This window comes from Drosophila serrata, unplaced genomic scaffold (genome assembly GCF_035046125.1).
Source record: "Drosophila serrata isolate PLE 108 unplaced genomic scaffold, ASM3504612v1 contig_240, whole genome shotgun sequence".
In the NCBI taxonomy this organism is placed as follows: domain Eukaryota; kingdom Metazoa; phylum Arthropoda; class Insecta; order Diptera; family Drosophilidae; genus Drosophila; species Drosophila serrata.
In genome coordinates, this window is record NW_028257138.1 from 10,746,395 (window position 1) to 10,807,342 (window position 60,948).

Genomic DNA, 60,948 nt, shown 5'->3' on the forward strand with positions numbered 1-60,948 from the left:
TCCTTTTGCCGTCGTCTTCGTCGTCCGGACAAATTCCGTTGCCGCCAACGATGAGGATGACAAATAAAAAAGTTTGGCACGGCACGGAAGCCTGCTGGCGGCATTCGCATAACGATGTCGGTGACTGCGGCGATGACTCCTTCTCCAGCTCCATGTCCTGCTCCCCTCCGCCCCCTTGTGCTGCTCCTTCTCCTGCCACACCGAAATCCAGCTTATGGCCAAAGCTCAGGCCCGAGCCCAGACTGGCGCACTTTTGAAGTTTGAGCTAAGTGACATGCTGTTTATTGTCGAGAGTGTTAAAATGTGCGCCCTGAATCCACACTGTGTGTGTGCCTTGCCTCTGCGTCTGCGAGAGGGCTTAGCACTCGGTGTGTGTCTGAGTGTGTGTGTGTGTGTGGTTGCCACTGTGCGGAGCAAGAAATTATAATGCCAAGCTTGACACCGCACGCGCGGTCCGCAACGCCAGTGTCAAAGGTACACAGGAAACATGGCTCCGAATATGTTTAGTCCTTTAGCATTTCAATAATTCAAAAGCGATTTTAAAAAGTCACTGTCAGTAAAAATAATATTAAAGGAGTTCTGGGAATTTGAAATCAATTAAAAAGATGTCAAGAAGTTTGCAGTATGTATTTTTTAATTCATAATAACTGAGCAAAATATATTTAAATATTTTGAATACATTTTTTTATATGAAAAATGTTCCGGTAAGTCAAAGTTTCAAAATCTCATAACTAAGCCAAAAATTCATAAATTTAAGGCACCAGCTTTAGTAATATCTAAGGCATGACTGATATTTGCCTATTATAAATGAGCATAAATTTATTAATATTGGCTTAGAAAAGTATAAGTAGATTTTAAAAATTGTAATCATACTCTTAACTTGGTTGTAATTAACCAGGTTCAGAAAGTATCTATGACCAGTAAGAATCTATGATCAGTAATAAACTATGATCAGTAGGAACCAATGAACACTAAGTAACTATGATCAGTCGATAACTATGACCTTTAATTAACTATGAGCAGTAAGTAACTCTGAACAGTAAGTATCTATGACCAGTAATTATCTTTGACCAGTAGGTATCTATATTCAGTAAGTCTGTTAATCAGTTACTAACTTTGAACACTAATAAACAATGACTTGCAACTTTTGTAAAACAACACATTTCTGAGCCTTGGCCGGCAGAAGACACTTCGTTCCGGAGATGTTAGAACCAGTTGGGAATCATATGTACAGATGTGCGAGATTTGTTTTAGATCAAATTTAAGCTATTTGAATTTAACTATGGAGTTATTAATCTATATAGTTTTACTAGTATATAATTCGGAGCATGGCAAATCGGTGGACTATATATATACATATATATACCTGCCATAGGAACGATCGGAAAATATTTAGAAAAAAATTATAACTTTTCCAGTTTTCAGCAGATTTTTATCAAATTTTATATGTAGCTATAGTATATTTATCTATATTTATAATATTGATTATATTTATTTATTTGTGTAAAATTGTATAAAAATCAGACTACTACATCATATAGCTGCCATACAAACGATCGTTAAAAATAGGGGAAAATGCAAAACTGTAAATGTAAAACTGTAAATATAATATGTATAGGTTAATAAAATGAAAGCAGGAATTACTACAATATACATATGTATATGATTTATACTGTATCAATCCTAGTGATCGGATTTCAATCTGCAAGGGTATAGCTTCCATTTTTGTTTAGGTTAAAGTACCTTAGTTAGTTGTCTTCTTTTCACCTAATCTTTGTCGCAGTGCAACTTTTCACTAAAGGTCCTGCATGTTTCGGTTCACGCTCTCGCCGCCATGCCGCCATATACATACAAACAGACAGGCGACGACGGCGGAATAGGAATGGCTGGCTGCTAGTACGGCTGTGCTATGTAATCCATGGATGTGCCACAGTGCGGAGCACGGAGGAGATGGAGATGGAGATGGAGCACCATGCCAAAGTTGCCGGTTGTGGCATTACGATGGCATCGGGCCATGGCAATGGCGATGGCGTTTGCTGTCCCTCCTTTCGTCCTTCGGTCCCGCTGTCCATGGCACGTACTTTAGAAATTCCATGCAGATGTGCGCCGCACGCCGAGACGTGTGTTTTGATTTTCAGGGAAAAACGGAAACGATGGGAGGGGGGGCGGTGCAAAAAGGACGAGGAAAGCTCAACGAACGAAAACAAGCAGCCGTAGCTGCGGGCTCCGACGTGGGGGGATGCGGTTGGTTTGGTTTGGCAGGTTGCGAGTTTCATGTCGGAGTGGGGGCAGGGGAGGGAAGGCCACGGAAGGTTGGGTCAACCGGGTGCTCCTGGCAGTGGCAACGCACGAAAGAGCAGCCAGGCGAGCCAGCCGTGAAAAAAGTGTCGACAAAAACAGAAGCAAGCTGAGGCAGCAGCAGGAGCAGGAGCAACGGCGACGACGCCGGCAACAGGACGACTTTGGGGGCCCCAAAGGAAAAAGGAAAGCACGAGCAGCAGCTGCACTTGTTGGTGTGAGTAACGAGCGATGCGGACGCGCCTTTTTCTCCACTCCTGCGGGCTCCGAGGGCGGGTGGCATGGCTTGGAGATGGTGGTGACCCCCGCTAACGGAATAATTGCAGGCAACTCCCTGGCAGCTCTCGAAACGGAAGCCAGACGAACAGGCGGCGACGAAGGCAGTTTGCTTTTGCTTTTGAGTTGGCTGATTTCGCACACAAAAACCCAAACACACACAGCTCACACCCTCACCCACACCCGGACACACACACACACACACACAGACTCAGACAGAGGTCGAGTCGAAGCTTACGCCTTATTGTTGTGGCCGTGGGCGTTGGGCGAACTGGTGTCCTGGCGTTGTTGTGTGGCCATGTGGATACGGATGTGGGTGTGGGTTTTGCATGTGGGTGGGGGTGGGGGTGTGGGTGTGGAAGGCATCAACGGCAGTTGCTCTCCATTTCCATGGCGCTTGGCAAGTGTCGTCTGGAGCGTGGATGTTCACTTACCCATTGCCAGCAAAGGATTTGCGGGTATATTAGTGATAAAGGAACGCTGATTGTTACAAGAAGCTTTGTCTCTCTAAAAAGAAGATCAAACTTGAATTATAAAGATGATTTAAATATTATTTTGTAAATTATTTTTAAAAGAAAATAAAAGAATTTAATAAAATAATATAAGCAAGAAAGGAAACTAATTTCGGAAAACTTTGCAGTTAGTGCAATTAAATTCTAGGATCCAATTGGAAATCGATCATAACTGAGCTTAAAATACTAAGCCTTAATAATAATATTTATATTATAATATATATTTATATTTGATACTTATCTATATTTCTATATGACAATATAAACAATAATTTTCGACAAAATCAAAAAATAAACTCATAACTAAGTCAAAAATGACATAAATTTTATTCGAACAGCTTTTTGATGCTAGTTTTTATTAGATGCAGATTTATTAATCTGCATAATTTAAAACTTTAGAAATTAAAATTTTTGGCAATTTTTAAAAATTTTAACGATGTAACCCCTCATCTTTTTTTCAAAAAATTTAACATCTTCAAAAATTTACAAATTTTTGCATTAATAAAACAATTGAATAAATATTAAATAGAATGACCTACAATAATTTGCAGTAAAAAATGTTATAAAGGTGCCCGATTATTACTAAAGACTGCTCTGATTTTTTATCTAACACCATATCCTTTTTAGTTTCTTAGGGTATTACCAGGGGTCTATACCCTTTCAAATTTTTCCGTTGTCTTTTGTTGTTGGCTCCGTATTTAGGCATTCCATGCCTGCGATGTGGATGGTCCTGCGTTCTGGTTGCCTTCAAGCATTCGGCCGGGCAAGGACCGAGAGTAGTATGGCTTTTTAGCCGCAATGCCGCTCCTGTGGTGCCAGTGTGTGTGTGTGTGTAGGGGTGTGCGAGTGAATTGGATTTCTATGGCCAGGGGGAATGGAGCTCCTTGTCCGCCCATTCAACCGTTACGTGCGACTGTCTGCCGGGCGTGTCGCCCTCCCCCTTTTTGGCATTCCCTGATCCCTTTGGCCCCGAGAGCTCGTCGTGGCCGGTTACATGAGAAAACTTTGAAACTGGAGACATGATAACGGGCCGGGGAATGGCTGGCTAAAGGGTCGACGACGGAGACATCGAGGGACGGACATGGACACGGACACGGACATGGACATGGAAACGGACACGGACCCGGACAGAGACCCCGACAGTGGCGACCGACTGGCCCCGGCTCGCTGCCTCAACGAGTGGCGGTGGCAGTGTCTGATTGTTAGTTGGATTTGGATGGGGCTCCAGGACTCAGGGCACAGGACATGGGACACAGGACGACTAACGGGGTGAGTTAGTCGTTGAGCAGTTGCCACTTGCCAGCTATAGAAAATTGTCATAGGAATCATCATCGGCTTCGTTAGCTGTGGCTGTGGATGTGGATGTGGATGTGGATGTGGCCTCAGTGGTAATTGTGGGACATTTTGTTGCCAAAGTGCTGGAGCAATGTGAAGTGTGGCGGAAATGATGATGGTGGTGGTGGTGGTGGTGGTGGTGGTGATGGTGGTGATGGTGGTGCCTTTGTGGGTGGCTCTGATTGCCGCCGTAGCACAGATAAGCGTTGAGGAGACAGGGACAGCAGTTGGTTGGTAATCCTCCGGGTCCGTGCGTAACTTTTTATGCCCCCGAGGGAGTCACCCATTCCATGTCTGGCTGTCGCAGGTGCCGCGACTCCAAGGCTGAAGGTGAAACTGGAGATGGCCTGGGCTTGGGCTGGGTGGTAGTGAAATAAAAACGGAATGAGACGGGCTACTGGAGCCGGAACCAGAGCCCGGGACCGGGACCGAGACCGAGCTGGTTGCCGGGTAGCCGTAATAGCTAAAGAATTACACACTCACACTAAATTGGCTGGAGCAGGAAACGCAGTCGTTGCTTCATTAAGCAAAATATTTCACTTTGAGAACCCACCAGACGCCAGGAGCTGGAGGAATTTTTGGGTTTTTTATAGAGGAGGAGTATCCATGGGTTAAAGAGCCACTGATTGTAATCATTGATTGGTTGTCCATGGCGACGGGAAAAATGTTGCAAAGCCCAGGTTTCCATAGATCATATCAAAGGGATTTGATTATGGGCTATTATGGATATTATTATTATTTTCTTATCACCTAGTTAGGTTAATGATATTATTTATCTTAGGGCTAAATATGGTGAAGGTTTATTAGTAGTAGGTATTAGTTTAGTTTGAAACGGAGTTTAGATAATGTTTATTATTTACAATTAGTATCTTTAAGCTTCAGTTGGAGACTTATTTATAGTTGTTTTTTAGTTGGTTTACTTACTTCCCCCTTACAGTTAATTGCTCTTATTATAAGTTGTCTTTGAAAATGTAATGTTTCTTATAAATTTTGTTTGACAATTTTAAAATATAATATATTTTGAAGCATATATTTAAAGACATTGAGAACACACCTTAGCTACTAAAATACTCATGTTTTATTTTTTGTGCTGTTCAACTTTCCCAATATATCTATATCTTCACATCTTCCTGTTCCTTAAATATCTTTTTAAAATATTCCCTGTTTTAACTGGCCTGAAACTCCTTTTAATCTTCCAAGAAGAATTCAAATATTCTGTTGTTCCTTTTTTTTCAAGGATACTTATCTCCTCCTGTCCCACTGTGGCTGGGTTTTCTTTTTGTTGTGTTTGTATTTAAGTGGCGTCAGCGACAGACAGCTGAATGTACACTTAGCTCGCCTCCATCCTGGGGCAGGAGAGTATGAGTGTGGGAGGATTTTGGGTGGATGGTGTGTGTGTGTGTGTGTGTTTGCCAATGTATTACTCGCTACGCTCCGACATCTAGCTCCGGGGGTAATGACAGGACTCAGTGAAGCAGAGGAGCAGCAGCAGCAGGAGCAGCAGCAGGAGCTTAACTTCCTAACACGCCACCAATTAATGGTGGTGGTGCTGAGCGGGGGGGAGGAAGAACACATCCCGCACGAATGTTTGCGGATTTGTGTTTGAACTTGAAGTCAACAGCTTAAAGACGCTGCCACGCCCCGAAAAATGGGTAGGAAGGACACACAGACAGAGACAGAGACAGCGATAGAGAGAGATATAACTTTTCCAACGACTCGGCAATTATTTTGCAATTACCACGGCAAGGCGGCGTCGCCTTCATCATTTCTATGAATTCTTTTCATGTGGCCGGGGGGAAATGGTGCTCTGAAAAATGTGTAAAAGTGGCAAATCAATATGGAAAACGTGGGCGTTAAGTGCGGGAGGGGGAGGTGAGGTGAGGTGAGGCAGAGGCAGAGGTGTCAAGAGCGAAACCATAAAATATTTCTGACGGTCGCCAGTCGAACCTTTTCGGTTTTTTTTCCTTTTATTCTTTTTTTGGGGTTGCCTGCCGGTTGCTGTTTTTCAGCTTTCTGTTTCTTATTCAGTTTTTTTTTGTTATTTTTTTGTTGTATTTTTGCCACGCTATTGAAATGCCTGCACACACATTTACACGGGTGTTTATTCTCACACGTACACCAACCATCTCTATATATGTATGTGTATACAATCCGGACACACACACAGTCAGACAGCGCCCCGAAAAGCAGACCACAAACAGCCTTGATGACTGACGATTGGCTCTGGCGCCCAAGCTCGAGCCCGAGTTTCGAGTCCCACAGCTGCGAGTTCCTCCACTGGGCCTGGTCGGTGTCCCTACAAGGGGCTAACCCCCTCAAATGCACCGCAATAAAAGTGGGGGAAAGACTTTTATAACACTTTGATATTTATATATTTACCAATATATTTTTGGAACTGGAGTGCTTTCTAATATTCCAAATTTCGGCATCTGTATCATTTAATAGTTTATATTTTAAGTGGTCAGAAACTGGATTAGATAAAAAATCATACTAGTTAACTCTGAACAGTATGTATCTATCACCAGTAGGTAAATATGAACACTAATTAATGATGATCAGTAAGTTTCTATGAACATTAAGTAACTATGAACATTAAGTATCAATGATCAGTAACTAACTATGATGTAAGTAACTCTGAACAGCAATTATATTTGACCAGTAAGTATCTATGACCAGTCAGTTACTAACTTTGAACACTAATAAACAATGACTTGCAACTTTTGTAACAACACATTTCTGAGACTTGGCTGGCAGAAGACACTTCGTTCCGGGGATGTTAGAACCGGTTGGGAATCATAAGCACAGATATGAGAGATAAGTTTTGGATCAAATGTAAGCTATTTGAATGAAACTATGAAGTTTGTCTTCTATATAATTTTACTAGTATATAAGTCGGGGCATGGCGAATCGGTGAACTATATATATATACATATAGAGCTAACATAGGAACAATCGGACGATTTATAGAACTATGATCAGTAATTAGCTATGACCAGTAATAACCTATTATCAGTAAGTTTCTATGAACATTAAGTAACTATGTATGAGCAGTAAGTAACTCTAAACAGTAATTATCTTTGACCAGTAAGTATCTATGACCAGTAAGTATGTTAATCAGTTACTAACTCTGAACACTAATAAACAATGACATGCAATTTTTGTAACAACACATGTCTAAGACTTGGCCGGCAGAAGTCACTTCGTTCCGGGGATGTTAGAACCAGTTGGGAATCATAAGTACAGATGTGCTAGATTTTTTCTGGATCAAATTGAAGCTATTTAAATGAAACTATGGAGTTATTATTCTATATAATTTTACAAGTTTGTAAATCGGAGCATGCCAAATCGGGGGACTATATATATACATATATATAGCTAACATAGGAACAATCGGACGATTTATAGAACTTTGATCTGTAATTAGCTATGACTAGTGATTAACTATTATCAGTAAGTTTCTATGAACATAAAGAAACTATGAGCAGTAAGTAACTCTGAACCCTAAGTATCTATGACCAGTAATTATTAAATTGTATTCTTTTAACTGAGGATTAATTCATCTTCATACTAAGAAACCAACTTCCAAAGATATTAAATACAATGCCTAGTTAAGAGGAACCCCTCTTTTACTCCCAGTGTACTTGCTTTCTGTGCGTCAAAGTCGGTCTGCTGCGTGGCAGGTCACGCTTGTTTGCTGGCAAAAGGGCGGCAATGGCGGTCGAAAGGGGTCGCGGGTTGGGGTTTGGGGGCCTGATGCCTGATGGCTGACGGCTGATGATGGGGCGTGCTGGCGGATGGCAAATGGCGGGTGGCGGGTGGCGGGTGACGGAGACGCGGGCACGGGGTGTCAGACAACGACTTTAGACGGCTGCGGGTCCAAGCTCGGGACAGTGGCTGTGGCTGCTCGTTTATATTCGCTCATTCGCCTGCCCCACCGCCTGTCCTCTTTTTTGCGCCACGCCAGCGCGCGTGCTTTTTGCGAAATGCGGTGAACTCGGTGGCAGCCACTGGATGACATAGGGTGGCGTGGCCCCGCATGGCGTTGGCTCACGGGTTACGACAGGTGGGAGGTGGGAGGTGAACAGGTGTGGGCTCATGGGTCATCCGGTAGGTGCGCTTGACATGTGGCAGCCGGAGGCAGAAAATAAAACTAAAGCTAAAGCAGAAGCAGAAGCCCAAGCAGAAGCAAGTCATTGACGCGCAAAAGGGACGCCGCCAGACCGTCACACCAACACAAGGTCCTGTAAAAACCCAACGGAATTTAAGGACACACGCCCACGCTGCCAATCACACGTACCGTGGAGCGGCTCCTTTATCATATGTCAAAGGCCTAAGGATTCTAAACATTTTGGGTTTCCAATAACATTTTTGCAATTAATTGGTTTTAAATCGTAGATACCATTTTGAACGACTTTATTTCCTAGGTATTTTACTCTTCTAAAGTAACCATGAGCCGTATTTTCTTTTATTTTATAAGGGAAAATTTAATAAATCTTTATATAGTTATGATTGGAATTCTTAAGGGATTAATAACAACCTTTGAAGTATATTTAAAATAAGATTCAGAGGGTCTAAAAACCAGGCTGAAAGGCTGAGTATGCAGATTTATTAACCTGATAAGAACTAACATACAAAAAGGTTTCCGAATTCAAATTAATGCATTCTTAACTTAGCTATGTTTTTTTTAAACTTTGATTTGTCCACAAAAATTTTCATACAAAATATTGCCCAATTAAGGTTTTCCCAGATACTAAAATGAAATAACAGGTGAGATTTTAGACCATTTTCCGACAGAATCATACCAAATAAAATTAAGGTAACAATCTACAAAAATGGCTGCTGATTAGAATGATTAAATCAAATTCTACCAAAACAAATTAACCCCTCTCAATAAACCACTGTAAGCCATGGCCAAAAAAAAAGGAAAAATTAAGGGCAACTTTGTACTTTTTTAAAGCTTAATTTTATTTCCTCATGGCTCCTCGGATGGGCTTGGCTTTGCTCTAATTTTGTTGCACCAAACTTCTGCTTCAGCTTCAGCTTCTGCTGTGGGCGTTTGTCAGTGTCGTTAGGGATTAACTCGACAAAATTGGTCGCACTTCTCTTATTTCGTGGCGGACTCAGTCGCATGCAGAGCGGCCAAGTTGCAGCTATTTTGTTATAAGGATACCAGGAATAAATAAATAAAAAAAGTGTTGCCTACATTCGAGGGCCGAATCAGCAAGCAAGCGCCCATTGTTGGCGTTGACAGGCAGCACACAACACACCCACGCCGAAGCAAGAGGCACACACAAACAGGACACACGCCCCCGCCCAGGGACATGGCCAAGCAGGGATGTGAGCTTCCTTAGGGGATTTTCTCAGAAAAAGGGATTTCTAGTGTGAGGTAAGATTAAACCAAAGGGAGGTTTAGCAAAATTTCAGAAGCTAATTCTTAACAAACTCTTAAAAATAAATTAAATATATATTGATTATTTTACAAATTAATAAGATTCCTTATATTTAAGTTCGGATATGTTCTGTTATTAAAACCTAAAGACTTCTCATCATAATCATCTTAGAATTACTTCAGAAATATTACCTACTTTTGAGCACCTTTATCCTGATTCTCTAAAGAAATCCATCCCTCTTTTTGGTTTTCCTAAATCCCACTTACGCCACTGCAACTGCCAATCCCAAAAATGCCCAAAACGAACAAGCGACACGCGTCCTGGCCCTGGCTGGCCCCCTCCCATACCCAATCCCCATACCGTAACATCCCCCCAACCATCGGCGAAACCTCCATCCCTTCGGCATGGAAAATGTCGACGACAGACGTCGCTGCCAAGCCAACATTAGCATTGAAGTGCAAACGACGCCCACTCATACCCATGGCGAGACTCATGCTCACACCCAAATGGCGCAGCGAGGGATTGGAAGGCAGCCAAGCGCCAGGCTGCCAGAATGCCACGATGCCAGGATGCCCGGCTGCCGGGCTGCTATGCCATACTATGCCATGCCATGCCATGCCGCAGTTGGAGCACTCACGCAAATTTCAATTTTTTTCACACCACTGCTTTTGGCTCTGTTTGCGCCTGCCTTCTGCCGTTTGCCTCTGCCATATTGCGGCCAGGACATCACCCGACAAAAGTTAAGGATCTGAGATGGATGTTGGGGAAATATGAAATACAATTTCTAATAGAGCAAGGATAGGATAAGTTTACATAAAAGGACTCCTTCATAAAGTTATAAGCTTCTGACTGACATTTTAAAACCTTTGCAAGGGCATAAAAATAAATCTAAGAAAATCCTATTAGACTATTTGTAGATCAAAATTCCTTTGGCTTAACTATTCCCATATAGTAAAAATCTCTGTTATTCCATTTTATACTTATTTTAACTAAAGAAACTATTATTTTATGATATTCCTAGATCCTCATTGACTTTGCATTTGCCACTTTTGTCGTGTGCCTCGGCCTGCCATGCTTTCGGTTGTCGAAGCACGCGCCAGCACACTCCTACACACTTGCAAACACACACACACACAGACACACAGTGGCATGCACACTAATACTGGTGTAGAGTGAAGCTCCGGCGTATTGTACGTGCTCTTACACCGCACAGTGTGGCGCACTTCCTTTTGATTTAGTCATTTTTCTCTCTTTAGCCGACACAACGGCAGGAGCAGGTCGTGTCATGGCCCTCCGCGCCCTGCCCTCGCCCTCGCCCTTGGTCTCGGTCTCGTTTCGCTCCCACCCCCCTCCTGGTCGCCACTTGACAAACTGCCTTCCCAATCCTCCCTTCGTCCCTGGTCCTACCAGACCCGGCCACGCCGCGTCCCTTTCGAGCTGTCCTGTCCTGCTTCCGTTGCCATTGCGGCATGGAGCGCACTTCCGAAGCTTTTCCTGTGGGGCTTTCCCATCTGTGTTCGTGGGTATTGTGTGTGTTCGTGTGTGTGTGTGTGTGCATTTTCCCTCAGTTTGATTTTCATTTCTGTTTTGCCACCAATACCTTTTGCATTGTTATTGTTGTTCTTGTTGCCGGGACCGAGCAGGAGATCCGTCTCCAACCTGCTTCGCATTCCACCTCGACTCCCTCGGCTCCAACTCCGCCTCCACCTTCGTTCTCCGGTCTCCGGCTGCCACTGCTGTCTGCGCTTCACTTGCCTTTTATACCTTTGACTCCAGCTCCAACTACGACAGTCGCGGAGGGTATTGCACGGAAAAGAATCCTTTTTAAGTGAGTAATAGTTACAAACTAGGAAGTATATGTTTTACTTTAGTATTGAAATTAAGTTGGAAAACTATGTAATGTATTTCTATTTAATTGAAATATTTTAAATCTCAAAAAGGGGCGTCTTAGAAATCAATGTGGAGTTTGAATTAAATAAGAAAATTTCAAATCACTTGCATACTTTTTCAGCCATTTGTAAACCTCTTTCAATTTATTTTACAACCCCCGATTTGCTTATCTTTTTTAAACATTAATTTTTATTAATTTTAAATAGAAAACAAACCCGTACATTTTTGACAAGTGTAGCTTCCTTTGCCTCTCACCGCGTCAGGGTATTTCCCACAGTCACCGAGCCGTGGCCGAAGGTTGCATGTGGCCTGCTGCCGGCTGTTACACTGCCACTTCTCCCGCACGTCTGGATGGGAGTGGGGCTTGGGGCTTGGGTTTGGGTTTGGGTTTGGGTATGGATGGGTGGCAGGTTTGCTGCCTGAATGTGGAGTGGCGGCAAACGACGGCAGCGGCAGCCCCACTGCCTGTCAAGTCGACCAGAAACATCGGCAGCAAGTGAGGCGGCGGCATTGTTGCTGTTTCTGCTGCTGTTGCTGTTGCTGTTGCTGGTGGGTTTAGCCCAAGGAGAGGATAGAGATGTGGAGGAGGCAAAGCCGTATAGCCGTATAGCCGGAGCCAGAGCCAGAGCCCGGCCAGGGTCGTGGCAGAGCTTTTAGCGATGACGATGATGACGCTGGTGGCGGCCTGCCTGGTCTCGGTGTGGCTATAAACGATTTATGTGTGTGCCAGCGCCACATGACTGCCCGAGACCCTGGCGCACAGCTCCTGCCATCCAGCCGCGGGGGCAGCATTCAAGTCATCGTTCAGTTCAGTTCGGTTCAGTTCAGTAATTTGGCTGGCGGCAACGGCAGCTGGCAACATGAGCCAAGTGGAAGTAGATGGGGCGGTCACAATCCTCATCCCCTCCTCCGCCTGCCACGTGCGCAGTTGGAGAGCTCTTTGTACCCAGACCATGTTTGTGCGCTCACTCTGTGATTGCACCTGGCCCAGGCCGCATAAAAAACCCGATGAGTGCCAACGACCCAGGTGAGGAGAAGGCACGGCCGCCTCACATTCCAAATCCTGCCTGAGGTATCCACAGGATCAAGCTCGGCTTTAAGCTGCGGCTGCTAATTGCTCATTATCCCACATAGATTTCACCTTTTACAGATTCACACAAATCTCGTTATGCATTCCAAGAATAAAGGTGCTACTAAGGCGATTAAGTGATAGCAAAAGGAGAGTCTCAACAGTTTTGGGAATGAGCTGTCTTAATTGTTTAATTTTATCTTTTGCCAATGAGGTTTAGTTAATTATAGAAATTACTTTGTAACGGACTTAAATCAATTTAATACATGACACAGTTGTAAAAGATAATGACTATATATTTATCCTTTTAAGGTTTCTGCTAATGATCACTTAAACAAGAATCACACCTCTCTTTTCCTATTTATATTTATAATTACACATTACAGTCGTAATAACTATAAGTACAATCGATACATTGTATTTTTGGATAGATTGTAATATAAATAAGGTTAATTACCTTTAGTGTCGATAATGTAATAGATATATGAAACAAGTCTACCTTTCATATAAGAATGGAAACTAAAAATAACCTCACAGAAATAAAGAGCCTTGCAATAAATCCAAACTAATTGGGGTTCAAGAATTTTGCTCCCAAATAACTATAAACTTAAAATCCGATTTATAATTTTGCATCAGTAAATGTAAAAGAACTTTCAGTGAACACGGAATAAATAAAACAATTGACAATATATATGATATATCGTCCTGTATGCAATGCGGCAGTGAATGCCACTCATCCGTCGTGAAAGATGTTAAGCCAAGCTCCGAATATCCTGCCAGACTTGTGACGCATTATGGGATGTACAAATTCGATTGGTTTTTGGATGTAAGTGATGGAGTCCTGTGTGAATCCGCCACATGTGGGACGGCTATCTGCCTCACTGGCTGGCTGGCTGACTCCTCTGCAGCAATGTAGAATTTCCATATTGTTTATCACGCAGTTTGGGGCACTTGTTGTTGCCTGTTTGGTCGTTGGCGGTTGTGCGTGGCGCACCTTGTTAAGCCCCGGCTGGGGGGCCACATCCACTGCAATTTGTTGCCATCAACTTTGTTGCCACGATATTGCCACCGCCCAAGCTCAGTGCCCCCAATCCCTGCCCCAGCCACCAAACTCGCACCATCGAGCGTATTTATCTAATAGTCCTTTCTACTGCCACTGTCACAGTTGTCTTCGTCTGGCTGCCGTCATTGCTCCCTGTCGCCTGCTGCCTAGTCCTGGTCTGCTCCATGCTTCATGCTCCCTGCTCCCTGCTCGCTGCTCCCTGCTCCATGTGCTTACCAATTCCAGCCTGGCTCCCCGCGTTGTCGCCTGGCCTGGCTTATTATTTGCACCACGACTGCCGCGCCGCAGAAGTTTCGCCTCGTTGGTGTTATGATTTCGATGCGGGCAGCCGAATGGCAAAGTCAGCGACAGCAAACACACCCGCACACCGCCGCCGTCGCTGGGATCCCTAACGCAAACCCAAAACTCACACCCACACCCACACCCAGGTCCCAATCCCATTCCCCAGTCCCCCACTGACCCCGCACGACCCGTAGTCAGTCGGTCGGAGGCGTTGCTTCGTCGCCCGCAGGCCACAGACCCGCCTTGCCACGCCGTTGACGCAGAGATTCACCCAATGAGCAAAAATTCCTTAGCTAACTTTAATTTTAGTTATATACGTTTTTTTAGGAATAAAATAATGGATCTTTAGAGTTTTTATCACGAGTTTTTCTTTTAGAAATTAAATAAATCAACAGAATTTTAAAGTTCTGTTTAAATATTACAAAAAAAGGTTATTAATTCCAAATAAAATGATTCAAAAATAAAATAAACATGTTATCGAACATGAGTAATTATATTTATCCTTATTTTTAATTTTTATATTTATTTTCTCTTACATAAAGATAGAATACTTTACAGACCTGGCTAAATGTACAATTTTTCTGGAGATTTTTATAACAATTACTTTCAAAAAAGTGTCAATTCCACTTAGTTAAAAATAAAGCTACAAAAATATACTAAAAAGCATTGTTATAACACTAGCAGATCACTATCCTTCTTGAATTAGATTCAAAGAGGGAACTCTCCTACTTTGCCCCAATAAGTATGCTACGCATTTGGCCAGTCCCCGCAAATATCACTCATCCGCCATGTCTGCTGGGTAATTTGGTATTTGCGCCTAAGCGAATTGATTTGTATGCCTGTGTGTGGGTTCGTGTGTCTACGACTGTGTCAGTGTTTGAGTGGCTGTGTGTGTGTCTCGGTGTGTGTGTGCTAAAGCCAGACATGGTCACGCCGTCCGTCCAAATGGCGGCACGTCGCTCCGGCTTGTCGCTCGGGCTGCCTGACATTTGCCGCAGCCAGCGCGCCACCAATGCCACCACCATGCCATCATGACCACCCACCGCCCACTGGCAACATGCCTCCGCTGCGTCGTTAAGCTCTCGCCGACTAAGTGTGTGTGTGTGTGTGTGTGTGCGGAGGTCGGTGGGGCAACCATTACCACAACCACCATTAACGTGGCAGGCAGCCAGGCGTTGCTGCTGTTGCTGCCACATCCCTGGCCATTGTTGGTGTTGCTGCTGCTGCTGCTCCTGCTGATTGGTGTTGCTATTGTTTTTGTTGTCGTTGTTGTTGTTGTTGCTTTTATTGTCGGTTGACTCCAATCTGCTTTGGTTGTTGCGCCACACGACGACGACGACAACGACGAGGACGGCGGCTCGTGCCACCGCCAGCAGCAACATTAGCAACAGCAATAGCAGCAACATCAGCAGTGGCAGCGGCAGCGGTGGCAGCAACATGAGCTAACCAAGCGATTCAGTCGGGAAAATTCGCACAAGCCAGGCGCACGCGGCAGCGGAAAATCAAAGAATCCCAAAGCCAGCCATACATCCGACGGTGTGTGTAAAACCGAAGTGAAAAGTCGCAGTTGTTTTTGGCATTCGCCTTCAGTTTGCCGTGAATCCTCGAACAGTGCGGACGCATGTCCTTCGTCGCTCCGCCTTAAATCGTCACACATTGTCTGAAGAAAAAGACGTAATTTTTATTGACGCGGTCGAAAGGAATTCCGTTTCATATTAAATAAAAATATTAATAAATAATACTACAAGCCTTACCTGGGCTCTTATTTCCTGCTAACGGCCGACGAATTCCTGTGAATTCCGTTAAAATGAGAAAATGACAGCAAAACGTGATAAGGATTACTCGAAAAATAAATCAGCATCTGGTAAAATAAATGTTTTAAAAAATTTAATTTAATAAAAAGACAGCAAAAGATTATTGCATATTTATACTATTTGAATATTAAAGTAGTGATCAAGGCCTGACTTTTAATCAAAATATCTTCAGATATCCGTGAATATAAAATTCAAATAATAAAATTAGTGGAAGAACAATTCAATTGTTTATTTAAACAAACAAAACAAGTTCACATAGTTTTGTGAAAATAATAAATACTTTTTAGTTTTTAGTCGCGCGAAAAATAGAAGGAAATATAAATAGTTTAAACAATTAAAGAAAACCAAAAGTTGTAGAAGGCTAAGCTTGAATAATAAAGAAACCATTTTTGGCTATCGCAATCTAAAGACACCTGTGGGTAAAGAGCATATGAAATGTGGATGCTTTCAGAAACACGATTAATAATAAAAGCTACCAAAATAAGCCAGCAAAACATTTTAATATATTTTAAAATTTATTAAAAAGTTTAAAATATATCAAATTATTTGCCTAGCTTAGTTTGGTATCAGAGGAACAGCTTAAAACTAAAACATGTAGCAGGATTAATCCTTCAAATTCGAATGTTTGTGATATATAAGATTCACTCTAAAAGTCTTAAATATAATAAAGTATTTAAAAATGACCTTGATCAAGACCAAGAATTTATCCATAAACCCTTGCTTCTTTTGGGAATCCCACCTGGAGTTCCTTAAAGCTTTTAATTTGGAATTTAAAGTAATTTATAAACGTGTCTCGTTTTTGATCAGGCATCGGATTCACAGCCGCCGGCTCAACCAATGGCAGCGGCATAAAGTCCATCGGGCTGGTCAGCTCGACGCAGAATGTGACCTCGTCGCAGGACATCAGCAAGCGGACAAACAAACCACTCATGGAGAAGCGAAGGCGGGCGCGCATAAATCAGAGCCTGGCCATCCTAAAGGCCCTCATCCTTGAGTCCACCAAGAGCCAGAATGGCAAGAATGGCGAGGGCCAGGCAAAGCACACCAAGCTGGAGAAGGCGGACATCCTGGAGCTGACTGTGCGTCACTTCCAAAGGCATCGCAATCTCGATGATCCTTGTAAGTAATACGTGATTCCTTAATTCCTTTAAATATAAATAATATTTTAATAGTGCAAATATTACTTAATTTATTTCCTTTTCAGCTGTCAACAAATACCGAGCTGGCTACACGGACTGCGCCCGCGAGGTTGCTCGCTACCTGGCCACTCCGGAACCGCCGCCACAGGGCACCATGCCTACGCTGGCGGAGCCGGGTTCCAAGGCGCGACTCTTGCGACACTTGGACCAGTGCATCGCTGAGATCGATGTGGAGATCTGCCCCCATTCCACGGCCAGCTTTGCCGAGAGTCCCAGCAACAGTAGCTGCTTTGACCTGAATCAGGCGAAGAAGTCGCAACCGGAGGATCATTCTCTGGACTACAGCAGCCAGGACTCAAATCCGGTGGACTATAGCAAGGGTCTAAAGCTAGTAGCCCCCGAGCAGAGAGCTTTACCTACAACGCCAGCGCCTCAGGACGAGAATAACAATAGGGGACAACAGCCGCAGGCGCACACTCCTGTTCCAATCCAGGTGCAGCAGGCTCAGCTTCAAAGCCAACAATCTCCGCAGGATGTGGCCGTTCCGGGTGAGATGAGCTACGAGGAGGATCGCAACAAGGTGTGCGCCAATGTCCTGGAGCAATACAAGCAGCAGCTGAAGGCGCAGGTGCAGCAGCAGCAGCCGGATCCCGTCAACGGAGTCCTGGTCCTCCCGCCCCACTATGTTCAGCTGGCGGCGGCTCTTGGTCTGAGTACTCAGCCCCTGGTGGATCCGATAGCCACGCGTACGGACTTTGAACGCCTGATTGAGCTGCAACGAGTGCAGCCTCACTTGGCGGGAAAGCTTAGTCCCAGTTTTCCCGGCAGCCTGGAAGCGGCTCATGTGGCTGCCGCTGCCGCTGCGGCCTATGCCAACAGCATGGCGGTGGCTGCTTCCGCTGGAGTCAACGTTTCCGCCATGGCAACCTCTACGGCTGGAACACCCATACCCATAACTCAGGCGGAGAGGCCCTCTTCGGTGGCAGCGTCTGTTAGCTCGGGAGTCTCGGTATCGGAGCTCAAGTCCATGCCACCCACGCAGCAATCGTCTCCCCGATCCGAGAGCGGTATCGGTTCCAATGAGAACGAGGCACCGGAGGCAGGTCCCCGGCCGCAGACAAGCACGGCTGCTCGCCAAGCACTGAGGCAGCGCCAGGAGGAAGAGTACCACTACATGGCCCAGGCGGCGGCTGCAGCAGCAGCAGCTGCTGTGGGACAGGACGAGAGCATGTGGCGGCCATGGTGAAGCAGCAGGCAGGCAGGGGTCAGAGATCCTTTATATGTACCAAGTATGTAGACTGCAGCAGTTTCGTTGAATGCGAACCAGCCGGCAACCGGCGGAATGCATCCCAACTCCAACTGATCGCCAAGTGTGAGAGGAACCTATTGTTATTACCGATCGTCTGTGTAGCTCCCTTTCGAATTGCATTTCCTATCTGTGCCAATGCCCAAGAGACTCTCTCCTCTCCAAGATGGGTTCCCAGAGTCGAGGAGAGCTACCCTTTTATTTATTTGTGCTCTGCGTTGAATGTATTTAATTCTACATATTAAAAGCTAAGATATTTACAATAAAACAAAGGACTTTTTTGTTGGTGGAATTGTTTTTAGGAGTTATTGAATATTTTAGTACGTTGTTTTCTATAAATGCTATATAGTATAGATCCATGCAAAGGTCCAATAAATAGTTTCATTATATATATAATAATTATATAAATTTGCAATCAGAACTACGCTCAGTACTGAAAAGTCCTTAGCCTATATATATCAGGTTATTGCATTTCACTTAGATTTCATTGCACTTAGGGATTTGCGGGGCGCCGACTGTCGCTGGCGGGCAAGAAAGGTCTGGCCAGAGCCCATTAAGATAGCCAATTTGGAATCTATTGCATCGCGATGGGCATTTACACCCAATCTGTAGAAGGCCGATGTCATCAACTGTTCCTCCATCACGCTCATCTTGGGCTTAGGTTCCTCCTCAGCTACTTCGGCAGAACTCTTTTCCAAGACACTGGCGTCTAGAGCTGGAAATTGGAATTTAAACTGATATTCTTATATTTTATTCTAAGGACTAACCACTGGCTATCCTGGGATCAATGCTTTTGATCACCTCCTTGGCTTTTTCAACACACTTGCGATACTTAGCATCGTAGGCTAGAATCTCCTGCTCTCGGGCAGCCAAATTAGTTTCTAGCTGCGTCACCTTGCATTGCAGCGAAGTGCTTTGGGTCACTGATTCCTCCAGTTGGAGTGCTGCAACGATGTTATTGGGTATTAAATTATAATTGTTTAATTAATTTTTCTGGTTACTCACTCTTTTGTTCATTTAATTCCATCAGCTGCTTGATCTGCTTGCCGAACTCACTCCTTTTGGGATAGAATAATACGTTACAAACATAAATCTTAAATGTTTATTCATATTTACTCTTTCAAAATGGGATCATCACTTTGGGAGGCATGTGAGAGGGAGAGAATGCGTTCATTGGCTGTCTTCAGTTGGTCACGCAAATTCTCGCAGCGTTTATTGGCATCGTCCAGAAGTTGCTGCAATAACACTTCTATAGAAATTGTGCCTGGAGGTAGTCTTATCTTTAATGACTCACTGCCAATGCCGTCTGACCGCCCTGCCCCTCACGCAAGGCCTTGTTCTCGGCTTCCAAGCGCTGGAGCTTTTCCACAGCAGCCGAAGGCTGCAACTCCCGAGAGACTGTGGTGCCTGTTAGGGCCGAGCTCGAGGACAGTTGTCCGCACTTCAGCTCGTCGACAGTCTCACGAAGATTATCCCTTTCCTTAAGCAAGCTGTCTTTGGCCCGCTGCAGCGCTAGGTTCTTACCCTCTAGGTTCTTGTTGTCAAACTCCAATTTAACGTTCTTACTGCTCTCGTTGTCCAGCTTGGCATGCAGATCCTGTATCTCTTTCTTAAACAGCTCCACTTGGCCTTTGGTGTTTGCATACCGTTTGGCTTCCTCTTCAAACTGGGCATTCTGCTGGACATAGTCGGCGCTACGCTCCTCCAATATTTTAACCTGCTTCTTCAGATCGTTGTAGTCCTCTAGTTTCTTCTTATACGTGTCTAGTTGGGCCTCGCAAATTTTTAGCTTGTCGTTGGACTCTCGCAACACGTCGACCTCGTCCTTTAGTGTCGTCACCTCAGCCGAACTTTTCTGTAAAAAATAACAAAGAAGTTTATTAAGTTTTTAAAAGGGAGTGCTACCAATACTCACCATTAGCTCATCAATGCGCATTTGCATGTGCAGGAGATCTGTGTCCTGCTGCTGGGCTTTGAGTTTCAGATCCTCGCGGGCTCCCTCCGACTGTATAAGCTCCTCCTTGAGAAGATCCAGTTGCCGGCGCAGCTCGTTGTAGCGCACAGATCCGGTTTGCACCGGTCCCAAAGAGACGCCGTCGTCACCAATGACCGTTGAGTGCTGCTCGAGGCGCGCAAATTCTTGCTGCAGCTTTTGCAACTCCTGCTGGAGATTGGTTTTCTCGTCGATAAGCAAAAGCATTTTCTTTTCCGTTTCAAAACACTTTTGGGCCATGGCATCACGTTCCTCTTGTACCGCCTTGCTGTCCAGCATGCCGCTGATGGAGCTCCGCGATAGTGACGTGACCACACCGCCCTCCGGGGAGGAGGCGGTACGTGTGGACTCCAGCTCTTGGAGGGCACGCATAATGTTTGCCTGCAGCTCCTCCTCCAGGCACATAATCTCTGTAATGTAAGACTGCTTCTTGGCACAGTTGACGGCGCACCCAAGTACCAGCTGCAGCAGTCGCTCCAGCTCTCCCAGATCGCATTTCTCGGCGATGCGCTGCAGATCGGGCTTGGCGAAATCGCTCAGAGAGTAGTTGAGCACCTCGCTGTAGTAGTCGTACACGGACTGGGTGACCTTCTTTAGGTTGCTCATCCGCAGCCTCCAGTTGCTGCCTACTGCGCTGGCCTTTATCTTCGACAGCCACGAGTCCGTAAAGGATTCGGGGGCAAACTGATTCAGCGCCTGGGCTAGTGCCACTCCATCGGCCAGGGACTCGGCGTCCGAGTGCGGAGCATTCAGGTTGAGTGTCTTAAACCACTCCAGCAGGCTGTAGTACATCTCGTTCTTGGGAGCGGACATTTTTGATGTCTGAACGAAACACTAAATTAAACAGAACAAACAAAAAATTTAGTTACAAATAAAAAAGTGTAGAGGATCTCAGCTGTTGCAGTGAAAACAAAACTGCAATCAACCTGCAGTTATCGATAGTTAGTCGAATAGCAGTAGTCGATAAGCAGTAGTGCTTCAATATATTTTAATTTGTTTACGATATTTTTTATTTCTAATATAAGTTCACGAAATTACCGTTGCGAGGAGGATTTTATATGTTTTACAAAACATTGTTAAAGAGTGTATTTCCCTATTACTCATTTAAAATACTCTAAATGAATTTAGAAATCAGAGTATTGACTTCCCTACAAACTGTGTTTGTTGAATAGACTAAAATGAATTGAAACTTATCTCTGCCTTGATTATTACATTATGCTTAACTTTTATTGTAGAATTTAGTCACTGCTTAAATTAAAATCAATGGCCATAGTCGAGTCCATGGATTTTTGGAGGCACTGCTCCGTCCACTTAAGTTTCTCATCCTGCTCCTTAATTTTATCCACAGGTGTCCAGCTCAAATCGAACTCCAGTCTGTAGCTTCCCTTGAAGGTCTGGTCAACCGATTGATTCCATTCCTGAAAGAAGAGCGATTAGCAGGGGTTTCAAACAGACTAAAATCAAAAACATACTTGCGGTGATAGCATGCTGAAATAGTTTTGACCCGATGCCCTCTGATACAGATGATAGATTTGTCCGGGCTTTTTGTTGAAGTTGCAGGCGGCACCATGAAGTTCTCGGTTAACATTAGACTCCTTAAGTATTTCCATGGCCTGGGCTTGCAGCATTTTGATCTGTTAAGCAATAAATTGGTATCATGCCAGATAGCCCAAAGATTGAGTGACTTACCTGATCCATAATAACGCCTAGCTTGTGGCAAGTTGTATTTTTCAGCTGCCTATCGGCATTTTGGATTTGCTGGGCCAGGGCTATGATGTCTTCCTCCTCGTGCATGGATACTCGCATGGGATCCACCTGGCATTGGGGATTCCTCTCCACTAGCTGGGCTACATAAGAGTAAACCATTATTCCTTGAACCCTTGTCAGTTCACTCTAGAACTTACCCTTCCTAATAGCTGTCTGATACGGTAACTGGTCCATTGTTGCAGCCCTTTTCATTACATCCACTCGAGCACTAACTACAGCTAACCATGCAGGTTAAACAATTAAAATTTAATGTTTTTACGGGCCGAAATACACAACAGTAACATGTGTTTGGGTTTGTGTGCATATCGATTGCAGCGAAACGGCCGCCAATCGAATGTATCGATACCACTTGTATTTTTGCACTTCCACCATTAGACCATACCTAACGGAAGAAGAAGCAGACCAAATTGTAGTTGTATTATTTTAGAGCTAGCAAAATTGTGAATTTTGGCCAATTAAAATCGAAATTGTTATGTCCCCTAGCCTCGAGCCCATTCGTGCGTCGGCGGTGTGTAAGAAGAGTGCGGAAATAGAGTGCGCGATCGAGTGAATAATGCCCAATTTGGCTACCGTAGCAACGGTCCCCATGCACTTTAGGCGAAAGGAAACACTAAATGTCCAATAAAAAGCGCACGCGCGCATAAAATGCACCATTAAGGCCGAGGAGCAGAATCGAAAGTTTTTTTTTTCAATTGCAAACAGCTGGAGCAGCAGCAGCGACTGCTGGACTTGCGACAGTGTTCCCCAATTGCATTGGTAAGCAAGCTGCTGTGCCCCAATCATTTTTCCACATATGTACGCAGCGCGCACACACCGAGGGCGATTCCGCATATATACTCGTTCGCACTTGGACGATGTGAGTGAGAGGCGATATGTGAATGTGTGTGCGCGTAAATACTTTTCGTAAACAACACATGCGGGTCAATTAATAGAACTAAAGTCCCCAAACGGTTGTCGAAAGACGAAATATCACAACATTTGGCCTTTATCAGCTGCTACTGTGGCTACTAGGAGCCTCCCGAAAACGGGGCATACATATATATATGTATATATGCCTTATCGGCATGCGTCATGCGAGAGCGACTGCACCCGCACCATGACAACGACACAAGCTCCCTGGAACGGAACCCGAGGCAGTGGCACTGGCACTGGCCCTGGCGATCGGGAGACCGTGCGACAGAAGGTCATATCTGTACTGTTCGAACAGCATATGCCTCATGCAGCCTCCAACACATTTATGTGCGTCTTGTGCGGGTTTCTCCCTTCAGTCATGCGCTGACTGGGGCGCCATTTAGCTGACCCAATTATCATCGCGCGGGTCCCATCATCAAACTCCTTCTGACCCGACGCCCCAGACACAACCGACTAATGTCAAATGTCACACATGTATCCTCCTTGCAGGCAGGCGAAGGCTATCGACTGGCAACCGGAATCGCAGCGAGCTGAGACTGAATCACACACGATACCCATCCAACTCTGAGTCAACTAACCGCCATGCGAGCCTCCATTCCGCCCGGCATACGAGTGGTGCGTGGACCCAATTGGATCTGGTCGAATCAAGGTAGGAACAACAGCAAGAGGAAGCCACGAGCAAGACACTTTGTTTACTCACCTTGCCATGCGCCTCCTCCAAAGAGGGGAAATTAACTTGCCATCGGGGTTTCTCTGCTTATACACAAGTCTTATTCAATATGTGGATATACAGTATAGATTGAAATCTTACACGGTGGAGATTGGTTCGGGGAAACCCTGGAAATGGTGTCATAAAATATAAAAAGATATGGATATGGCTAATTGGCTTTGAGGCTTTCTAATGGACGTAATCAAAAATCATGGTTTCCTTTTCTACATGACTAATGCATGCCGAAATATGGCTCAGAAATAATATATTAATTGATATTTTTATATGACAATTTTTTTTTTCGTTAAATCCAAATTTAAAAAAAAAAACATAAGTAAGCCAAAAAACATTAATTTTAATTCGGAAAGGATTCCTGTGCTAGTTTTTAGCAGGTTAATATCTGCATACTCAATTTTACCATTTGAGAAAATTAAAATTTTTGCAAATTTTTAAAAAACTTAACGATATAACCCCTTATCCTTTATTTAAAAAAAAATTAAAAATTTTCGTTCGGAGATTGCTAGATCGACTCGGCTTTTGATGCCGATATGATATATATGATTCATAAAGTCGGAAATGACTCTTTTACAGCATAACAAGTTTATGATTAAAATTATAATACCCTGAATGATTAGGCACAATTAGAAAATCAGGCAAACTTTCATTAAATAAGCACTTCCAGATCAATTTTTCTTAAATGTTGAACCAATATAAAATCCTCTGATACCTACTTGTAATAAGTTAATTTCTATAGAAACAATCATATTCCTGATCAATGTGATTGGATGAACTTTGGTAAATTAATTCCTTTCTTTCTGACCGATATTCCACTGTACACCCGAAACTCAACTCACTTGGCATTGGCACCCGGTGCACGGGGGAGCGGTGGAGAAAGTGATGGCGTAGGGAGGGCTATAGGGGATGGGAAGGGAGGCAGAGAGAGGTGTGTGCCCGTGTCCGTGTCCGTGTCCGTTGCCACTGCTCGGGGCGTTGTTGTATGTAAAGAGGACGCGCCTCGCTATTTTTAGCAACACTCACTGCGACGGCAGAAGCAGCAAACGGCGAAATTCTTGCGCTTACCAATTGCTTCTGCTTTCGTCGCTTCGTTTTATGGTCCATACATATATGGCGGGGATATGTGTATAGTTCGATTCTCGATACAACGTATATATACAAAGCTCACACCCTACCTTATGCGGGGTAGGCAGGTAAATAAGTTCTAAGGCAAACAATAATATTGCGTAGTTTTTAATTGAATTAATTTTCCTTAGCTGAAAGTAAGGTTCTTAGCTTGTGTAAATTTCCGGATTATTTCAAGCATTTTGAAAATGGATCTTACATGATATTAAACCCAGAAAATATTCCTTTATTAATCATATAATTAATACATATAATTGATATTATCATAGAATAAATACAAAAGTTTTACCTTCAGTACCCTCAAAAAATCCTACTTTTCTTATAAGCAAGTTATATTCCTCAAAACTCTGGGAATTTTGTGGACTTAAGTATTAAAACTTTACTATATTCTATTTAACTGGAAATTTAACTATCATAAATGGTTTATAGTTAAGTTATAGAAATTATCAAAGCCATAACTAAAATGCCTTTGATTCTTAGTAAAATGACACTTTTTAAGGCTACAAATTATCTGTTACCAACTGCCTCTGTCTTAGCAACTGTTAAAAATACAATTCCCACCAAGCCCAGAGGCTCCAAATGCAGCTGCACATGGCCAGAGTTCACACCCATACACACACATGACACACACAGATTAGGTCACAGCAGGAATTCCCCTACTCCTCCAAGAGCCCTGCGGCAAAAGTCTGGCTGTCAGGGCACAGCAAGGGCGCGTGCCATTTTGTCTCCATTTTGGAGTGTTTATTTTTAGCCACACCACGATCCCCACGCGAGCAGTTCCAGCAGGCTCTGCTTCTGCCGATTTGGGGAGAGAGTGTGGAGAGTTTATTTTTGGCCCACCCGGCTCCTCTGGCTCCCCCAGAAAACCGGCTGTTGTCTGGGGTGCGTTGAAAATAGACATAAACAAAAAACTTACAGACGATGGTTTCCCTAGGCTAACATTAAATGTCACCCTCTCGAGAATGATTTCACGCCCGCGTCTGTTGGTTGGGTAATTAAAGAGCAGCTGCACGTCCCAGTCCGAGTGCATAACCAGATCCGCTTGGAGCCTGAGCCCGAGTCAGTCAATGATTCCGGGTATTTATAGCCGTGGCGCGGTGTGGAGGAAGCGTTGCGTATGCGTTGCACATGGCGGACATCCACCGGATGTGTGGATGTACTCGTCAATGTACAATTCCAGCCCCAAAGAGGAGCCAGGCTGCAGTTAGATTTCTCCTATGCCACAAACTGTAAAGCGTCTCCCAACTTTGTTTCATTCCTTACACAATAGACGACGGAGAAGGTCACGTTGGAACCGTTTGCGAAATTGGCCGTTGCGGATCTACACATTCACCGGAGAACACTGTGGTGGTTAATTGGGATTCCGGACATCGTACCAATTACCGGGTGGGCTATCAAAACCAGTACGATCTGATAATTGTGGATAATGCTCAAGTTGGTAAGCTGAAAGACCTTATGTTATTTGATTCTTAAATAATTCCGACTAATATGTATTACAATACGATACCTTTTTTATAATAACCCACAGGAGTTCGTCACTCAAATGTTGTCTGTGATGGCTGCTCAAAGGCAGGCATTGCCGGCATAGTCTTTAAGTGCGCCCAGTGTGCCAACTATCATCTCTGCGCCTACTGCTACGCCGAGGATCTGCACGATTTGGAGCATCCTTTCATTCGCTATACTACGCCCAATTCATTGGGAGTGCGTGTGCCAACGCGGAAAAACTCCAAGCGCATTCAACTACGCGGCATCTTTGTGGGCGCCAAGGTGGTACGCGGTCCCGACTGGGAGTGGAGCGAACAGGACGGCGGTGAGGGGAAGACGGGGCGTGTAATGGAAATTCGTGGCTGGGACAACGAATCGTGTCGCAGCGTGGCCAACGTCTCGTGGGTAACAGGATCGACGAACGTCTATCGTTTGGGGCATAAGGGCAACGTAGACCTCAAGTATATAGCAGCCACTGCCGGCGGACACTACTACAAGGATCATATGCCAGTGTTGGGACAGCCGGAGGAGTTGCAGCCGGTGGCGCCTATGGTGAAGCCAAGCTTTTCTGTGGGCGACCGCGTCAAGGTTTGCCTCGAGGTCGATGCCCTGATGAAGCTGCAACAGGGCCACGGCGGATGGAATCCGCGCATGGTCGAGCATCTGTCCAAGCTGGGCACCGTCCATCGTATCACGGACAAGGGTGACATACGGTTAGAATCTTGCTAGATATTTTAATCTAAGTATTATTGCTAATATTATTTTTATCCCTGCAGTGTCCAGTACGAGAACTGTCCCAATCGCTGGACCTTCCATCCCGCCGCCCTCGTCAAGGTTGTCTCGTTTCGTGTCGGCGATCTGGTCACCATCATCAACGATGCGAACAAGGTGCAGCAGCTGCAGAAAGGACACGGTGAATGGATTGAAATTATGCGATATGTAAGTGGAAAACCTTTACTCTTTTGAAAGAATATTAAGCAACACTTATCTTTTAGGCTCTGGGAAAACTCTGCAAGGTAGTGAAGGTCTACTCTGATGGAGACCTGCGAATTCAGCAGTTAGACGATGGCTTCGAATGGACCCTCAATCCCAAATGTGTCAAGCTGGAGCGTTCGCCCCTCGCCACGGCTGCCGAGCGCTCCAATAGTATGATGGATCTGAGTCACCGACGAGCCGATCATGTTATGACCCCGCTATCCGGCCTCTCAGGCAGCTCTGTTGCCGATAAGCTGGTGCGGGAGGCCGCCCAGGGACATCTGGACTTTGTGCGCCAATACCTAGACGTTAATCCCGGCCAGGTAGACGTAATGAGTGGCGGCAAGGCCTGCATCCAGGTGGCATCGCACCAGGGCTACGTCGAACTGGTCGCCTACCTCATCTCGAAGGGAGCCAACGTCAATGCCGTGGACAAGGAGGGCGACTCTGCTTTGCACTATGCCGCTTTTGGCAATCAACCGGCCACGATGCGAGTGCTGCTGCAGAATGGAGCCGAGGTGAACTTCCTCAACTCTAGCCACTGCTCTGCCCTGCACATCTGTGCGCACAAGAAGACGCCACACTGCGTCCGCGAACTGCTGGAGCACAACGCCAATGTGAACATCCAGGACTCGTACGGAGATACAGCACTGCACGACGCCATCGGTAAGGAGAACACGGAGGTCGTGGAGTTACTCTGCAACGCTCCCAACCTGGACTTCACGGTGAAGAATAACCGCGGCTTCAACGTGCTTCATCATGCTGCGCTCAAGGGCAACGTGGTGGCCGCTCGCCGCATCCTGTTGCTCTCCCGTCAGCTGGTCAACGTGCGCAAGGACGACGGCTTTGCTGCTCTCCATTTGGCTGCACTCAACGGACACGCCCAGGTGGTGGAGACACTGGTCACCGAGGGACAGGCAGAGCTGGACATATGCAACAATCGTCGGCAGACTCCTTTCTTGCTGGCCGTCTCGCAGGGTCATGCCGGTGTGATCGAGCGCCTGGTGCGGCTCTCCTGTGACGTGAATGCTAAGGACGAGGACGGTGACAATGCCATGCATCTGTGTGTGATCAAGAAGTCTAATCTGCAGTCAGCTGCTGAGCCGCAACCTGAGGAGGCGCCCGAGATACACAAGTTCTACCAGAGCCTGGTGCAGACAAGCGTGCGTCCGGAGGATCGACTCATGTACAGCATTCTGATCTATCTCTCAAGGGCCGGCTGCCGCGTAGAGCTGAACAACGCCAATGCTAGCATATTCGAATGGATTACGGACCGCAACATCCGACAGTTGATCTTTGGCCAACAGGGTGAAACTGATGCGCTGCCAAGAAACCTGCAGGCACTCGACATGTCGGCAGCTGCTGGCAGCGAGGAAGCGGAATCAAATGGAGCCGGCCCAGCAGCAGCAGCTCCAGCTCCAGCAGTGCCACTGCCTCCACAACGCCAGCAACTGGATTTAATACCAAAGCCCAACGATACACCATCGCCATCAGCAGCTGCGTCAGCCGCTACAAGTACGCCTTCTGCCTCGCCAGGCGTGAAGAAACTCAACTCGGATTCAGTGCAACAGAATGTTTCGCCACAGGTGGCGCCGCGTAAGAAGGCACCAAAGCCGCCGGTGACATCCGGTACCTCGGAGGCTGGGGCGGCGGGTCCTAGCCCCAGTCCGGTGATCGTTTCGGGTCCCCAGGAGTGCATCGTGTGCAATGAGAACCTGCAATTGGTTCGATTCGAGCCGTGCCAGCATCAGATCGCGTGCGAGGAGTGCGGCATCCGGATGAAGAAGTGTCTGCGTTGTGGAGTTGTCATTGAAAGACGTCTGACTGTCAGTGGTCGGGTCGTGGCCCTGCCCACGTCCACGTCGTCGCCCAGTGATCCTACACGCCTGCCATCGGGTGATCTGCTGCGCTATCTGGAGAACAAAGTGCAGGAGTTTGAGGAGTCGCATTTCTGCGGGATTTGCATGGAGCGGAAGCGGGATGTGGCATTTCTTTGCGGCCACGGAGCTTGTTCCCACTGCGCCGAGACGCTGCGAACCTGCCACATGTGTCGCAAGACAATACTCAAGAAGATCAATCTGTACTGAGCAGCATCAGCAGCGGCAGCGGAAACCAGCAACCAAAGTGGCTTGTATATATACATACATATGGGAAATCAGCACCTCTGAACACCGAAACACACACTCACAACACACACCCACATTTGCCGTGTCATGTGCAACTCGAACTACATAACTATTTATTGAACACCGACGAATTTTACGCGTTCTTTTTGTAAACGGCTTAGCAACGGCATCGTTATACATACAACAAATTATTGTGCACCCTTCAAGTGTCTAGTTATTAGCCTCGTTTAACCAAATGTCTGGTGACGATAAAAACAAATAGGAAACAAACTAAATGCTTAAAGATATTTAATAGTCATTAAATTGCAAATATACAAATTTAAAATAATTCAAAATGGGTGGTTTTTATAACTAATGGGAAAATGGGAAATAAATTAATTTTAGGGTCAGTTAATTATTTATATTTCAATAGAATATCCCTGATAGTATATTCAAAGGACTTTTATTTGTACTACAAAAATTGGATATAACATTTTTATACCTTCCATTTTTTCGAAATTTAAAAAAAAAAGATAGGGGGTTACATCGTCAAATTTTTCAAAAATTTATAAAAATTTAAATTTGCTTAAATATTAAATTGAGCATGTCGATTTGTTAGCCTAATAAAAACTAACACAGAAATGCTTTCCGAATTTAAATTAATACATTTTTGCCTTAGTTAGGCTCGATTTAAAATTTAAATTTAATGATCTTGTTTTCCTTTATTAAATAATTTAAAATTTCTTTCTTATTTACCTTTATTAAACAATTTAAAATGCAAACAAAAATTTAAATTACTTTAAACATTTAATATGGTTTACAAACAAAAATTTTAGTTATTTCAACGTAACCTGCCTATTCTAAAATATATTTTCATTAAAAAAAAAGCTTATCTTATTTATTTAACTGAGGGAAATAAATCAAATTAAAAATACGTAATACTTTTAAAACTGTCATCGAGGCACGTACAATCGACTGACAGTCATCGGCTATCGATAGCTGCAGTACGCAGCAAGAAAAAAAACACACACGTCACAACACTTTTTGCCGCAGTCCCACGCACCGAAAGAGATTCAGTCAAAATGGCCAAACAAGTGGACGATTTCGCGGACAGCAAGCTGCACTTTTACCAGAAGCTGGCCCTGGGCATTATCCTCGGAATCGTGCTCCTCTCCCTGCCGTCCTTATGCGCCGGCCAGGGCAATCCCAGTTTCAAATACTCGCGGGAAGCCAATGAAAACTTTGATCCAAAGAAGGCTCCGCCGGTAGTTCACGACCATCATGACCACGATCATGATCATGATCATGATCACCATCACCACGGCCACAATCACGATCACCACGGACATCATGATCATGATCATCATCATGACCACGACCACGACCATGGCCATCATCACCACGGGCGCGAAGAGCGTCATGCAAAGGCGGCATTGGGTAAGAAAGACTGCAGACATCTGTACTCTCCCGAAAGTGTGTTAACTGACTCGGACTTTCCACAGATATGAGCACCATTTGGCTGCACTCGATTGGATCCACTCTGCTTATCAGCGCCGCGCCCTTCCTTCTACTTTACATCATTCCGCTCGACAACAGCGAAGCGATGAAGCCGCGTCTCAAGGTTCTGCTGGCGTTTGCCTCCGGTGGTTTGCTGGGCGATGCCTTCCTGCACTTGATTCCACATGCCACGCACCCACACAGCCATGGAGAGCACGGCCATGATCACGACCATGGACATGACCATCATCACGGAGAAGAGGAGCATGGGCATGGCCACGCGCACAGCCACGACATGAGCGTCGGTCTGTGGGTGCTTGGTGGCATTATTGCCTTCCTGTCTGTGGAGAAACTAGTGCGCATCCTGAAGGGAGGCCATGGAGGACATGGTCACAGCCACGCTTCCCCAAAACCCAAGCCAGTGCCTGAGAAGAAGAAGTCGGGCAAGGACAATGGGGATGGGGATAAGGCGTCTGCCAAGCCGAAAGCCAAGAAACAGGAAGCCGAGCCGGAGGGCGAAGTGGAGATCTCTGGCTACTTGAACCTGGCTGCCGACTTCGCCCACAACTTCACCGACGGCCTGGCCATCGGTGCCTCCTACTTGGCTGGCAATAGCATTGGTATTATCACCACCATCACCATCCTGCTGCACGAGGTGCCGCATGAGATTGGCGACTTCGCCATCCTTATCAAGTCGGGCTGCTCACGGCGCAAGGCGATGATGTTGCAGCTGGTCACAGCTCTTGGTGCGATTGCGGGCACAGCGCTGGCTCTTTTGGGAGCCGGCAGCGGTGACGGATCGGCGCCATGGGTGCTGCCCTTCACAGCCGGTGGTTTCATTTACATTGCCACAGTCAGTGTGCTGCCCGAGCTGCTGGAGGAATCCACGAAGCTGAAGCAATCGCTGAAGGAGATATTCGCCCTGCTCACCGGCGTGGCCCTGATGATTGTCATTGCCAAGTTTGAGTAGAACTCGGTTTCTTTAAAAAGAAACTTAAAAATGTTAAGCAGGTCTTTAGATTCTCCTTTTGCGATGCCTTGAAACAACCCATACATTCTCCCAGTTCGCAAGGATCGGAGGAAACTTACTTGTCGAAATGGAATCATGCTGGCATTAGTTGTTAAGCCGTCAACATTTACACTTTACTTTGTAATTAAATGTTTTTAAATAGTCAAAAAATACAGTGTGAAAGATATCTCACGAACGCTTCTCTCCATTCAGAGTGGCCTTGATCTCGTCTAGGCAATATTCGGCCTGCTCGATAGCATCGGGATTCTTGTGCTTCTTGCCCATCTTCCAGGCCAGCCGGCAGGCGTTCTCCGCCTGCTGTGTCAAACCTTCGCGCAGGTACACCAGGCCCAGATTGGCCTGCAGTATACCCTCCTGAGCCACGTCTTTCAGCTCCTTGGCCAGTTCAATGGCCTGCAGAAGGGTTTCACGGGCCTCGGTATACTTCTCAACCTGGAATAGATAACACTGATTAATTGAGTAATTTATGGGATTACTTCAAAGACCCACATTCACGTACGCCACACTGATGTTGTTGAGGATGGTGATAGAAGCCTCATTGACGGCGCCGTACACTTCAATTAGGGCATCAAAAGCCTCTTGGAAGAGCTTCCTAGCTTCCATATACTTGCCCTGCTTCATAAGTAACTGGCCGAACCTGCAAAGGTGTGGAACTTTTTGTTAGTTGGGAAATCGGTAGTCGCAATGGAAACACCTTCAATACCAATTCTTTGTCAAGCCATATAGCTCCTGTATGTCTTTGTCGTCAGGCATTTTTTCCAAGAGCTTTGCCAGCTGCTGCAGCGTCCAGGTAAATCCCTGAAAACTCTTCTCCAGGTCACCCTGCAGCTGGGACATGTGCGCTATTTTGGAGCTGATGTGCAGTATCTGAGAACGTTACAAGAGATCAGAGTTACAGCGAAAGTTTTCATGATTAACTCACCTTCGGACTTTCCTCGGTGTGTCCATCCGCAAAGAGTCGCTTCATCACGTCAGTGAAGATCTTCTCCGCCTTCTTGAACTGCTCCCGTTCCATGGCCAGGTTAGCCATAATGTCGTACACATAGGTAACGCCCTCCTTGCTCTGTATATCCTGTGCCATACGCAGGGCCAGATGGAGCATCTGCTCGGCTTTGTCGTACTGCTCCCTCTGGATGCACAGGATCGATCGCTTGATCGTTGTAACCAACTTGTCCTCCGGCGTTTCCTCCTTCTCGTCGCTGCCGCCAAACAAATTCAGCGTAAAGGCTGCGGTGAATGCCCAGATCATATTTCCGGACGAGCTAGATCCTGGAGGAGCTGTTCTCGCTATCGGATGATCCACAAAGGCGCTCAGAGATCCTGGGCACTCTGTCCGTTGGCGGAAATTGTGTCTCTGCTGTGGAGCTGAGTGACAGTATTCCAGAGGCTTCGCAACAGCCATCGGGCGGAACCTGCCCATCGCTTGTGTCAATTTCCAAATATTTTTCACAATCATATTTGTAACGATTAGTTCATTTTTAGCCTAAACCTATTTAAATTTGTTGCTTGCAGTTGCAGTTGCCGACTTATGAAATGCACAGTGCTGCAAAGCGTGGTAATAATGCATTTCGATAACAAAATAAATGTTTGTATAAAATATGGGTGTGGAAATAAATAAATTACAAAATTTAAGAAAATAATGTAAGAAAAATAAAAGTTACTAAATTAAACGTTAAATACCTTAATAACGTTGTTATTTGAATACAATTTGCAAGAGATTTCTACATCGATAAATATATCGATAGCCGCTAACGATAGGCCATCACCAACCATGTCCAAAGCAACCCTTCATATTGATGGCGGATTTTGACGCTCTTTTTCTGGCCAAATAAATTTTCTTTTCGAGCCAAGGTGCTGTCGCAACAACGAAAGTGGACCCAGGTTGCAGTGCATTAGCAATTTGTCGGGTCGCCGGCGTCTACCACGAGTTGACGTGCATTTTATTTCAGATCTTTCCAGTGTTGCTCCGAGATTTTCACAGCCATGAGACGGCGCAGCGAGCGAAAAAAATCGTCGTCGCCCGCCCCGGTGCCGGCACGGCGTAGTCGCCGCTCCCGCAAGGTGTCTGAGAACGAGAAGACCGAGGACGAATCTCTTGTCCAAAAGGAGGTCGACACGCCGGAGCCGCCGCCAGCCAGCGCCTCTCGCGAAGAAATCAATGAGCCCCGAGCCTCCAGCGAGGAGCCCGTCGAGTCACCAGTGCGCAAGAGTCGCTCCAGCCGCGCGACGCCCAAGAAACGGACGGAGGCCAAGAGCGGCGAAAAGAAGGTTGAAACTATACCAGAGGAGGAAGCTGAGAACGGTCAGGATCTGTGTAGCAATAACGTTGAAAAGGAAAAGGAGGCGGACAGCAAAGACAGCGAGCCGGAAGTCGAAGCCATAAACGTATTGCCAACTAAGGAAGCAGCCAACAGCGAGCAGGAATCCCCCGCAGAGGAAGCCGAGACAGTGGCAATTGCAGCCGAGGAAAAGGATGATGGCAAAAAGGAAGGAGGCCAACCCCAGATGGATGCTGCCGATGAGGATGATGGGAATCACAAGGGCGAGCAGATTGAAGAGGTAAAAGTTCCTTCTCCTTCAGGTAGCCTAACGGCCGGTAAGGATGAGGAACAACTAAAAACATCAAGCGATGTATTAGACATTCAGATAGAAGACGTCGAAGAAAGGGACGAAGAAGCCCCGGCCAGCTGCCCACCTGGTTCACAACGATCAGAGCGTAGGGATTCGAAGAAGAAACACAAGGATCAGAAGACAGAGTCCGAAAGGAGCCTAGCCAAGAATGAGGATCCGGAAGAGGGAGAGCAGGAGGAGCAAAAGGAGAACCGCAAGCAGGCAGAGGATAAGCCAGAACAAACCCAGGAAGAAGACACAGATCTTCAAAAGGACAAGCACGACTCATCTGCGATCAACAACATCAATAGCAACAGCAGCGCCAACATAATCAGCACCACAGCCACCGCTGTGCTTCAGCAGCAGCGCTCGGTGAAGAAGCGCCGATGGCTGACGAATAAAAAGTCATCTGATCGTGCTCCACCAGTGCTGGCCATTTCGACTGATTCCCTAAAGAATATCATCGACGATGTTGTTCAGCCAGTGCCCCTAAGCGACGTGCAATTGGACTCTTCCTCGGAGGAGGAGGGTCTCGTCACCAGCGACCGCGACTCCGACCACTCTGCTTCGTCAACCCGGGCCAATTCCGAGGTTCGCAAGGATCGGGAGTGCGACAACGAGAACAACGTTCCCGAAACAGGCGCAGAGGCGTCGTCGGCGGCGGACAAGGAGAGTACAGGAGCAGCCAACGTTCGAACAGCTTCCCCGCCAGCTACTGCTGACTCGGTGAAGGCGCAAGGCAAAGCCACCGTCGCTACGGCAGCTCCTCACGTAGTCCGCTCTCCTAGTCCAGCCCGCAATCGAGCCAGCCACGTGCTCTACATCACCAATCTGGTGCGACCCTTCACAGTGCTGCAGCTGAAGGGACTGCTGGCCCGGACAGGCAAGATTGTTGATGAGGATGGGTTCTGGATAGATCGCATTAAGTCCAAGTGCTACGTTGCCTATTCCACAGAGGAGTAAGTATCCCAGATCATGATACTCATATAATTTTTCTTAATAACTACTTCTGATCATTGCAGCGAGGCTATTGAAACACGCCATGCTCTTCACGGAGTGCGCTGGCCAGTGTCCAATCCAAAGTGCTTGAACGTGGATTTTGGCAGTCGGACGGACATGGACCGTGCGATTCAATCGACAAAGGACGAAGCGCCCAGGTATGGACAGGAGAACACCAGGGATAACCAGCAGGCGGGCAATACATGGTCTCGATTGGATGTTACAGACAAAAAGGTAGGAAACGATGATAACTCGGAGATGTATGAATTCCCCTAATTAATATTATAATTACCAAACAGCCTGTGCGCCCGGTACGAGAATGGGATGTGGGTAAAAAGGAGCCGACTGACCACGATAACAAGGCCAGTAACGAGCGTCGTCGAGGCGGTAGCAAGGATCGACTGGAGCCAAGATCCCGGGATGCGGAACGTAGCGGACAGGATCGCAAACGCTCTAGGGACAGGGAGGTGCGTGGAGGACGCGAACGGGACCGAATCGTTGGCGGTGATCGCAATGTACCTGGTCGTAGTCGTAGCGGATCACCTGGTAATTTTTAGCACAAGATGTGACTCTCCAGGGCATTCTCTATATATATATATTTATTTTCTTTTATAAAGTGGCCAAAAATAAAAAGAAGGATGAGCCTCCTATCAGGCTATTGGATGATCTATTCCGTAAGACTAAAGCAACACCCTGCATCTATTGGCTGCCACTGACGCCGGAAGCGGTAGGTTTGAGCAAAAGCCTTGTTTACTTCGTTGCTATGGATACGCTACAGAGGGCTCGATTTTAACCCGATTTTAATATAAATTTTTCCCCATTTTAGATTGCAGAAAAGGAGGCATTCCGTCAAAAACGCATCGAAGAGCACAAGCAGCGCATCAAGGAGCGGGAGGATCGGCAGAAAGAGCGTGAGAAGGACCGTGAGCGTCAGCGCGATACGCGCCGGAATCGTTCAAATGAACGACGACGTTCACGCAGTCGTGATCGCGACCGTCGACGTTACTAGGCTGAGGCTAAGGCGAAAGCAATAGCTTGAGATTCGGCTAATAAACGTTGAAAATATAACTCTCAAAAATCGAACATCAGCAATCCAACAACAACAATAGCAGCAACAAGACAGAAATTAAACAGCAACTAAAAAACTTCTTTAAAGTACTCCCAAACCTTTTCAATCCCTTCGAGCGTTTTTGCGTTCTCAATACCCAACGACGTTGTAATGTTCAACTCGAAGTGATCGAACGAACGCACTTCAATTTGAATATTTCTGAATACGTTGTTCCATAAATTTTGAAACTTTTTTAGAAATTTAAAAAACTCCTTTCTACATTATTTTCCTCATTGTTGTTGTTCCATATATATATATAGCACATATATATTTTCACATATATACATATATATATAACCTGATTTGATTTCTTTCCTCAAATGTAGCTTTTTACAGCGCCTAACGTCACCTCACCCCCAAAAACAAGAACAACAACCACAGTCAACTGTGCGACGGCAGCAGCACCCAGCCGCAGCGACAACGCATGGAATTTGGCCTTTCCGGCGGAATGTAGAAGCTCCTTTTGCAGCAAGTTACATGCTTACATCTACATATAATATATTAAACTGAAAATAATTGATTAATTAAATGTAAAATCAATATTTCATAAAAATTTTAATGAACTTTAGAAATACAATTTAACAGTCGGCAAACTTGTGACCATGCCAGAAAACGAAATTGAGTTTTTTCTTCATAAATATTAGGCTTTAATACAGATTTTTTAAGGGATCATAGGTTTATAAAATAAAAAAAAAAAATTTGGAAATACCCTTGCAGGGTATTATAATTTAAGTCAGAAGTTTGCAAAGTATCGAAACAGTCAGTTACAAGCATATAAATTATATTTAATCAGCATCAACAGGCGATTAAATCTAGAAATTTTCACTAGCAAACGATTTACTAAATATTTAAAAACTTTAAACTTCAGATATTAAAATACAATATAAATTTGTATTACTTTAAGTTTAACTTGTGTACCTAATAAAAATGTATTAGAACCTAGAAAATTTCCCATATTTTAATTAATTAATTCAAACTTTTTTTTTTAATAAATATTGAATGAATAAAAAATACTTACATTTAAAAAAACAACTTATCGATAGATTATAATTTTAGCCACAAGTTGGCACAGTAATTTACAAGTATATACATTATATTTAATTAGCATCAACAGGCGATGAAATCTATCCATGTTCACTAGAAAACAATTTAAAAATATTTAAAGACTTGGAACTTCAGTTATAGTAATACAGTGTAAGTTCGTAGGATTTAAAATTATTATATGCAATTTGACTATCTATTAAAAATGTATTAATATCTAGAAAATGTCTCATTTCTTCAAGATTATTTAATTAATCCAATTCTAGCATTTTTTTTAAAATAAATATTGAATAAAATAAAATACTCGACATCTAAACGAACTTATCGATAGATTATGTAAACTTGTCAAGATGAATGAACAAGCTTACCGATGTTGGTTTGATAAGTGATACCTGGACAATCGATAACTTTTTGCAATTTATTAACATTAATAGACCAAAGGGTGAAAAAATGTGGGCCGACACAATTTTAATTGTTTTTATATCTGTGTGCACTGCCTTTTTGGGCGAAGGTGAGTGAAACCGACCGCAATTGACTGCCACTAATCATTTGCGCCCCGAAAGGTCTCACCTGGGTGCTGGTATACCGCACGGAAAAGTACCAGAAACTGAAGACTGAGGTGGAAAAACAGAGCAAGAAACGTAAGTTGTAGCCTCGCCAGTCGTGTCAGCAGGTTACATGTTGTTGTTTTCTTGTTTCAGTGGAGCGTCGCAAGGAGATCCATGGCGACTCTTTGGACAAGGCGGTCAAGAAAAAGATTGAGCGGGACGAGGAGAAGCTGAAGAACAACAATCGTGACCTGTCGTTGGTGAAGATGAAGTCCATGTTCGCCACCGGCTTTGCGTTCACCGCGCTGCTGAGCATGTTCAACAGTATCTTTGACGGCCGTGTCGTCGCCCAACTGCCCTTCACGCCCATTTCCTGGATCCAGGGTCTGAGCCACCGAAATCTGTCCGGTGATGACTACACAGACTGCTCGTTCATCTTTCTGTACATCCTGTGCACCATGTCCATTCGCCAGAACATTCAGAAGCTGTTGGGCTTTGCGCCGTCGCGTGCCGCCAGCAAGCAGGGCGTCGGTCTCTTCGGACCCGCTCCCGGCCAGTTTAAATAGAAAATGATTAGTTCTGTTAATAATAATAGTTGCATTTAGCTTACAATGCACACCAACAAAACAATCCTAACTTAGAACATTATTCAACTCGTACATAGGTTGGTCCACGATCAACCTATCAAAGCTCAAGCGTGAGAGGTCAATGGTTCGGAACTGGCCGTCCATGATTAGCTCCGAAATGGCCCGGCCCACGGCCAACGACTGCTGGATGCCGTGCCCGCTAAATCCGGTGGCGACATACAGATTATGGTAGTACGGATGGGGCCCCACAATTCCATTTTCATCGTAGACGTTCTGCTCGTACAGGCCAGCACAGGAGTCTATTAATTTGGCATCGGCCAGCGAAGGCACTCTCGTCGCCAACGTGGGTCGGATGTGCTTCTCAAAATGCTGCGGATCCACCGTCACGTTATCACTGACCGCCTCCTCTGGCAAATTGTGGCCGCATATGTAGTTGCCACCTAATCCGTCGCGACGTATAAACGTTCCAGAGGGATCGATGGTCAGCGGCATGGCCATGCCGGGAGCATTCGCTGTCTGCGTGTTGATGGCGTACAGGTAACGCTTGCGCACGTCTATTGGCAGCGGCACCTGAAGCATTCCCGGACCTTCTCCGATGCGTGCCAGTCGAGCCACCTGCCCGGAACTGGCTCCTGCCGCTATCACGCACAGGGCAAACTTGCAGGTGCTCCGCGTTCCATCAGGAAGCTGTATGACTGCCTTGTCCAGGCCAGTGTAGTTGCCCTCATCGGATCCAGCATCTCCAACCACAGATATGTCCGTTTGGGAATGGAAGTTAAAGTCCACCACCTCTCCGCTGATGAAGTGTGCACCGTTACCGCTGGCAGATCGACGGAAATTGCTGAGCAAGGCCAACGAGTTGAACCAACCCTCCTTTTCCAGGCCATGGCAGCACACAGCGATGCCCTTGGTATTCAGCCAGGGAAATCGTGCCGCCAGACGATCTGCCGTCAGCAGCTCGTTCCTAGCCCCAAGTTCATTTTGCAGCTCAGACGAGCGCATCAGGCTTTCCGCTTGTTCCTCACCGGCGAGCAACAAGTGGCCATGCGGCGTGAACTGCAATGGAACCTCGTTGCCAAAGTGTTCTCTGGCGTTGCGCAGGAAGTCAGCGGCAAAGAGCGACATCTGAATGTTCTCAGGCAGGGAGAATTGCTGGCACAGACCACCAACAGAGAAGCGGCTGGCGGCTTTGGCGTACTGTAATTATTAGGAATCTTAGTAAGGTTAAAAAGACCATTGTTTTATCCACTCACCGTGTCGTCCTTTTCCACCACAACCACGTTAAGGCCATCGCGCGCTTTCTCCTTAAGCCAGTAGGCTATTGAACTGCCTATGCCGCCGCCTCCAATGACCAGGACATCGCAGTGTGTTTGAAACTCATCCGGCAGTGTGGGATCCCGCTTCCGTTCACCTTCAAATTTAAATTTGCTCTGGGTAAGGATATGCTCCCTGATTTCGCCTTGATCCTCGGAAACCGGGTCTTTTGGCACAAAGAACTCCTTTATTTTGCGCATATCGTTGCCCAGCAAACGGAATGTACGCCGAATCGGGTGTTTATCTTCATCGCCAGTGCCTCCACTGCCACCGGCTGCCCCGGCCGAGTAGGAACGATGCTGAAGAAGACGCACCGCATGCCTGTACCGCAACATTTTAGTTTCCTTATTTAGAAATTGGTTTTAATTCACATTCCTTGTTTTGAGTTTTGTTTGGTAACCAGTGATAACGTGCAAAGTGTTATCGGTTTGCTAGAAACATTTTCCAATACTGTCAGCCAGCTGGAAAAGAAGAGGAAGAAAAGTAGACGTTTCGATTGTAATCGATTTGTTTGCATCTCTAGAAGCATTACTCGGCATTTTTGATTTTGATTAAAAGAAAATTAAGAGTTCTACAGAATGACCAGCGCAGTGGATATCGGTGCCCAGGACGTGGAGATGGAGGTGGATCCCACCGCCGAGACGCTGGCGGACGAGAAGAAGAACCACGATGCGGCTGCCGTGCTGGAGATCCGCGAGCAGATTCGCCAAATTGAGAAGGGGGTGTCATCAAAGGAATCTCGGTAAGAACGTAAAGCGTCTGTAAATGGCCCAGATTTAATGGTTACTCCTGTTAAATCCTTCAGCTTCATCCTGCGCGTGCTTCGAAACTTGCCCAACACACGTCGAAAGCTGAACGGCGTAGTTTTCCGTAATCTCGCCCAGAGCATATATCCTCCAGGGCCGGATCGCGAGGCTGCCATTGCCCTAATGCCCGCCGTGGAGAAGGATGCGACGGAGCTGCCCGATGTGCCCAAAAAGCAGGTGGCAAGCAAGGTTCCAATTGCCGAGGTGGATGCCTACTTTTATCTCCTGCTGTTGGTTAAGCTGATCGATGCCAGTGACCTACAGCGCGCCGGGGTTTGCGCTGATGCCCTGATGGCAAAGATTTCGATTCAGAACCGTCGAACCCTGGATTTGATCGGGGCCAAGTCCTACTTTTACTATTCACGTGTGGCTGAGCTAAAGAACTCGCTGGAGGGAATCCGTGCCTTCCTGCACGCCCGCCTACGTACTGCCACACTGCGCAACGACTTTGAGGGTCAAGCGGTGCTCATCAACTGCCTGCTGCGCAACTATTTGCATTACGCTTTGTATGATCAGGCCGACAAGCTGGTGAAGAAGTCTGTGTATCCCGAGTCGGCCAGTAATAACGAGTGGGCTCGTTTCCTCTACTATTTGGGACGCATCAAGGCCGCCAAGCTGGAGTACAGTGATGCGCACAAACATCTGGTCCAGGCTCTACGCAAGTCACCGCAGCACGCAGCCATTGGATTCCGCCAGACCGTACAGAAGCTGATCATTGTGGTGGAGCTGCTTCTGGGCAACATCCCGGAGCGAGTTGTATTCCGACAGGCGGGTCTGCGACAATCCCTTGGAGCCTACTTCCAGCTCACGCAGGCCGTGCGACTGGGCAACCTTAAGCGTTTCGGCGACGTCGTCTCGCAGTTCGGTCCCAAGTTCCAGCTGGATCACACCTTCACTTTAATTATCCGACTGCGCCACAACGTGATCAAGACCGCTATCCGTTCCATCGGGCTCTCGTACTCCCGTATCTCGCCACAAGACATCGCCAAGCGTCTGGTCTTGGACTCCGCCGAGGACGCCGAGTTCATCGTATCGAAGGCCATCCGTGATGGTGTTATTGAGGCAACGCTGGACCCGGCCCAGAACTACATGCGCAGCAAGGAAAGCACCGACATCTACAGCACCCGGGAGCCTCAGCTAGCCTTCCACGAGCGCATCTCGTTCTGTCTGAACCTACACAACCAGAGTGTCAAGGCTATGCGCTATCCGCCGAAATCCTACGGCAAGGATCTTGAAAGCGCCGAGGAGCGTCGCGAGCGAGAGCAGCAGGACCTCGAATTGGCCAAGGAGATGGCCGAGGATGATGAGGACGGTTTCTAAACGTGCTGCTGTTGCGGATGCAAATCAATTTGTACTTGTATTCATTTTTCATAGAAACATAAACCCCAATTAAATAAGTTACAAAGATTTTTTAATTGTTTTATTTTTTAAAATATGTAAAAACAACAGATTCTGATGCATTGATTTTTTAAATTTAAAAGTGAGTTTGCAGATTTATTAATCTACTAAAAACTAACATAGGAAAACTTTAACCGTTTTCCAATTCAACACCCGATCCAATTGGATATATACTTCCCAAAGTTAGTTTCTTTTCTCTACTTTTTTAAATTTACATTTAGGTACACAAAAGGTTTAAATAAAAATCAGTATCAACAAAAATTAAAGCTTCAGAGTTTGAAAAAGGATACTAAAAAGTTGCTTGGAAATATAACAGTTGGCTGCGAAATCTGAAAGCTCAAAGCTCAAGGTTTAAAAATGCATTTTAATATAAACTTGTATAGTTAAAAAAAAAATCATATATTTTATAGACTAAATTACGGCAGTACTGTTCACTGATAAATATGTTTAAGTGGTTTCTACTTCCATATTAAATAAATATATTAAAATGTTAGTTAACTAAAGTTCAAGAATTTATAGCTGTAATAATAATTAAATAATTTGCTTGCTTTATATTAACTTAGCAGGAAATTAATAAAATAAGTTTAAAAATTCAAACAATAAAAGTGTTTTACCTGCAGCAACACTTTGGCGCCTTTTTTGTTGTTCTCCTTTGGCTTTTCCTTTTCACTCGCTCTCTTCGCCATTGGAAACCGTTTGACACTCACGTGATCTTGCCATGGCAGAGAGCAATTTCTAGCGGCAAAAAGAGAGAAGTGAAAGAAAAACACACGAAGTTGGTGCGTGCTCCTGCTAAAAAACGTTTTTAGTGCGGAAAAAACGTTTAATAAAACTTAAAAAACTAATAAATCGGTTAAACTAAATGCATATTACAAGGGGATAATCAAATAATCATGGAACCTATGGATTTTCAATGAATTAAAGTGAATGCAAAGTGAGCGCCGCTTTTCCTTGCAACTGAAGCTGCGGCAGCGGCAAACGGAATGCGAAAAAATCAAAAATAGTGCAAGTGCTGAGTTGAACTTCATAAATAACGCCATACGTGATTAAGTAAATACAATTTTAAATTAGTTCACTAGTGGATATCTAGTTAAAGCCACTAAAACTGCAATAAAAACATCTGAGACTCCGGCGGACGATGTGAGACCGCAGCAGCCGGCGTTACGTATGTGTGTGTTGGAGCCGCTGCATATTCGTGTATGTGTGCATGGCAAGCGAACTCTACGAAGAAGGAAATGCAAAAAAACTTTCTTGTGGTGTGTTTTGAACCAACTGTTATAATTGTCATACAAGTCCGCGTATAAAGCAAGTGAATATAAAAGTGCAGTGGTGAAAAAGTATGCCAAAGGTGGTGTGTTTATTTGTTTGTGTAAGGTATTTCCATTCCTTTCCCACTTCTTGTTGTCAGCGCCGAAGTAAATTTGTTTTTTGTTGTTTTTTTTTTAAGTGTTTAATAAATAAAATAAAAAAGAAAAAATATATTTTGTTGTTTTTTTTTTTTTAAGTGTTGAATTAATTATGTGAGAAAAAATAGGGAAAGGAAGAAAAGAGGAAATATTGTGAGTTTAAGTGTGCCGTGTGTAATTTAATTTTTAATGCAACAAGAAATAGACGATCAAGTAGAAGAAAGAACCCAAAACAAGAAAACCGGTAAGTGAAAAATTAACTTATTTTTAAAATTGATTGCTTTTCAATTCCCCCTTTGAAAAATATGGAAAAATTAGTCGCTTATTATACATATATTTACAAGGAAAATATACATAGGGGGGGGGGATTCAATGTGAATATAAATATATCTCATATTTTTGAAACTGAAATTTAATTATTCAAAAAATTTAAATATAACAGTTTTTTCAATTTAAATAAATGCTTCACTTTTTGGTTATGGTTTTTAAGCTTTAATTTATCAAATAAATTATATATACATATATATCGGTTAATAGCGAATTAAAATATGTAAAAAAAGGCAAATAATGGTGCAATCAAAAGTTTAAATTTCCATATCTACCCTGCTAACTTGATGGATATAAATCAGGTTAACTAGCTTTTTCCTTTGAGAATATCAAAACCCGACTTTGATTTACAAGTACCTTAGCCGCCATAAGGACACCGTTCCTTTCCTGGCTAATGACGTGTGAAATTCCCACAGAAACGCATAGCGAATGCTGGCCATGGACACTTGAGCGACGAGCTGCCACTTAGGAAGTCCTCTTTACATCCCAAATCTCTTGCCGCGAACCACATTCCCCCTCCTTCCCTCAGCTTATTCAATTTTTCGCGCCCCTCCGACGAAGGACACGAACAAAAGTGCAAGCGTTTCATGTCGCCGTCGTGGGTGTGGGGGAGCTGGGACAGGTGCATGCCAGGATGTGGTGGATGCAGCAGCTCCTCTCCTGTTACACAGACGCGGTGATGGGTATGCCGATTTGCAATGCACATCACGTTTTTAGCCACTTTTTTGGCGACAGGCGGCAGACGCAATGGCGGCGGCGATGGATAAATCCGGAATCGTGGTCGGGGAAGAATCGCGTGCAGACTAAACCGGGACACGTGGACCTGAAGCCCACATTTCCCCATTATTATCAATCTTCACAGGGTTGCATATTTTTTATATAATAACCAGACTGGGGTATTATTATTCAATCAGCGATGCAGGCTGCAAAAAAACAAATTCCGAACATACAAAATATGATGACAGGTTTTGCGTAATGCTAAAAACAATTAAATAAGCAACTAATTGAGGTGCTTCTCTTATTGTGACCCTAAATTAGCGGATATTTCCAGCATAATTTCTGCATTTTATGACCGTATTCTTTTACCTGCTTGAGTTTCGTTTTGTTTTTAGGGGTTGGAAAAGCTTATAAGCTTTTCCTAATTATATTTTCCTGGCACATAATCACAATTGGCACATTTTATTGTTGACTTTATTTCAAAAGTTTTCGCCTCTCTTTACGCTTCGTTTTATTTTTGTTATTTTTATTTTGGCTCACGGTTAAGCCAACTTTTCGCATTTGGCCAGCAATTCGGTTCGGAGTTCATATATTGCTGTCGTTGGTTTAAAGTTATGCTGACAGTTGTTTAATTTATGCAAAACATTTTTATTTGTTGTTGAAAATTATTCAATAGTACTTTTTTTTTTTGTCTTAAGTGGGTCAAAAGAGCAGTTTAAGCCATCTAATTAAGATAAAAGCAAGGGAAAAAGTTTATATTATGGCTGAGAACATGAAATATACAAAGGGAAAAGTTAATGTATTCTATATATCAGTTTTTTTATTTTATTAAATTTCTTTGAAAACATATATTTAAATAGAAAATATAGATTTATAGACTTCTCCTGTCATTTTGAGTTCCTGACTTCATTAACCACAGGAAAGGACTCTCCCACCTTAACATACTTTATCCAGGCCCTCTTTTTCTCCCCTTTAAAGACTGGAATCCATTACACAATCAGGGGAAGAGATCCCTTGGGTACAACTCCAGCAAATAGATCATCATTTGCATGGTTTATAAATGTTCTACGCATTTCGGGATAAAACACAAAGAAAGAAACGGAAAACACTTTAAGGGACATTCAAATGGGGGACCAGCCACAGGACTTGATTGAAATATAAAAACCGCAAGAACACAAAGTATAAAAGACGAAAAAGCGGAAGAAAGAAAATAGAAAACACATAGAAGGGGAGGCCGTAGGTCATAGGACAACACTAAAAAAGAAGGCAAATTTTATTTGCATGCGGCTTTTCAATTCCTCCAAGGACATAAAACGCAGGCAGGGGAACCCTTTCGATGATGGAAAATAAAGTAGAGTTGTAAACCGGGAACAGAGCGAGCAAGCGAGAAGGATATACGGAGGCGCGGCGTCTTAACAATTTCCTGCCAACTTCTGCTTCATTGCATATTTCCGTTTCCTCCGGACTCCGACTCGGGCTCCGGACTCCGGACTATATACTCTTTACTCCTTACTCCGGACTAGTCTGCTCCCCAGGAATTCTTGGCACATATGGAAAAGCGTCGACAGCCGACTGCAAAAATTTCCTTTTTCGCTCTTTTCTCTTTTACGATTTGCAATTATTTTTGCTCATTTCAGCAGAAGCAAACATGCCCACAATTCCTTGAGGGACAACTGGCAGACAGAGTCCCAGAGTCCTGTCAATACAAATAGTGGCAATCGTCGTGACTCCCTTCTTCGACAATTTACATAAGTTGATATTTTTCGAGTTGTTTCACTTCGACATCCACCGTCAGCCAGACTTCGATTCCTTTCGTGTTTTGTGTGCTCAGTTATTTGTCCGCTCGAGTAGAGTCCTTTTGACAAAAGACAGAAAGGACGCGGGAGTTGGAGATTTACAACATGGAAATCATTTTAGCTGCAGCAAATGCGATATCAAAGCTCTGTTGCACTTAGTGTCTCCTTCTGGTCCTTAATGTGTTCAGGATATCATCGCTTCGGGGGAAGATAATGCGACGATTGTCTTTGGTAGTTTATTAAGGCAGCGAAAAGGGAGGGGGAGAAGCTACTGGGTTTCACAAACTGAAATGGATGAAGACAATAAGTCAATGTTTAGGCTTTGGCAGATGAAAACAAAATTGGCAAATTGGATGAGGGAAACTGCAGATGTCAAGAAATGCTAATGCACTTTCCATCAGATGGAAAATATCTAAAGAAAGTGTTGAATGAGCTCATTGTTTCTTTAATTAATGTACTATTTATCTATCAAATAAAAAGATAATCAAGTTAATTAACCTGTGAATAAGTTTGTTTTCAAATCCCTTTGCTCTTCTATTTGGATTACATTATCCTTTAATCCACTAGAGTTCGCCTGATTAAATGGTAAAGTCCTGGAAGCTCTTCGCCCGTATACTGCCCTGACATGCGGCTGTCAACATGTGGCGTTAACCCTCATTCCTGGCCAAAAACCTCACCCTAAATTGCTTCCGTAAAAAAAATAGGAAGCTGGATAGCAAAATGCTCTCCCTGGCAATTGGCAAATGAAAACTGAAACACAGGAAAAGTGCCAAAACATTTGCCTTTGAAGAGGCGACTCTGACTGGGGCGTGTGCGGAAAATCAAAATAAAACGCTTTTCGTTTCATTTGCAATGAAATTTTCGCAAGTGCTGCTGCTGCTGGGCCTGTCTTTGTTTTGTCTGCCCGCCCGCCATTGAATCGAAATCGTTTTCCAATACACAGTATTGAATACAGTAGAGGGGTTTTCCCCGGAGTTTTCCCCGCCAGTTTTCGGGGGCATTTTCTATGCACGTCATGTGGGCAATCAGCGCTCATGTCCATGGGATACTTCTTTTTGGGCTTTGGTCCTGGGTTTTGGGGTCCTGTTTCTTATTTTTTTGCTTGCCCCGCCCATTTTCCGGGTTTCCCGGTTTGGGGATATCTATTTTCAGTTTTATTTCTCACTCGGCTCATGAATATTTAACGGCCAACAATTGACTATGATTGTTATGTTTGTCGGTGCCTCGTGTTTTACAATTAGAAAGGATATAGGATCCGGCGTTCGTATCGAGATTGATTTCCCTTTAGCTTTTATATATTTTCATTTATCAATTTGCTTAACGGCAAAGGCAAAGAAATTGCAATTTTAACGCATGACGGGGCATTCTCAATGCGCTCCAAGCCAAAATAAAGAATAAAAAAAATAATATAAAGGAAAAACTCGAAGCACTTGAGCCATTTTCTACTTCTCTACTTAGACAGCGTCGCGTAATCGAATATAAATTGAATTTTTCACAACAAATGGATTTTCCTGAAGAGTTTTTCCTTTGCCAGCTTACCTCTGGGCTTCATTCAAATGAAATAAGCATAAGATTAATATTATGCATTAATATTGGATGAGAAAAGTAGGAGAAGTCTTTCGGAAGTCACATAAATAAAATATAAAATATATCCTTAAGCAGTCTGGCACAACTTTCTTTTTGGCAACATTCAAAAATAACTTTCTTTGTCTTGTTTACGCTTCTATTGGCTTGCCAAACTTAATAATTAAATATTTTTGGCCAAGTTTCAAGCTTGTCAATTTGTGGATTTTATTGAAAAATGTTGCCAATATATTGCTCCGTAGTTTGTATTTGGAATTTTTATATAAATCAAATATTTAAACACTTGGAACTTATTTATTTGTATACTTTAACCTGTCACATTTTAACATATTTTTTTAAAGATATTTTAAGAGTTATTTTATGCCTTGTCCCTAGAGACAGCATGTCTATATTCGGTTCAGTACACTCACCTAAGAAAATATATATATATTCATATATATTTCGCAATTTTTCGCACGCACTTTCCACCACCACTCCCCCCTGTCCGTCTGATTGAATATTTTGTTCGTTTTCCATTTTAAGCTGTCGCCCGCACTTGAATATTTTTTCCCTATATGGCATCGTGTTTTGCACTTGATGCAGACATACGTACGTACATATATTTTGCATTTATTGTGACCAGACCTGGTCGTAATGTATGCTCGTCACGTCTAGCCACTTGTGTCCTGAGCCCGAGTCTCTGCTTTTCCCGCTTTTCCACTTTTTTCCCCTTCCGACATTCACTTAGCGCTAGGACTGTGTTGAACCTCCTTTGCATATTGATATGGCCAGGGGCGAAATCCACTTGCTATCGCGTTTATTTTCCAAACAAAATTAAGACCTATTTATGTTGAAATATGAGTAAATATTTCGGACTATTTAGTGTTACCAAAAATAGATTTGCTTTAATTACTCTACATACTTCAAACATTTTTAGAGCGCGTGCTCAAGTGCCTTGTCTAGACGAAAGTTTTCTCGCTTTCACGTTCAGGTAACAGCCGAAAACAAATTAAAACAAACAGAAACACATTTCCAAAAACTGACCAATCCCAAGGAAAAATTCCAAAAATGGCCCTTTCGAAATTTTGTTGCAAATCGTTTGCTCGTGTCCCATAAAAGTGCACATAAAATAAAAAAAAAAAATACAGAGAAAAGTAGGGTTGAGCAGGGAGCAGGCCTTAAACCAATTTCCAAACATTTTCCCATGGCACGCTAAGCAATTAAAGAGGCCCATTCAAAACTCTCGCAGTGCACTCAGAAAAAATTAATGCAACCTTAATAATTAAGAACATGATAAATTATAAGCAAAATCAACTAATTCTTACTTAGGATCGTCTCCAGATAAATATCAGAGCATATCTTTAGGAGCATTTTAAAATTATCAGAGCTTCTTGTCAATTTTTTTAAACATTACAAGTTTTTCAAAAATTTATAGAATGAAAAAAAACAATTTTTTAATGAAGGAAATTTTTCACTTTACCCAAAATCTATATTAAGTTTAATAATTATTTCCAAGTGCTTATTTAAATCAGACATGGATCTAGGATCTTCTCTTAAGAAAGGAAATACCTCCTAAATAGTTTATTTTTTGCTTACCAGACAAAGCCTACCTGCTTTCTCCCAGTGCAGGTTGCATGTGGCAAACTTCTGGCTTCTAACTGGCGCCCAAATGGCGGACATGACGACGGCGGCGCCTCAATGTCAGGCCATTAAAGTTTAGTGGGCGATTTTGCATAGTCCTGCGTTGAGCCACCGAAAAAAGGCGGAAAAAGGGAAGAAAATCTGGGGGGGCCGGGGGTAAAGGAAACGAACTAAGGCGGCAACAGCAAAGTGCAGCAGACGTTTTGTTCCTGCCACGCCCACCAAACACAGGCCAAAGGACGACCACCGCCGCCCACCAAAAACTTTTCCCGAAGCTCATCAAGGCGAAAAAGTTTTGCCAGCAATAAATCATATTTCTTTTTTTTTCGGCAGCTTGTTAACTCGTTCGCTTAAATTTAGTTGAGCATTTAGGCGGCAAGGAGGCAAGAAAGGCGAGGCCCAAAAATGGAACCTAAAATTTTATGTAATTTTAAGAAATTTCCGGGGAACAATTTCCCCCACAGAGAGGGAGGGAAAATGCGGCGTCGCGGCTGACAGCTAATGAAAATATTTGCCGGAAGAGGCGGAGCCAGCTGCTTGGAGTGTCGTCTAATTAGCGTTTCTTGGTATTCAAACTAGAACTTTGCTTTATTTCAATTGTCGGGGGACGGGGCTTTGAATAAATAAATTCAGTTAATTGTTAGAAGTGTAAATAAATACTGGTAATTGTTTAAAATAAAACAAGGGCAGTGGTGTTCAAACGCAAAGGGTTTCAGAAGAGAAACTTTAAATTAAATATTATTATTTAAGTTTCCTGAGCAAACTACTGACATATTCCCAGAGTATCAGCTGTGATCAAACATCCTTTTGTGATTTCCCCCTTGACATCCATCAAATCCAGGCTCATCTCTCCCCCCTTTCTCATGTCCACATCATGTGATTACACACAAAACACACAGCTCTGGGAGGATAACCTATACGCTTTCCACATCCTTTATTCCACCTCTACACCTCCCTACACCCTAATCACAACACCCAGGGAAGTCCCTGGACGCGGGCCGCTTGTTATTGTCATTGTTATCAACGCTGTCAAGCTGGAAATGGCGAATTGCAGCAACAAGAGAACAACAACTGGGACAGGACATTCCGTGGATATCCCGGTCCTTGGTCCTTGGTCCTATAGTGTCTCGTGTGGGCATATGTTTAACATTTTGACACTTTTGCGCACGAAAGCCTCCAACATCCGCCGAACTTTGACATTGTAATGGAACTTGATGAGGGTTCTCCTTCTGCCTCCATGGAATTCCTCCTCCATCACGCCAACTATTTAAATGCCCAAAAAAAGAACCTATGTCGCAGAATTTGTAACCATTTCGGATTGTGTGTAACTCTGCCACAATAATCAGCGAACTTAAATCAACAACTGGCGCTATTTTAGACGGCGTTAACGTTAGAGAGCGGGTATTGAGTCCAACTAAACCACGTTAGTGGTTGGCACTCTGCTTTGCCGCGGTTGCTCTTCAATGATTTTGAGGATATAGCGCAAAGAGGGGGGTATATCTAGTTATATTGAAACTTAATTAAGTGCCAGGCCAGCCAGGGTGCTGTGGAAAATTCAGCTATTCCAGCGGGTCAAAATGGAAAATGGTTGTCCAGCGGTCAACGGCAAATGTTAACAGTTTTGGTATTCTGTGGAGGCAAAGTTGTTCCAAGTTGATTTTTGTCATTAAAATGGTAAAAGCATGGCAAATAGGATTTCTATATGCTTTGGAAAATGTATTCTAGCTTGAAAATAAGTTTAAACTTTACTTAGATTGGGTATGGTGTGTAGAATATATTTAAATCTTGTAAAGCTTAGTAAAAATGAAAAGAATATGAAGATGAGCTAATTAAGCAAAATCGTATACTTTAGATGGCATTTACTTTTAATAGTTTCAAACATTTTTAATATTATTTAAACAAAAAATGAAGCTATCTTCGAAAAGCCTAATTTGTATCTTCTTGCAGCCATAGGATCTTGAGTTCGAATGTGGAATCGATTATAACTAAGTCACAAAAGTTATAATTTCAATTAGGGAGACATTTGCATTTAATTGCATTGGTTAGGTGATATTTTTGGGATCAATCACTTAGAACCAATGTCGCTATCACTATCGCTCTCACTATTGCTATCACTATCGCTATCACTATCGCTCTCACTATTGCTATCACTATCACTATCGTCATCACTAAAGATGTTAACAGCGGGGAGGCCGCGGACAGACTGAAGCCGGAGAGACGGCAGGGCCTGTATTTATAGTGTCCGAGCAAAGAGATTAGAGAATGTGAGAAAGTGAGAAAGAGGGAAAGGGAGAGCGAGTGCGAGCGTAAGGAAGGGACAAAGAGGGAGAGGGAGAGCAAGAGCTAGCGCTAGGTAGGGACAAAGAGAGAGAGAGAGGGAGAGCAAGCGCGAGCGCAAGGGAGGGAGAGAGTTAGCTCAAAAGTGAGGGAATAAAAATATGTTTATTTATTGTTAATGTAATGTAATATCTTTAATAAATTATTTAGCAAAAACAATTTGTTTATCCCCGTAAAATCGCTCATTAATCCCTATAGCTTTATCTACATCTCCACCTGCATAGCACCTCCATCTGTTGATATATAAAATTCATTTTAAATGCACTCCGATAGGATCTATACTTTGCGTTTCCGCAATCTTTCAGTAAATATCACCTTGAATACGTAATACAAAATTATGTAGAGACAGTTAATACCCGCGAGACAAAAGACGGCTGGCTTATCGGAATAAATATATTCCCCTTGAACTCCTCCCTACACGCAGCAAACAATTTTGGAATCGCTTCCTTTCGGCTGCCAGGGAACTTTTTTGGGGGGTAAGTCTCCCTGCCTTTACAACAATTTTCCCCCTCCCCCACTCTGTGTCTGCCAATTTACGTTATCGTTTTCAAATTGAAAATTTGCGTAATCACATTTTAAGTGAAAATCGCTTTGCAAATGAAATTAAATCGATTTCTTTAAGGCGGCGGATAGGAGAAGAGATGCCAACAAGCTTGTAAATATACATTATGGTTTTTCATTTCCGTTTCCGCTTCTTGGCAGCGAAGCTTTAAGCTCTGAAATATGCAGTTTTTCCTCCCCCTCCTCCTGCAATGTCGCGACGTTGCAACTCAAAGAGCCATCAACGTCATCAAATCGTTAGTCAAATACGGGAATAAAAAAAAATGGAGACATAGCCAAGTTCTTTGCTCTTCGCTCAAGTCTCTGGTGGCAATAAAAATGATGAAGTACTGTGAGAGTTGTAAGTGCGAAAGAATGAGATGGAAGGATCTAAAGGATAGTTGAGGAATATGAGTTAGAATGAGAGCGAAAAATGCAGGCATTACTTTCATAGCTTTTGCCTTTCGTACAGAAAGGGTAAAGTTGAACTTCAGGGATATTTGGCTATCTAAACATAAATATTTGTTTAATCTTGTATCAAAACTATATAGAATAGCCACATTAAATCATTGAAACTAACTTCAAACTTTAATATATATTTACACAAGATATAAAACAGAATGTACCTATTTATATCCATCTTAGGGATACTTCTTCAGGCTCTTTTAGCCTTTGCACCTCAGGGATTTATAATAAGGCAACGTAAGTTTTGAAATCGTATCACCTGAGAATATATATCTTATATATCCATAGCAAAATGTTTGTATGTGGCAAATCCTGGACCCTGCAAAAATTGGGTTAAAGTCTGGGGCTATGATTATCTGACCAATCGTTGCATTTTCTATTTTTACGGCGGCTGTGGCGGTAATCCCAATAGATTCTATACAAAGGACGAGTGCCTGGACACCTGTCGAGTGACAAGAGATACAGAAAGGCGGAAAAGAGAGGGGGTAATTGAAGAGGAGCAGATCGAGGAGGAAGAGGAGGAGTTCGAGGAGGATATAGACAACTGGGATAGTTTCGAAGATTGGGAATCTTAACAGCAAAAAACTCAAAAAAAAGTGTATACAAACACCACTCTTCTCGCGTCTCAATTGGGCAAAGTTATCTTTTGATTCGTTGAGCAAACGCATAATTTCAGTTTTGAAAGAAAGAACTTCCCGTCGAGTTGCATATAATGCGTTTTCTTTTAGTCTCTTCCGTTTCCTTTTTTCCCTTTCCATCTTTTTCCTGGAATAGACATAGTTATTTCTCTGTAGACAAGTCTGTTTGCTGCCAATCTGAGGGACGGCCATTAAGGCAAACAGTTTGAAGTAATTTGAAAGCTGCACACAGACTCGACATCTGCTATATGAATATATATACATATATATCCCTCGCTCGTTATTTATCAACAATTTTATGAGAACCTAGTCGCGAATCTGACAATTTTTGACATGCAATTTGCAGTTTGGCATTCGGATGCTGGCATTTTCCTGCAGGCGGCAATAAGTTTTGGCAACGAATGCAGATGAGGCTCATGATGAGGTCCCCACCATTGTTGTTGATGTTTTATGACCGAAAATACGCTCGGGGAAAATTCACAGCTATCTGGCGGAAATAGTTTCCCAATTCCAACTTTAATTTTGTGTTTTTTTCTCTCTATACTAAAGACACAAAGGAAAATGTCCTACTAATTGGAAAGAATTTAACTTGCATACCTTTTGGGCTTTTTCATGGATCTCCAACGCTCGTTAGGCTTAATTAGCAATCATAAAAGTTGTTCCCAGTTAAATGTCGAACATCCTTATTTGGTCATATGACACTCTTGTGTCCTGGATGTCCTCTCAACTGGAACCGGAACCAAAATCCGCAGATGGAGGTGTTTCCCAGTCACCTATTTTACTTGCTGCTCACGTTGCTTCCCTCCGTTCCAGGGTCCCCTAAGACTTTTATGACTGATTATGCTGTGTTTCGGCCATTTAATTGCCACTTGGCTCTGGATGTGACTACTTTTATGGTTAATGAGCAACTTGTGGTAATTTAGGGGGGGCTGCTCGGGATGGACAGGCATCAGGTGCGCAGACGACGTGGTTCCATGGGATGGGGGTGAGCCAATTAAATGGATACTTTTACCATGGAAAGGTGGTGGGCTGAGGACATATAAATTAAAATGAATGGCCGGAAAAAAGGGGGATGAAAGGAGGTAAAAATTGGGCTGAAAGATCAAACTTTGTCTGTGAACTTCTTTCATATTATGTTCTTATAGTGTTTAAATTAAAGAATGACAAAATAATCTATTATTATTATGCATTTGTATCTGTACCAGAATCGTGAAGAAGTTGAAGGAACCTGTAGTTTTCCACCTGTTAATATTAGCACCAGAAAAACCAAACACATTCTTTAGTGAACCTATGATTGAAGCAATTATTCGCTTGCATTCACACTTTCTAGGGCCTATCGATTTAAATACTCAACAAATAATTCTCTATAAAATATAAACAACCAAATATTTACTTTAAACCATGACAAATCCACAGTATAAATTTATGGCATTCAGTTTGAATAACCTTAACCATTTGCCATAAAGATCAACAACTCAACTCGCACATTTCCCTCTGACATCATCTGTTGCTGGTGTCCAACATCATTTGACGTCTGTGTTTTGTGCGGGCTCAACGAATTGAAAAATTGTTCACAATAAATTAAATTTCATCCAGACTTGTTCCCGGCCCGACACTCACTCGCTCTAGCTCAAAAATTTAAATAGGTCAAATATGCATTTAATTTCCGCACGAATGAAATGAATTTGTCTGGGCGAAAGAGAGAGAGAGAGAGTCCTTTGAGCAGAAGAGTCTCCCTTCCAGCTGTCAAATACATAAAGCGAGGGCAAAGTGTGCCTGCCATGTCGCCTCCAGTTCTCCCTGCCTTCCGGCTCCTCCTTTGACTTCAGCCTGGTCCCCAGGAGAACACGTGTTTGGGCCACCTTCTGTTGTGCTGTGTTATGGCCATGGACTGTTTCGTACACTTAACTTATTTGGCTCCATTAAAATCTTGCTAAATAAATATTTAATGCGTGAACAGGAGGTAGGGCTCTCCTCCCCGCCCTGGAGGAACCTTGGGAGCAACAGCCTGCCCAGATGATTTATGACCTTCTCTTGTCCCCACAGCCATTGGTCTGGCCTTTTGTTGGCCCCGGACTAATGGCTCATAATTGATTTTTATGCCTATTGTGTTGGCCATCTTTGGCCCCGCTTGGGCCATTGCGGGTGCCTTTCAAATGGCGCGCACTTAATGCGACGCACTGCACCAGGGCCTCATTACGCAGGACCCTTCAGGAGGAGCGAGGGGGTCGTATTAAAAACTTATAATTCCTGCTATTGGCGGTATACATAAATCCGTTTTATTGCCGCTAAAAGTTGTGGACTTAATGAAGCAGTGGCAAGCAAATGGCTTCCTTCCTTAAATATTGCGGCCATGGTAATAACCTTCAATATGATGAACTTCATTGTTTAGGTACAATTTAATATTTAAACGAGAAGCTGCTTAGTAGGGATTCCTGTTAAAGGAACAAAGTAGCTAAAAATAGGTTTGAAAATGGTAGTAAAGATTTTGTACTTGGTTAGTTCAAGCATTACTTCTAGTAACAAAAAACCCCTCCTCTCCCAGTTGATTTAATAACACCAATAAGATGCCACATCCAACAGACCAAAAGACTCTCCCCAATCTCAATTTCCTCCCCTGTTGTCTTTAACCAAAATCTAAATAAATAAATGTCCGCTTCGGACACCTACAAAAAGGGGAGCTGCTCCACCATGTCCATGTCCAGTCACCTTCTGGAGTTCCGGTGGAGAAGGACCAGGGCATTCCGGGCATTTCATGCGTTTACTTTAATAATGCGCATAAATTGGGAGTCGAGTTCTCGGACCTTTTGACTGCTTCATTCCTGCCTGGGAATCGAGAGTTGGGACCTGGAAATCCGGAGTCCGGTAGACGGGGATCATGTGGAAGCGTGCCTCCGTTTCATTTAGCTTTTGTTTGACTTCGGCTCCCCTCAATCCCCTCCTGGGTCGGTCATCTGTCTGCCTGTCTAGTCAGACATTGTTTTCGGTTCCCCCAGACTGACCCCGAGAATATTTTTGCCCAGCGTTTAATCTTTAATTTGCCACCAGCAAGGACCACCACCTCCTATTCCTACTCCTCCTTCCTTCCTTTCGTCTGTCTGTCTATCCAACTGTCGGGCTACGAATTCCTCCTCCTCCTCCTAACCCCCAGGCTCAATTTATTTGTTTTCAGCTTAGCTTCTGGCGGGGATTTGGGTGGGATAGTAAGGTGCGGGAATGCCGCATTAAATTAAATACTCAGCCGCTTCTCGCACAAAAATTATGCCAGCATTTAAGTGTTTAATATCCGCCGGCGACTTCTACTCTGGGGTCCCACGTCCACTTTCCTCTCTGGGGACCTCTCTGGATATTTATTAGTTGATTTTAATGGAAAAACCCCGGCGAACACTTGGCACACATAATTGTTGCGGGCGGTGACTAACGCCATGACATAAAACTAGAGATTTTTTTGCGGGTGAGGAAGCGGCGAACGTATCCTTGAAAGAGCTGATGTCATGCAAATTTAAGGGAGCTTAAGGCAATTGTTTATGGATGGTGAATAAATTAGGGACAAGTCACTGCACAGGATTATTAAAGTATGGTTTTTAAAGCGGGGGAATGTATAAGGTCTCGGAGCTTGCACTTGATGGTCTTTTAATGTCCTGTTTTTATATCCTTAAAGGGTATTATACTTTTTATCAGAAGCTTGTAACTTGTGAAGAAATGATTTCCGACCCCATAAAGCATATACATATATTCTTAATCAGCATCAAAAGATGCAAAAATTTCAACATTTTCAAAATTTTTTAAGGAGTACATCGTAAAAAATATTCATAAAAATTTTAATTTTTTTTAAGTTTAAATTAAGTATGCAGTTTTCATGAGCTACTAAAAACTAACATAGAGAATTATTCCGAATTAAAATTAAAGCATTTTTGGCTTAGCTATGAGATTTTTACCCTTTGATTTGTGTTAAAAATTGTCATATAAAAATATCAATAAATACCGATTCAAAGAATGCGAATATTTTAAGCTTAGCTATGATCGATTTCCGTTTCGATCGGTTCAACAAATTTAGTGTTCTTTCGTTTTAAAGGGTCTTAAAATTATTTAAAATTCAATCAAACAGTTTGGGAATTTAATAAATATCTTCTTTGACATTTATTTTAGTTAATAATAATTTAAAATAGTTTAAACATGTGGTTTCAATAATATATTCAGTTTTAAATCAATTTGTCTTCCTTACAAACAATGTTATTATTTAGAAAACCATCTTAATCGAAATTTAAGTCTTTAAAAAATCCACTTAAAAATTCACACACACCTTCCGTCATGTCCCATATGAATACCTTATTTCCCCAAGGACTCTACTCATTGCCTATGCTAACTGGCAATTCCTGCACTCCATGGACACCTTTAACGATATCTGCTGGCCACCAATCCACAATCCTTCGCCGCCATTCCTGACCAGAAAAGCCCCCCAAGGAGTTGGCAGAAACTAAACTGCACTCAGCACTCAACTATCGAGGAGTTGGAAGGATCCAAAAGGATCCGCTTCTGTGGCCTGCTCCTGGCAGCAATTGTTAATAAGATTTGCACATCATTTCACGTGTCCCGGCCAACTGTCTGGCTCTTGGCCTCTGTTGTTGGGTATTTGCATGCAATAAAGCCGCAAGGAGTTTGGTCCTGACCAATGCCAGGGATTCATTGTCCCACTCCCTCAGAAGAAGAGGAGAAGGATGTAGACTAGGTGGAGGGGGAAGGCTATTGTCTGTTTTGGCATTTTACGGCGTACATTTTAGACGGCAACTGCAGCTGGCAAATATCAAACGGAAGCCATGAAACCCTTGACTCCAATTCCTGGCCCGACTGCATGTGCAATGCCTGACCATTATTGCATATTTTATGGCATTTTTTTTGACACATTTCTAATGGAATTTCCCAGGGGTATACCGAAAGGAACTCGATTCCGAGTTCCTCAAATGTCTTGGCCTTAAATATTGATGAGATTTTCGGGGCAAAAGAGCAACGTAATCGGGCAATTTGTTATAAATAAGTAAGAGAGCTCTACTCAGTTGATTTGAATTTTTTAGTCCCTGTTTTTCAACTCGAATGTTTACTTATTTATTGCAGCAGAAAACAAAATTAAATTGCGATAAAACAATGATTTGCGTATTCCCCTCAGAGCTGTTCTTTTCCCTAACCAAAAAAAAAAAAAAAAAAAAAGAAAGATAATAAAATGCGAAGGTCTGGGAAAATAAAATGCGACAAATTAATTGGAATTTATGGCTTGGAAGCGTGTGAAAAACTCTGGGTGGAAAAGATATAGAATGTTGGGAAACCCCGCCGCACAAGATGGATGTCAATGGGGCGTCGGTGGAGATTTAATGAACAATTAGGGAGGATTAGTGGGGTTCCCTTTTTTTTGTCCTTGTGTCCCTCCAAAACTGACACACGTTAAAGTTCCATTAGCTTTTAAATTTTATTTTTTATTTTATTGTGCTGTGAGTGTGTTTCTTTTTTCCAACAACCACCGCTATCCTTTCAGATAGACTTCACCTGAGGTTAACTTCATACAAAATTCAAATGGCAAATTCAATGTGACAGCCTTCGGGCTACGGAAATTTTTCCTCGATAGCAAATCCATTAAAATATCAACAAAACTCAACGATGTAGGACATCAAAATGTAATTTTCAGCTTGGGCACAGCTTGTGCATAATAATGAGCTTCGGGTTTGCCGAGATTTTCTCCCTTCCGGCCAGGCCTTAAGCCTTTTCGTTTATGCCAAAAACCGCAAAAGGTGTGTGGGTATGTGAAGCTGGAATATTTTCACAATAATTATGCATAGATTAGATGTACTCAAGACAGCTTATATGACAAATAAACATGTTTTTTAAGACCTTAAATCTGTACCTTTTAAACATTTTTCACTGAAAGACTTTAGCACGCTTCGTTACGTTTATCCAGACACATTTTTCGTGCAGGGAAAAAAGTTTCCTCATTGATTTTCATTAAGCAAACAGAATTTCCGTTTCCTCTCTCAATTCAATTTTCAAAGTCCAGTAAAACCCTGAATTTTCCAATGCCAAGCTCAAGTTCAAGAGAGGAAAGTGAAAAATCTCAGACAGACTCTTGTACCTAATATAATTTTCTGCTTTTTATACCAAGCATTTTCGGTATTGGCTTTAAGTTTCCAACATGAATACTTACACAGTTTGCCACAGGAGCAGCTGACAGGAACTAATTGCAAGTTATTTTCCCCTACTCATCCTGCGACTGCTGTTTCCCGTTGTCCTTGCATGCTTGTGTGGAGCAGTTTTACATTATTTCACTCCTGACCCGGGTCTGCAGTGGCTTCTGCATTTTCCTTTTATTTTCCTCTTGCCATGCGAATAATTTTTGCTGTCGTCGCTGCTGTCGACGCTGGTATGGGAAAAAAAATGAAAGAAATTAAAAAAACAGTTGGAGCATTATTTATACCACAATTTTTGGTTGTTGCACCTGAAAGTTGAGTAATCTTTGAGGTTGTTATATGTTCAGTATTTTTACATAGTACATTTTTACTGATTTTATTTGCCATTTAAAGATAAAGTTTTCTGTGGAAATGTATTAAATTCGTCAAAGAACATGTATGTTATGATAATAACTTGACAATAACAATTAAAAAAATTAAACAAAAATTTGTTTAACTGAGAAATAGTATTTGCTTTAGTTTTATATTTTAAATTATGTTTTTATTTATAAGATAATAGCTATAATAAGGTTTTATTTTGATACCAAAACTGACCCAACATATCCCGTATCTCTGCTCAGCTACTATTTCGTTGCCTACTTTCCAGCGCTACTTTAAGATATCAAGTATACGACGTGTGTGCCCGAATTCCCTCACTCTCGTTCAATCCCTCGTCCTGCTAGCTGTCATTATTAATGCGTATAATTAGCGCACTTGATAAAGATTGATTGGTGGAGGCTTTGCTTCCTGGAAGGCAAAGAAAAGCCCACCCGCTAGACATGAGACGCACACAGATGCAAAGCGGAAACCGCACACACTCACTTACACACACTGACAGCCACTTTTCCAGATTGCGGCATTTGTTTATGTGGCACACGCATGACTTGAGCGTAATTTCTTACATTTTA

At 43.6% G+C, this 60,948-nt stretch overlaps 11 protein-coding genes across 16 annotated transcripts; 7 read left to right on the plus strand and 4 right to left on the minus strand.

The window, feature by feature from the left end:
• The first annotated feature begins 15,257 nt into the window (after positions 1 to 15,257).
• On the plus strand, positions 15,258 to 18,646 carry Sidpn (hes family bHLH transcription factor Sidpn). Its single transcript, XM_020952168.2, has 3 exons — positions 15,258 to 15,979; positions 16,737 to 17,048; positions 17,134 to 18,646. Exons 1-3 carry the CDS (start codon positions 15,931 to 15,933, stop codon positions 18,312 to 18,314), a joined length of 1,542 nt encoding a protein of 513 aa, XP_020807827.1. The 5' UTR covers positions 15,258 to 15,930; the 3' UTR covers positions 18,315 to 18,646.
• Positions 18,571 to 21,551, minus strand: hook (hook microtubule tethering protein). Of its 2 annotated transcripts, XM_020952166.2 has the most exons (7): positions 21,406 to 21,551; positions 20,290 to 21,201; positions 19,669 to 20,229; positions 19,491 to 19,609; positions 19,380 to 19,432; positions 19,142 to 19,318; positions 18,571 to 19,089 (listed from the first exon to the last, which is right to left on the minus strand). In XM_020952166.2, exons 1-7 carry the CDS (start codon positions 21,469 to 21,471, stop codon positions 18,848 to 18,850), a joined length of 2,130 nt encoding a protein of 709 aa, XP_020807825.1. In that variant the 5' UTR covers positions 21,472 to 21,551; the 3' UTR covers positions 18,571 to 18,847. The 2 variants fall into 2 exon arrangements, with proteins under 2 accessions (XP_020807825.1, XP_020807826.1); XM_020952167.2 differs by lacking the exon at positions 21,406 to 21,551 and having other exon boundaries at positions 20,290 to 21,325.
• Positions 21,552 to 21,568: 17 nt separating this feature from the next.
• Positions 21,569 to 22,470, minus strand: LOC110183817 (uncharacterized protein C1orf50 homolog). The gene is made up of 4 exons (XM_020952169.2): positions 22,272 to 22,470; positions 22,057 to 22,214; positions 21,840 to 22,001; positions 21,569 to 21,785 (listed from the first exon to the last, which is right to left on the minus strand). Exons 1-4 carry the CDS (start codon positions 22,324 to 22,326, stop codon positions 21,606 to 21,608), a joined length of 555 nt encoding a protein of 184 aa, XP_020807828.2. The 5' UTR covers positions 22,327 to 22,470; the 3' UTR covers positions 21,569 to 21,605.
• A 25-nt stretch (positions 22,471 to 22,495) lies between these two features.
• mib2 (E3 ubiquitin-protein ligase mind bomb 2) lies at positions 22,496 to 29,816 on the plus strand. Its single transcript, XM_020952165.2, has 6 exons — positions 22,496 to 22,890; positions 23,536 to 23,695; positions 26,166 to 26,333; positions 26,424 to 27,093; positions 27,157 to 27,319; positions 27,376 to 29,816. The coding sequence occupies exons 2-6, from the start codon at positions 23,629 to 23,631 to the stop codon at positions 29,440 to 29,442; spliced, it is 3,135 nt and encodes a 1,044-aa protein (XP_020807824.2). The 5' UTR covers positions 22,496 to 22,890; positions 23,536 to 23,628; the 3' UTR covers positions 29,443 to 29,816.
• A 583-nt stretch (positions 29,817 to 30,399) lies between these two features.
• On the plus strand, positions 30,400 to 32,158 carry Catsup (zinc transporter catecholamines up). The gene is made up of 2 exons (XM_020952086.2): positions 30,400 to 30,897; positions 30,963 to 32,158. Exons 1-2 carry the CDS (start codon positions 30,543 to 30,545, stop codon positions 31,925 to 31,927), a joined length of 1,320 nt encoding a protein of 439 aa, XP_020807745.2. The 5' UTR covers positions 30,400 to 30,542; the 3' UTR covers positions 31,928 to 32,158.
• Positions 32,072 to 33,649, minus strand: Ttc19 (tetratricopeptide repeat domain 19). 2 transcript variants are annotated; one of them, XM_020952087.2, is made up of 4 exons: positions 32,910 to 33,649; positions 32,691 to 32,854; positions 32,477 to 32,624; positions 32,072 to 32,419 (listed from the first exon to the last, which is right to left on the minus strand). In XM_020952087.2, exons 1-4 carry the CDS (start codon positions 33,441 to 33,443, stop codon positions 32,156 to 32,158), a joined length of 1,110 nt encoding a protein of 369 aa, XP_020807746.2. In that variant the 5' UTR covers positions 33,444 to 33,649; the 3' UTR covers positions 32,072 to 32,155. The 2 variants fall into 2 exon arrangements, with proteins under 2 accessions (XP_020807746.2, XP_020807747.2); XM_020952088.2 differs by having other exon boundaries at positions 32,691 to 32,840; positions 32,910 to 33,571.
• A 79-nt stretch (positions 33,650 to 33,728) lies between these two features.
• On the plus strand, positions 33,729 to 37,317 carry Acn (apoptotic chromatin condensation inducer acinus). 4 transcript variants are annotated; one of them, XM_020952084.2, is made up of 6 exons: positions 33,729 to 33,868; positions 33,937 to 35,556; positions 35,620 to 35,830; positions 35,896 to 36,142; positions 36,214 to 36,323; positions 36,423 to 37,317. In XM_020952084.2, the coding sequence occupies exons 2-6, from the start codon at positions 33,971 to 33,973 to the stop codon at positions 36,603 to 36,605; spliced, it is 2,337 nt and encodes a 778-aa protein (XP_020807743.2). In that variant the 5' UTR covers positions 33,729 to 33,868; positions 33,937 to 33,970; the 3' UTR covers positions 36,606 to 37,317. The 4 variants fall into 4 exon arrangements, with proteins under 4 accessions (XP_020807743.2, XP_020807744.2, XP_086687552.1 ...); XM_020952085.2 differs by having other exon boundaries at positions 33,738 to 33,838; XM_086831427.1 differs by having other exon boundaries at positions 33,761 to 33,871.
• Positions 37,318 to 38,071: 754 nt separating this feature from the next.
• Positions 38,072 to 38,923, plus strand: LOC110183777 (calcium load-activated calcium channel). The gene is made up of 3 exons (XM_020952134.2): positions 38,072 to 38,256; positions 38,309 to 38,386; positions 38,447 to 38,923. The coding sequence occupies exons 1-3, from the start codon at positions 38,100 to 38,102 to the stop codon at positions 38,857 to 38,859; spliced, it is 648 nt and encodes a 215-aa protein (XP_020807793.2). The 5' UTR covers positions 38,072 to 38,099; the 3' UTR covers positions 38,860 to 38,923.
• On the minus strand, positions 38,871 to 40,624 carry l(2)37Bb (FAD-dependent oxidoreductase domain containing lethal (2) 37Bb). The gene is made up of 2 exons (XM_020952132.2): positions 40,134 to 40,624; positions 38,871 to 40,077 (listed from the first exon to the last, which is right to left on the minus strand). The coding sequence occupies exons 1-2, from the start codon at positions 40,527 to 40,529 to the stop codon at positions 38,926 to 38,928; spliced, it is 1,548 nt and encodes a 515-aa protein (XP_020807791.2). The 5' UTR covers positions 40,530 to 40,624; the 3' UTR covers positions 38,871 to 38,925.
• On the plus strand, positions 40,480 to 42,407 carry Rpn3 (regulatory particle non-ATPase 3). Its single transcript, XM_020952133.2, has 2 exons — positions 40,480 to 40,936; positions 41,000 to 42,407. The coding sequence occupies exons 1-2, from the start codon at positions 40,773 to 40,775 to the stop codon at positions 42,318 to 42,320; spliced, it is 1,485 nt and encodes a 494-aa protein (XP_020807792.1). The 5' UTR covers positions 40,480 to 40,772; the 3' UTR covers positions 42,321 to 42,407.
• A 10,857-nt stretch (positions 42,408 to 53,264) lies between these two features.
• Positions 53,265 to 53,898, plus strand: LOC110183765 (uncharacterized). Its single transcript, XM_020952121.2, has 2 exons — positions 53,265 to 53,427; positions 53,479 to 53,898. Exons 1-2 carry the CDS (start codon positions 53,346 to 53,348, stop codon positions 53,763 to 53,765), a joined length of 369 nt encoding a protein of 122 aa, XP_020807780.2. The 5' UTR covers positions 53,265 to 53,345; the 3' UTR covers positions 53,766 to 53,898.
• The last annotated feature ends 7,050 nt before the right edge of the window (positions 53,899 to 60,948 follow it).

Coding starts and splice junctions, on each gene's coding strand:
- mib2 (XM_020952165.2), top strand. CDS start 23,629: ATGCGAGCCTCCATTCCGCCCGGCATACGAGTGGTGCGTGGACCCAAT. Junction 26,334..26,423: donor TGTGGATAATGCTCAAGTTG/GTAAGCTGAAAG, acceptor AATAACCCACAG/GAGTTCGTCACTCAAATGTT. Junction 27,320..27,375: donor GGATTGAAATTATGCGATAT/GTAAGTGGAAAA, acceptor CTTATCTTTTAG/GCTCTGGGAAAACTCTGCAA.
- LOC110183777 (XM_020952134.2), top strand. CDS start 38,100: ATGAACAAGCTTACCGATGTTGGTTTGATAAGTGATACCTGGACAATC. Junction 38,257..38,308: donor CACTGCCTTTTTGGGCGAAG/GTGAGTGAAACC, acceptor GCGCCCCGAAAG/GTCTCACCTGGGTGCTGGTA. Junction 38,387..38,446: donor GGAAAAACAGAGCAAGAAAC/GTAAGTTGTAGC, acceptor TTCTTGTTTCAG/TGGAGCGTCGCAAGGAGATC.
- Acn (XM_020952084.2), top strand. CDS start 33,971: ATGAGACGGCGCAGCGAGCGAAAAAAATCGTCGTCGCCCGCCCCGGTG. Junction 35,831..35,895: donor TGGATGTTACAGACAAAAAG/GTAGGAAACGAT, acceptor ATTACCAAACAG/CCTGTGCGCCCGGTACGAGA. Junction 36,143..36,213: donor TAGTCGTAGCGGATCACCTG/GTAATTTTTAGC, acceptor TCTTTTATAAAG/TGGCCAAAAATAAAAAGAAG.
- Rpn3 (XM_020952133.2), top strand. CDS start 40,773: ATGACCAGCGCAGTGGATATCGGTGCCCAGGACGTGGAGATGGAGGTG. Junction 40,937..40,999: donor GTGTCATCAAAGGAATCTCG/GTAAGAACGTAA, acceptor TAAATCCTTCAG/CTTCATCCTGCGCGTGCTTC.
- Ttc19 (XM_020952087.2), bottom strand. CDS start 33,443: ATGATTGTGAAAAATATTTGGAAATTGACACAAGCGATGGGCAGGTTC. Junction 32,855..32,909: donor ACACCGAGGAAAGTCCGAAG/GTGAGTTAATCA, acceptor TAACGTTCTCAG/ATACTGCACATCAGCTCCAA. Junction 32,625..32,690: donor TATGGCTTGACAAAGAATTG/GTATTGAAGGTG, acceptor ACACCTTTGCAG/GTTCGGCCAGTTACTTATGA.
- LOC110183817 (XM_020952169.2), bottom strand. CDS start 22,326: ATGAAAAGGGCTGCAACAATGGACCAGTTACCGTATCAGACAGCTATT. Junction 22,002..22,056: donor TAGGCGTTATTATGGATCAG/GTAAGTCACTCA, acceptor ATTGCTTAACAG/ATCAAAATGCTGCAAGCCCA. Junction 21,786..21,839: donor TCAGCATGCTATCACCGCAA/GTATGTTTTTGA, acceptor CTCTTCTTTCAG/GAATGGAATCAATCGGTTGA.
- hook (XM_020952166.2), bottom strand. CDS start 21,471: ATGAGTAATAGGGAAATACACTCTTTAACAATGTTTTGTAAAACATAT. Junction 21,202..21,405: donor ATAAAATCCTCCTCGCAACG/GTAATTTCGTGA, acceptor TGTTTAATTTAG/TGTTTCGTTCAGACATCAAA. Junction 19,433..19,490: donor GATGATCCCATTTTGAAAGA/GTAAATATGAAT, acceptor CTATCCCAAAAG/GAGTGAGTTCGGCAAGCAGA.
- LOC110183765 (XM_020952121.2), top strand. CDS start 53,346: ATGTACCTATTTATATCCATCTTAGGGATACTTCTTCAGGCTCTTTTA. Junction 53,428..53,478: donor GGGATTTATAATAAGGCAAC/GTAAGTTTTGAA, acceptor ATATATCCATAG/CAAAATGTTTGTATGTGGCA.
- Sidpn (XM_020952168.2), top strand. CDS start 15,931: ATGACAGCAAAACGTGATAAGGATTACTCGAAAAATAAATCAGCATCT. Junction 15,980..16,736: donor GAAAAATAAATCAGCATCTG/GTAAAATAAATG, acceptor GTTTTTGATCAG/GCATCGGATTCACAGCCGCC. Junction 17,049..17,133: donor TCGCAATCTCGATGATCCTT/GTAAGTAATACG, acceptor TTTCCTTTTCAG/CTGTCAACAAATACCGAGCT.
- Catsup (XM_020952086.2), top strand. CDS start 30,543: ATGGCCAAACAAGTGGACGATTTCGCGGACAGCAAGCTGCACTTTTAC. Junction 30,898..30,962: donor TCATGCAAAGGCGGCATTGG/GTAAGAAAGACT, acceptor GACTTTCCACAG/ATATGAGCACCATTTGGCTG.